The sequence below is a fragment of the Lactuca serriola genome, chromosome 2 (assembly GCF_051521515.1).
Source record: "Lactuca serriola cultivar US96UC23 chromosome 2, Lser_US96UC23_V15, whole genome shotgun sequence".
NCBI classification, from domain to species: Eukaryota; Viridiplantae; Streptophyta; class Magnoliopsida; order Asterales; family Asteraceae; genus Lactuca; species Lactuca serriola.
The window spans coordinates 38,130,215-38,202,303 of NC_136409.1; the positions used below are offsets into that span (position 1 = coordinate 38,130,215).

The 72,089-nt window shown below is 34.7% G+C and overlaps 3 protein-coding genes and 1 long non-coding RNA gene across 6 annotated transcripts; 2 read left to right on the plus strand and 2 right to left on the minus strand.

Moving 5' to 3' along the window:
• The first annotated feature begins 4,149 nt into the window (after positions 1-4,149).
• LOC145086157 (putative protein phosphatase 2C 33) lies at positions 4,150-8,803 on the plus strand. 2 transcript variants are annotated; one of them, XM_079023901.1, is made up of 7 exons: positions 4,150-4,506; positions 4,819-4,866; positions 4,947-5,311; positions 5,405-5,767; positions 6,022-6,139; positions 7,371-7,594; positions 8,169-8,803. In XM_079023901.1, exons 3-7 carry the CDS (start codon positions 5,057-5,059, stop codon positions 8,520-8,522), a joined length of 1,314 nt encoding a protein of 437 aa, XP_078880027.1. In that variant the 5' UTR covers positions 4,150-4,506; positions 4,819-4,866; positions 4,947-5,056; the 3' UTR covers positions 8,523-8,803. The 2 variants fall into 2 exon arrangements, with proteins under 2 accessions (XP_078880027.1, XP_078880026.1); XM_079023900.1 differs by lacking the exon at positions 4,819-4,866 and having other exon boundaries at positions 4,151-4,506.
• Positions 6,146-7,361, plus strand: LOC145086158 (uncharacterized). The gene is made up of 2 exons (XR_013700310.1): positions 6,146-6,789; positions 6,966-7,361. It is a non-coding gene; the product is annotated as an uncharacterized LOC145086158 (long non-coding RNA).
• A 22,168-nt stretch (positions 8,804-30,971) lies between the features above and the next one.
• Positions 30,972-36,208, minus strand: PIN1 (Auxin efflux carrier family protein). The gene is made up of 6 exons (XM_079023903.1): positions 34,863-36,208; positions 34,545-34,761; positions 34,363-34,448; positions 32,855-33,012; positions 31,486-31,562; positions 30,972-31,294 (listed from the first exon to the last, which is right to left on the minus strand). Exons 1-6 carry the CDS (start codon positions 36,049-36,051, stop codon positions 31,222-31,224), a joined length of 1,800 nt encoding a protein of 599 aa, XP_078880029.1. The 5' UTR covers positions 36,052-36,208; the 3' UTR covers positions 30,972-31,221.
• A 1,320-nt stretch (positions 36,209-37,528) lies between these two features.
• On the minus strand, positions 37,529-46,496 carry LOC145086160 (uncharacterized). Of its 2 annotated transcripts, none has more exons than XM_079023905.1 (11): positions 45,656-46,496; positions 45,323-45,580; positions 44,968-45,210; positions 44,735-44,884; positions 43,056-44,338; positions 39,481-39,554; positions 39,230-39,311; positions 39,031-39,156; positions 38,787-38,893; positions 38,156-38,307; positions 37,529-38,075 (listed from the first exon to the last, which is right to left on the minus strand). In XM_079023905.1, the coding sequence occupies exons 1-11, from the start codon at positions 46,100-46,102 to the stop codon at positions 37,851-37,853; spliced, it is 3,147 nt and encodes a 1,048-aa protein (XP_078880031.1). In that variant the 5' UTR covers positions 46,103-46,496; the 3' UTR covers positions 37,529-37,850. The 2 variants fall into 2 exon arrangements, with proteins under 2 accessions (XP_078880031.1, XP_078880030.1); XM_079023904.1 differs by having other exon boundaries at positions 38,156-38,310; positions 45,656-46,495.
• Positions 46,497-72,089: the final 25,593 nt, after the last annotated feature.

Genomic DNA, 72,089 nt, shown 5'->3' on the forward strand with positions numbered 1-72,089 from the left:
ATTACAAAAAAGGGAAAATGACTTATATGGGTAACTATGTTTCAAAATCGTTCAAAAAATATCATTCAAGTTTGGTGTGTCCAAAATAAACCATCCAAGTAAAATGATTGTACAAAAAACACCAATGAAGTACATTTTTTGTTCAAATTTAACATTGTGGTAACCGGAAATTACCGGTAAAAAATAAGTAAATGTAAAAAAAACAAGAGGAAATGACTATTATGTTTCAAAATCATTCAAAAAATACCATCCAAGTTTGATATGTTCAAAAAACATAATCCAAATAAACTTTTTGTACAAAAAACACCAACAAACTATATGTTTGTTCAAATATTACCCACCGGTAACTGGTTCTTACAGGTTAAATAATGACTTGGCTTAACTATTATGACATGGCATAATAGTTATTAACAAAACAATAAATTATATATTTCTCTTTAAAAATCGATTTTCGGTTTCTTCATGAACGAATAACTTATTCTTCTCCTATGATTGTTCTTCTTCTTCTAAAGTGATGATCTCGAACTTAAGTCCAAAACCCTAATTCTTGACTTAAAGGCAAAAATTGCTCCTTTACCCCTGCCTCAATGGGCCTCCCTCCCCCTAAGGCTCAAATCCATAAAAGCCCAAAAGGCATCCAAGCCCAACTATAAGGCCTCTAAGGTCCAATATGGCCCAAGAACCCCCAATATGGTCTTAAGCCCAAAAAATGACCTACTACAATTAGGTGGGCCCGAGGCCTAACTTAAACAAGTCCATGCATACTCCTAACATATGTTGAAGCCTATGCGATCCGAATTTCAAGCCAGTACGCCCGATGTACTCCTAGCGTACGCCCAACATACGTGGCGGTTATTGACCCTAGCCGAGTCCGTTGGGCGTACGCTATGAGTAGGTCTGGCATACATAGGCCTCGGGCCCACCTAATTGTAGTATGTCATTTTTTGGGCTTAAGACCATATTGGGGGTTCTTGGGCCATATTGGACCTTAGAGGCCTTATAGTTGGGCTTGGATGCCTTTTGGGCTTTTATGGATTTGAGCCTTAGGGGGAGGGAGGCCCATTGAGGCAGGGGTAAAGGAGCCATTTTTGCCTTTAAGTCAAGAATTAGGGTTTTGGACTTGAGTTCGAGATCATCACTTTAGAAGAAGAAGAGCAATCATAGGAGAAGAAGAAGTTATTCGTTCATGAAGAAACTGTAAATCAATTTTTAAAGGAGGAATATATCATTTATTGTTTTGTTAATAATTATTATGTCATGTCATAATAGTTAAGCCAAGTCATCATTTAACATGTAGGAGCCAGTTACCGGTGGGTAATATTTGAACAAAACATATAGTTTGTTGGTGTTTTTTATACAAAAAGTTTACTTGGATGATGTTTTTTGAACATACCAAACTTGGATGATGTTTTTTGAACAATTTTGAAACATAATTACCCATTTGAGTCATTTCCTCTTGTTTTTTTTTACCTTTTCTTATTTTTTTATCGGTAATTGTCGGTTGCCACAATGTTAAATTTGAACAAAGAATGTACTTTGTTGGTGTTTTTTGTCCAAATATTTTACTTTGATGGTGTTTTTTTGGATACACCAAACTTGAATGATATTTTTTGAACGATTTTGAAACATAGTTACCCATATAAGTCATTCTTTTTCTTTTTTCACTCATTTTGTTTTTTAGACATATTTATTTTCTTTCTAATATAATTAAAAACTCAAAATTATTAAAATTTAATTTTCTATAATATTAGTATAGTCAAGAAATATATTTTTTTTAAATAAATTTTTATTTTTTATAAAACCCCCCAAAAAAATTCTCCAAATGCCATGAAAATTTAAGGACTCTAGTTTGTTTTGTTTTGTTTTGTTTTGTTTTTTTTTTTTTTTTTGTTTTTTTTGTGAAAAATAGGTTTTATAAGGGTTCAAGTTTTAATTTGAAGAAATATTAGTTTTTATATATAATATATACTATAAATTTTTTATCTCCAAATTTAAAAAAAAAACATATTAATTGGTTATTCATCTTACTAGTTTAGTATGATCTCAAAAAATAATTCAGAATGTTATGATTTTTAATCTTTTACTATTCAAAATTGTGATGATTGAAATTTCAAACCTTAAATTTCGGATAAAAGTTGAGTCATCATAAAATATTAAACAACGAAGTGTCATATCTCTTCAACAACTTATCAAACCAACCAAATTGACACTTAAAAACACAAGCTAAGGTTGCTCGGATTGAGAGGACAAAGGTAATGTGAAATGCCTTTGTCGAGATGTGCAATGCCCTCCTCTCTCTCTCATGGTAAAATGACACCATTTAAGTAGAGTTTAGCACAAATAATACTAGTCGCACTAGCTTAATAGTGAGTAGCAAAACTTGGGAGGTAGTGAAAGCCTCCCAACCACTTACTAGATAATGATCGACCTTATAAAATTTAATAATTAAAAGGCACAGGGTGTTAAAGAATCCTATCATAAACAAAATGTCTAAAATATTTATTGGTATTCAGGATGAGTGTTGCAATGTTATTTCTAAAAATCCTCCGATCATGAGGAAAAAGATTGTGATAATTGAAGATTATGTGTAAATTGGTAATCATTATTACGAGCATCTTGTAATTTATAGATGTTATATGGTATCTTTGTTATAAAAAAACGTTAAGCTAATTTTTTTGTTAGTGATTGAAGGTAAAATAACACTTTTATTATTAGGGAATATGACTAATTAAGGTAATTAACTTTTCGGTTTATTCATATGTATGTAACTATCTTTTTTTGTACACATCTGAGTAACAAATTTTTTGGAACTGTTTATGTATGACCATTATGACCTGCTGTAGCGGGTTACATCTAGCTACAGTAGGTCATAATTGTTATATGTGAACACTTTCAACAAGTTCGTTATCTAGATATGTACAAAAAAAATAGTTACCCAAATATAAACAAAACCAAAAGTAAGAGTAAATTACACTAATGGTCCCTGTGGTTTGTAGGAATTTATATGTTTGGTCCCTAACTTATTTTTTTTAATTCGGATGGTCCCTACTATTTATTTTTGTTGCGCTTGATCCATGTCTTACCTGAAAAAACTATTGTGCCCTTATTAATTCAAATTTTTTTAATTAATTTTCTTATTTATGTATTTTTTTATATGTTCAAAAAAAAACTAATAGACCCCACATATCTGTATCTCCTCATCTTCTTATCTCTCATCATCCTCAACTTCTATTTCTTTTTCATCTTTAGTGACATCGACGTCTTCACCATTCATTCTTTTTCGGTCCTTCAACTCCAGCGAACTAACACCAAAACCCACTAAAGTGAAGAGACAATGAGTGGGTTATGGTGTTTGTTCGCCAAAGTTAAAAGACCAAAAAAGAGAAGGATGATGAAGACTTCCATGTCATTAAAGATGGAAAGAAAATAGAAGTCGAAGATGATGAGAGATGGAATGATGACCGGTGGGACCCAGATTAAATTTTTCAAATGTGGTTTCAGGTTTACGATGAGGATATACAGATATGTGAGGTGTATTAATTTTTTTAAACATATAAAAACAAATACATAAATAAGAAAATTAATTAAAAAAAATAAATTAATAAGGGCACAATAGTCTTTTTAGGTAAGACATGGACTAAGCGCGCAACAAAAATAAATACTAGGGACCATCTTAGTTAAAAAAATAAGTTAAGGACCAAACACACAAATTCCCCCAAGCCATAGGGATCATTCGTATAATTTACTCTTACTTTTGGTTTTGTTCATATTTAGGTAACTATTTTTTTTTTTTTACATATCTAGGTAACAAACTTAGTGATCACATATAATCATTATAACCTGGTGTAGCTGAATGTAACCTGCTACACTATGTCATAATGGTCATTTATGAACAGTTCCAAAAAGTTTGTTACTTAGACGTATAAAAAAAGATAGTTATCTATGTGAACAACTCGAAAAATTAATTAACAACTCGAAAAATTAATTACCTTAAAAAGTCTTATTCTTTTATTATTAAGACATTTTTAGTATATTGTAATTCATTGTAGCAAGCCCCCTTACGCGACCAATATACCGTGTCCATTTTTTTGTGTTTGACCGACCACCCTAAAAAAATCCTCTGGATTCTAGTAACTTGCTTATCCTTTCCAATTTCTATTTCAACATATAAAAAGGGGTCCATCATTGTTCCAATCACAAAACAATTCGATCTGGGGAGGTTATTAATTGATCACCAGCTCCTTTTGAACTTTGAACTCGAGTTTGATTTCTTAGTCGACATCACTGCAAAGCGAACAACGTTTCATTGAAATGTCCAGTTGAATTTCCAATCTATTAAAGCTTCAAAGTATATTGGTTTTGGTTGGTGGGTTACTAGTGAAAAAGTTGGATCCATTGATTCCAACTTTTCCCCTAACTCTTTGATCTTCGCATTTAGAGGAAGCGCGAAGTGTAATTTACGTTTTTCCAAGTTGGATCTGCTTCGTTTGTGATAGCTTTAATCAGGTACACACATTTTTCTGGTATATATCTTTAAAAGGGATTGGTAATCGTACTCCTGGGTTATTCTTCGTTTAATTACAATCGACTATTTTTCAAATTGAAAAGAAAAATCTTGGTTTAATTCATGAGAATTCTCTTTCTGGGTTTTAACTTGTTCATTTCGAGCACTTTGTCGATTAATTCAATCGGTTTAGTTCATGAGAAATGTTTTTTTTGGGGGTTTTGAGCTGTCGATTTCAACCTCTCTGTCGCTTAACTGTAATTGGTACCTTCAAAAATACTGCCGACTTATTTCAAGCGAATTGTGTATGTAAGGTTTTCAATTGTTGATTTCAAGAACTTATCGCTTAAAACTACAACTGGGTATGCTCAAATTTTACGAAAATTTCTTAATTTCCTTCAAAAGAATCGTGTTAATAGAGTTTTCGATTGTTAATTTGAAGGTGAAATTGTGTTTCCCAAACGATCTACAACGGATTCCTCAATCAATAACCGCGTGTTTGTTTCGTTTGCTGGTCTGGAGTGCATATTAGGCATCATCAGGGCCCTGAGGATGGGGTCCTGCTTTTCTGTAGAAAGCAGGAGCCCTATCCCAAATTCTCCAACTCCAACTCTTGGGATTAAAAAGAAAAAGAATTCAAAAAAAAGGCCACCTGGATTAAGGAGTTCTTCATTTGATCATAGAAGGGAAGAACAACTCCATAGAGTTGCAGGGAGAATGTGCTTAAATGGTTCTAGTCAAGTTGCTTCTCTTTTCACTCAACAAGGCAAGAAAGGAACCAATCAAGATGCCATGATTGTTTGGGAGGTTTGGTTTTCTTTTCCCCTTTGATTTCTTTAAAATGAACTTATTTGACTTTTTCTTTTATAAACCATTGATTTAATGAACTTACTTTTTCAGAATTTTGGGTCAAGAACAGATACGGTGTTTTGTGGTGTATTTGATGGACATGGGCCATTAGGTCATAAGGTTGCAAAGAGGGTGAGAGATTCACTTCCATTAAAGCTAAGTGCACATTGGGAAGTTAACCTTAAAGATAGCAATGATGTTCTTAAAGAGATCATCATGGGAAGCCTCAACTCTGAAGGGACATCCGTTAATTCACCTTCACCCTTTGAAGAAACCGATAAGAACCCTGAAATCTTTCAAACCCTAAAGGAATCATTTTTGAAGGCGTTCAAAGTGATGGATAGAGAGTTGAGTATGTATGCAAATATTGATTGCTTTTGCAGTGGGACAACCGCAGTCACGTTGATCAAACAGGTGAGATGTCATGTTTCAGGATGTGGAGGGCATTTACGTCTTTTTCCACTTACAAGATATCAAGAACAAGTATCTTTTGCATTCACACCTTTTTGGGTTTGACAAAAATTGCAACTTTTTGTCCTATTCACATCATGTCAAATACAGTACAACCTGTCATGTCATGTCTATGACAAACACAGTACAACCTGCTCTGTTTGGGCTTTAGGGTTATGAATATAATTTTAAAAAAATGGTTTCTTGTTTGGTTATAGGGTCAACATCTTATAATAGGAAACATTGGGGACTCGAGAGCTGTATTATGTACAAGGGACAAAAACGACTCTCGTGTTGCAGTTCAATTGACAGTGGATCTAAAACCAAATCTTCCAGGTTTCTCTCTCTTTTCTCTTTGTTTCTTTGTTTACTGTGGACTATTTAAGAATTGCATATTTAAAGAAATATAAAAGAAAGAAATAGCAACGTACTTTTATAGGTTCATTTATTTGTGTATTTTAGCATTCTTTTTTAATTTCTTTCTAATTTCTATTGTCACGTTGTAATTTCAATTTATTCTTATTAAATTATGTACTTTGAAAAAATCTTCCTAATTAAAAGGCAACTAGTAGTAGTTTATTTCCATTGATTTGTTTATTATATTTATAGCATCTTACTTTCATTTCTTCCTATTACATCATTATACTTTCATTTCTTCATATTAAATCATTATATTTTGAAAAATCTTCCTAATTAAATGCAACTAGTATCAGTTTACTTCCATTGATTTGTTTGTTATATTTATAGCATCCTACTTTCATTTCATCGTATTACATCATTATACTTTGAAAAATCAATCAATTTATAGAAATGTCATCCAAATACAAACCAATCTTCAATAAGAAAAAAAAAAATTCAAGTACAATGCTATAATCAGATAGATTCCCCAACATACAAATACAATGCCTTAATAAGAAACGGGCTTTTGTCTTAAAAGTCCTTAAGTTTGTCAAAATGTAACGGTTTTGTCCCTGTGACGATTTTAGGCGTGTTAATGCCTAAAGTTTACCAAGATTTTTTCATTTTTGCCTTTAAGTTTACAAATTTGCACAAAAAACCTTAAGTTTACAAATCTTTTATGTTTTTACTCTTTAAGTTGTTTTCCAAATTTGACATGAAAGTCCTTAAGTTTGTCAAAATGCAACGGTTGTGACGATTTTAGGCATGTTAATGCCTAAAGTTTACCAAGATTTCTTCATTTTTGCCCTTAAGTTTTACAAATTTGCAAACAAAAACCCTTAAGTCTACAAATCTTTTATGTTCTTACCCTAACTATGTTCTCCAAATTTGACATGAAAGTCCTTAAGTTTGTCAAATTTTGTCGGTTTCGTCCCTAGAAACCTGCTATTACATGTAACAATCGCAAAAAAATAATAATAAAAAAATAAAAATAAAAAAACTTGGCAAACTTTGGGCATTAACGAACAAAAAATCGTCACACGGACAAAACCAACAAAATTTAACAAACGTAAGGACTTCAATGTCAAAAAGAGTGTTGTAATACATAAATGAATGAAAGTAGGTTGCTATTTCTTGCATATTTAGTTATGTTTTCTTTTAAATGCAGCGGAAGCGGAGCGTATCCGTAAATGTAAGGGGCGTGTGTTCGCCTTGAAGGATGAACCCGAAGTGGCTAGGGTTTGGCTACCTAACCATGACTCACCAGGGTTAGCCATGGCTCGTGCTTTTGGTGATTTTTGTCTTAAAGATTTTGGTCTCATTTCTGTCCCTGAAGTCTCATATAGGCGCTTAACCGATAAAGACGAATTCATTGTCTTGGCAACAGATGGGGTATTATTATTACTCAACCCCTCTTTTATATCCCATTAAGTCATGTCTGAATAAATGATGTTTCTTCTAAATGGAAGAAACGGCAATGTTCGTTTCCAAAAAAAAAATGTTCTATCATCGTGCTTTCATTTCTTCTTATTACAACACTGTACGTGCAAATTATTTCTTTATGAAGGCATTGTGCTTTGAAAAATCTACACGGTGTTTTATAGTAGTAGGGTAACAGAAACCTGCTACCTTTTAAACCGCTTTACCTTGTTGCTATAAACAATCGTGTAGATTCTTCAAACTACAATGTCCTCATAAAGAAATAATTTGCACGTAAAAGGTTGTAACAAGAAGAAAAAATGAAAGTACAATGATGCAATAAAGGGTTTTTGCATATACCATCAAGCGTTTTCAAAATTCAAACTACTTAGATTTTGAAAGTACAATGGTGTTACCCTATTGCTATAAAAAACCGTGTAGATTTTATTTTTTTGGTAACTCGTTCTTTCTGTATTAAGTCAAAAAGAAACAACAACCATTCAGATAAGTTAACTAACAAATTATTTATTTTTATTTTTTTGAGTAGATTTGGGATGTGCTTACAAATGAAGAAGTGATTGAGATTGTGGCATCAACCGATGCGCCTTCTCAAGCGGCTCAAGCCGTGGTGGAGTCAGCGGTTCGAGCCTGGCGGCAAAAGTATCCGACTTCTAAAGTCGATGACTGCGCGGTTGTTTGTCTTTTTCTCGGATTGGACACATCAGCAACAAAGCGGGACCCGGGGAAGAACGCGGAGGAAGAAGAGTCATCATCCACAATGAATATGGAAACGGGAAAAGACTGGTCTGCCCTTGAAGGGGTGTCTCGTTTGAACACATTACTAACCCTGCCAAGGTTCGATGAAGAAAACCATGAACCGGGGGACAATGGGAAGATTTAAGTGTGGGTATTATCGTCATTTTGCGTTTTTGTCCATGTTTTTGTTTCAAGATTGTAAAGGTTTCAACAACAAACAAAAAACAGCCTCGTAAGGTGTGGTCTGGTTATTGAAGAACCCCGGCTGTTTTAGAGGGTTGGGGATATTGTTTATTTTTGTTCTCTTTCGGGAGGGTAGAATGGGAATTTTGTGAAACCAAATCTTGTCTTTTTTTTTTTTGTTGTTGTTTCAGGATTGTGTGAATTGTCAATTAAATGTTATGTTGATTAAATTTTATAGTTAAATCATCAATGTTATATCAAAATCTACATGAATAGTGTGTTTATAAGTGCTTAAATACGAAAAACATGAATGGAGATACTAAATGATGAGGAAGCCTATGTTTATCGCCTATCTGGCAAAAAAAATGCAATTTTTTCTCTCATCTAAAAAGGTGAAACAAGATGCTGATATAGACTGTTTTTTATTTATCATATGAGAAAAAAACATAACAACCATGACCATCAAGAATAACATAGAACACTAAACATCGGGTATGCTCTTGAGCTGAAATTCTGGAAGGTTACAATCTTAGTTGTATTTTCTTTACACCAAATGTTATCTAAACAAAGTATTGTCGAATGATGTTTAAAAAATATTTGAGAAATGATTGAGAAATTGAAAAAGATAGGATTTAATGGGAAAACAACTCAACGTGATTTCTCTGACTTTCTCTGTTAAGTTATTTTTTGTATTAAGTAAAAAAGAAGCATCCATAAATGAGGCATCACTTCAATATTTGTTTTATGAAGCTTACAATTATAAAAAGAGAACTTGCCGATATGGGACACTAACACACCCCAAGATACAAAGGCTCGATGAAATTCAACTAGAAGTTTCGAGTCCCTAAACTAGGTTGCAATATGATTTGTGAAGTCCTAAATTACTTCTAAAAGAGCCTTAAAAGAGAGTGTACTCTCTCTCTCTCTCTCTCTCTCTATATATATATATATATATATATATATATATATATATATATATATATATATATATATAGAGAGAGAGAGAGAGAGAGAGAGGTTTTTTTGAAAACCAAAAGATTTATAAGAACTTACGAACTCATAATCAACTCATCATTTTTCAAAACCAGAAACACAAATCTTCTCCAAATGGTGCGTCTAAATCATATCTAGGTTCAAAAAAATTGACAGAATTTTTTTTTTTGGGTATTTTTGGAAATGTGGATTTATGCACAATCAACAGTCCATAAGACTGTTGATTATGCTAATCAACAGTCCATATAACTTTTGATTGTGCATACATGCAAATTTCCAAAATGAATTAAAAAATTTGTCAAATCTTTTTTTAGCCTAGGAATGGCTTAGACGCATCATTTGAAGAAGATAGAAATTCATATATATATATATATATATATATATATATATATATATATATATATATATATATATATATATATATATATATATATAACAAAACTATTTGTTTTCTAAAATTACTATTGATAATTACTCGCGTTAAATGGTATCAGAGCCAAGAAAAGTTTTTGGAGTGGTTATGCATGATATATTTATTTCAAATTTATTTAATTTTGGTTTAGTATCCTATAAGAAATTTATAAGTTTGAATAAGCATGATTCAGAGACAAAACCAGTGATTGGTTGGATTAGCGTAAAGCGCGCAGATAAGGACGTAAGTCGCAGTGCCGGACCACAATCATCGTCGGGACGATTCCCCTCTGCTTACCATTATTAAAACAAGTAAGTTTTCTTATAGAATTTTAAAGCAAAATTAATTAAATATGAGTAAATTTTCAGGCATACTATCCAAAAAATATGTTCCTGGTAAAAATATCAACAATGAACAAGATAATGATGATAATCAAATAAATTCTATTGAAGAAACCGTTAATAACATAGAACAAAGTTTGAATAATTGGACAATACCTAAAACTAATATTAATACAATATATAGAATAGAAACTTTTGATTATTTTCAAGGTTATTCTATTAAAATGACAAAACAAACTTTGTCTATTGGTCAAAACCAACAAAATTTATATTTGTTATCATCACGATCTATTCTAGAGCATAGAACGAAATATAAATTTTTACATGTCGGTTTAGTCCAAATTGTTATCAAGCCTCTATTTAGAATTGGAATAGATGCCCCTGTTCTCCTTATTTTAAGAGACAAGAGACATAAAGATTTTCAAAATTCTATTTTAGCTATGGCTGAAACAAATATTGTTAATGGACCTATTTATTTCAATTGTTATCCAAATTTCTCTGTAGGACTATTTGATAAAAATATTTTAGATACTTTGGTTTTAACTATAGAAACAAAAAATTTAGAATTTAAAGATGATACAAAGCCTTTAGCAATAATTTATCGTGTTTGTTACAAAACTATGACAACTACACTTGAACCAAAAACACGTTTATCAAGTCCTAGAAATGAAACAATTATTTTTGAAGCGAATACTAATCATACCAAAGTTCACACACCAAAAAGATTAAAATGGTCTGATATAACTCAATCATGTAATTGGAACTTACAAAATGTTATTGATCCAAAACCATTAGACTCTTCAAAACAAATCTCAAATATTATTGAATATAATGATGGTTCTGTAGATATAAAATTTTCTTCCTTAAATATTTCATCATCCAGATTATCAACTTCTTTTATCCCAGAAACAGGCTCTTCAAAATCTTCGTTATTAAAGTCGAGATCTTTAAAACTAAAAACTATTGACTATACTAATTCTATTCCCAAACCATTATATCAAGATGATCAAAATAGTGAAAATAGTCTTCCTAGTCCTACTAAATCAGGTTTTATTGATGAACTTCAAAATTTTAAACAACAATTATGAGTTCTAAAATACAAATTAATTGTTCACAAAATAATACGCTTTGGGCTAATATGTTAAAAAGGCATTGGAAGATAAATTCTAATATATATGCAAAACCATTCAACATTTAGAAGAAACTAGAACTCATGAAAATTATAATTTATACAAAATACCTCCATATACTAATAAATATAATAAACAAATAGAAAAAATTTCTAGGCTAAAGATAGGAATAAAAAAAATACGAAAAATCAAGAAGTCATAATTTAGAATCGATAAAGCATATTTCTTCAGTCCTAACAAAAACAACATGTTAAAATGAATTTCTCGAATTTAGAATATCAAGTTGATTTTGATTACTTAAAAGATATTGAGTATTATAAAGATTATAACAATAAAAAAAGAGCTTGGCACGAAGAAAATTTTTCATACTACTTAAGATTTCTCCATTTAGGTCTTTGGGAAGATTATGTTTTATCAAATAAAATTCATTCTCCTTTTTTTCAATGGTTTGAATTAATTTATGCCCCTAAACATAAAATAAATTACCCATTTAAAAATGATTCTATCACTCCCATTTTAGAGAAAAAAATATAAAGATATTATTTCTAATAAAGAAATTATTGCTAATTTTCCACCAAAAGGAGAAATTATTATTAACGATATGTTTATTGCAACTCCTTTAGTTCAAGCCCCAAATCAATTAACTACTGAAAAGGGTCTTCAAAAAATTATTTACCAAAATAATTATGCAAATGAAACCTTATCTAGTATTACTGAGCATTTAGTTAAATTTGAAGAAAAAAATTTCAAAGATAAAAACGTTAATAAGCAAGATATGGCAAGCACTAGTAATTTAAGTTTTGTTCCTTGCCAAATCGATGGTAATTTTAATCTAGGAAATACAGATTTAATTAACGAATTAGAAAAAAAACTTTCAAAACTTCATATCTCAAACACTAATAATATTAATACTCTTACAAATGAAGAATCTGAAAATAGTGATATTAATAGTGAAACAAATTTGGAAACTCTTGCTCAACAATTTGATACAAATGATGATATTAATCAACTCACTAATGACTTTTCAAATCTTAATAAAATTCATCAATCAAAGCAAAGCACTGTCGGAAAAAATCCAAAACCAACCATAAGAAATTATTCGAATAGACCCTCTCTTCCAGATGTTCAACTTGAAGAACGAACTTTTCAATTTGATCGTTCTCAATATGATGGTAATTTTGTTTATGAATGGAATATTGATGGCCATTCTGAACATCAAACTATGAATATTGTACAAGAAATGACTATGGCTGCTAATGCTTATAAAGCTCATAATAACACTCAACTCCAAATTGTTAATATTATTACTTCTGGTTTTACTGACAGTCTTAAAGGCTGGTGGGATTTCTATATTTCACAAGAAGAAAAAGATTATATTTTATCTGCTAAGAAAACTATTATAAAACAAGAAAATAATCAACAAATACAAACGTTTGAAGATGATATGGTTAACACTTTAATATTTCCTATTATCAAAAACTGTGTAGGAGATCCTACTACTTTTCAAGAAAAAACTTCAGAAATTTTAATGAATTTACATTGCAGAAAACTTACTGATTTTAGATGGTATAAAGATAATTATCTTGTTAAAGTTTTTTCAAAACCTGATTGTAAAGAGTCTTATTGGAAAGAACGTTTTATTGCTGACATTCCAAAACTCTTTGCAGAAAGAGTTAGACAAAAATTAAGAGAAAATTTTAATAATACCATCCCTTATCAAAATTTAACTTATGGAGATTTAGTAAACTATATTAATAAAGAGGGATTAGCAGTTTGTGTTGATCTTAGGTTTAAAGAAAAACTAAAAAAAGATAGAATTAACAGTAAAAATGAATTGGGAAATTTTTGCCAACAATATGGTTATCAGCCCTTAAATGGTCCGTCTACTTCAAAATCTAAACTATTTAAGAAAAGATCTTCAAAATATTCCAGGAAAAAGAAATATAATCTTCCAGAAAATTATAAAAAGGGCAAAGATTACGCTTCGAAATCTAAAAAAACTTATAGACCAAATTATAAAAAATCTAAAAGAAAATCAAAAGATATTATTATTTGTCATAAATATGGGTGTAATAGTCATACAGCTAATAATTGTTATGCTAAGACAAAAATAAATGAGTTAAATGTCTCTGAAGATTTGAAAGAACAAATAAGAAAAATTATTTTAAATACTGATTCAGATTCCGATGAAAGTATTTCTGATTTTCAAACAAATGATTTAAATATTCTCGAAAAATACTACTTCAAGTTCAGAAGATTCTGATATTTGCGAGTGTATTGGTAAATGTCACTGTAATAATTTAATCAATGTAATTACTAGTAGTTCCATTAATGTTCTTTCACAAGATGATAAAGATCTTTTAAACTCTCTTGATTCTATAAAAGATAAAAATATCCAAGAATTGTTAATAAAACAGATGCTTAATAAAACTAATAGCATAACTCCTGCTAATAATGAAAAATTTAATTTAAAAAATATATATGAAAGATTTATTGAAGCAAAACCAATTTCTATGCAAGAACTTCAAGAAGAATTAAAAATAGTAAAACAAGAAATAAAAAATAAAATTTTAATTTTAGAAAAGGAAAAACCTTCTACTTTTAAAAACAAAAATATAGAAATTAATAACGAAGAAGAAAATAAAATTGAAAATGTAACTATTGGTAAACTTATAAATAATCAAGTTTCTCAAAAATGGAACACTCAAATTACTTTAGTCAAGGATAATTTTAAAATCAACCTAACTGCTTTAATTGATAGTGGTGCTGATATGAATTGTATTCAAGAAGGAATTTTTCCTACACAATTTTATGAAAAAACTGCATCTAGACTTACTGGTGCCGAAGGTACAAAATTAATTGTAAATTATAAAGTTTCCGATGTTCATATTTGTAATGACCAAGATTAATGTTATAAAACTCACCTAATTTTAGTAAAAGATCTCTCTTTTCCTTTAATTCTAGGAACGCCTTTCATTACAAAACTATATCCTTTTATGGTTCATGATGATTGTATAAGAACCAATGTTTTTGGAAAGGAAATTATATTTAAATTTTGTGAACCTCCTCTATATTCAACGATTAATGTCCTTAATTATAAAACGCAAAAAGCCAAATATCTTATTAACGAAATAAATAATGTTCGAATAACTAATCAATTAAATGATAATAATATTCAAAATAAAATAACAGGTTTAAAATTAAATTTTGAAAAAAAATGTTTGTTCTAATATTCCTAATGCCTTTTGGAATAGAAAGCAACATATTGTAAAACTACCATATATAAAAAAATTTCAATGAAAAGGATATTCCTTCAAAATCTAGAGTCATTCACATGAATAATGAATTAGAAAGTCATTGTAAAAATGAAATTCATGATTTAATAAATAAAAAACTCATAAGACCTTCTAAATCACCGTGGTCTTGTTCAGCATTTTATGTTATGAATGTCGCAGAATTAGAAAGAGGATCACCAAGATTAGTTATCAATTATAAACCTTTAAACAAAGTTTTAGAATGGATTCGTTATCCTATTCCTAATAAACGAAATTTTCCAAAAAAGCTTTATGATTCAAAAATATTTTCAAACTTTGATATGAAATCAGGATTTTGGCAAATACAACTTCATGAGGAAGATAAATACAAAACTGGTTTTAATGTTCCCTTTGGGCATTTTGAATGGAATGTAATGCCTTTTGGATTAAAAAATGCTCCTTCTGAATTCCAAAATATTATGAATGATATCATAACTCCTATAAATAGTTTTGCTATTGCTTATATTGACGATGTCCTAATTTTTTCAAAATCAATTGATCAACATTTTAAACATTTAAATCAATTTCATGATTTAATTTATCAAAATGGTTTAGCTGTCTCTGCAGCAAAAATGCATTTATTTAAAAATGAAATTCGTTTTTTAGGACATGATATTGTCAAAAACACTATTAGACCTATTACAAGAAGCTTGCAATTTTCTACTAAATTTCTAATGAAATTAAAGATAAAAAAGCAACTTCAATGATTTTTAGGATGCTTAAATTATATCCATGATTTTTTCAAAGATTTAGGGATCATATGTAAACCGCTTTATAATAGATTAAAAGACAATCCTGAACCATGGACTCAAAAACATACATATATAATTAAATATATAAAACAAAAGGTCCCTACTTTGCCATGTTTAAATTTACCTCATCCCGATGCCAAAATCATAGTTGAAACCGGTGCTAGTGATATTGGATTCGGAGGAATTTTAAAACAAAAATTTGTTAACTCAACTAAAGAGAAATTGGTTCGATATTACTCGGGTGCATGGAATGATACACAGAAAAATTATTCAACTGTCAAAAAAGAAATTTTATGTATTAAGAAAATTGTTTTATGTATTAAGAAATTTGAAGATGATTTATTTATGAAAAGTTTTTTTTATTAAGAATAGATCGTCAATCTGCATGTAACACCCAAAGTTTTGAAGGCCAAGAAAAGAAAGGAAACCCCAACTTTAAGGAGGGACTCAGCGAGTCCAGGAGGAACTCGGCGAGTCCGAGCGGGATCCGGGTCGAGGAGTAAGTGACCGACTCGGCGAGTCGACCAAGGAGACTCGGCGAGTCTGGTCTGTACGAGGAAAACCCTAAATTCGGGGCTTGGAGCCTATTTAAGCGCCTCATTCTCTTCCCTAGGGTTCCTTTACTTCCTCTTTAGCCCAGAATGTTGAACCCTAGCCGCCATATCCATTGATTGAGCCAATTGTTGCCTTGAAGAGTGCATTAAAGCTTGGAGAAGGAAGAAGGAGCTTGAAGGTGCAAGGAGGGGGCTATAGATCTGGGATTGGGAAGATATTTCTGAGCATTTGAAGGTATTAAGTCATTTCCCTTCCTTTAGATCTATTTTGGTGGTGAGTTTTGGGGCTTTTTAGCCATGATTAGTTGTCCAATCGAGTTAGAAGCCGGATCTGGAGTTGCTACTTCAGATCCAAGCATATTATGGTTTAGAGAAGCATAAAGTTTCAGCCCTTGAGTTGATTGTGGAGCCTCTTTGCCTTAAACCCTAGTTTATGGTATATTTTGCCTAGATCTTCATCTCTACACGTAAAGTTTGCAACTTTACGTGAGGAATAGGATTGGGAAGGGTATATCTACAGTTTGGAGTCCATGCATGACTCAAAAGTCCTCTGCATGTATGTAGATCTAAATGGACTCGGCGAGTAGCATGAAGATGAGGAGGAACTCGACGAGTGGGATGAACAACTCGTCGAGTCGGATGAAGTTGGTCATGAACTCGACGAGTTGGAAGAATAACTCGGCGAGTGGGTTGAAGGTTGCCTTGGACTCGGTGAGTCTATTTTTGGACTCGGCGAGTCAGGTCGCGAAACCCCCAAACCCTTCGAGTTGAGACTTGAATCAGTGAGTCGGGTGGAGACTCAGCGAGTTGGCAGGACAGGACTCAGAAATTGTTGGACTCGGCGAGTCATGGACTGACTCGGCGAGTCGAGTCGCAAATAGAAGGACCCTGAGCATATGAACTCGGCGAGTCAGTAGGTGGACTCGGCGAGTAGGGTTGACCTGGAAGGTTGACTTTGACCAGGACTTTGAATTTGGCCAGAGTTGATTTGATTGTCTTTTGGGGGTCAGTTAGAGTAAGTGTTGCATTGATATTGATAGCTCGGGGAGCTAGTGGAGCAGGAGTTCAGTGAGTTGTCGGGCAGCAGCTAGTGGGATCATCAGCGAGTTCATCCAGTGCTGGTGAGTTTCCTTCCAGTAGGAACGGGTCTAAGGCCACAATGTCAACCCGTTCAATTAGTAGTAGTTTCCGGACTTTGGTCTGATGCAGTAGTTAGTATGTTTGATGCCTTCATGGCTCAGACAGGTTTGCGTGTTATGTGTTTCGGGTTATGGCCCGCAGCAGCATGCAGTATATGTTGTTGTGTTAGTTGATATGTTTATGCTATGCTATGTTCAGTAGTTCCGGACTTCTGTCCGATGTAGTCAGTTCCGGACTTCGGTCCGATGCAGCTAGTCTCGGACTTCGGTCCGATGCAGGAGGCAAGGCCTCAGTAGTTCCGGACTTCGGTCCGATGCAGTTTCCGGACTTCGGTCTGATGCAGAGGGCAAGGCCCTGGTTAGTTCCGGACTTCGGTCCGATGCAGTTTCCGGACTTCGGTCCGATGCAGTGGGCAAGGCCCAGTATGTGCTTTATATGTTATTGTATGGTATGTGGTAGTTTGGGGGAGCTCACTAAGCTTCGTGCTTAAGGTTTTTAGTTTTGGTTTCAGGTACTCAGTTTTCAAAAGAGGAGCTCAGAGAGGTTGCAATGCACACACCATAGTCAGTTAGCCTGGGAATGTTTTACTCTGATAATGAGATTATGTTTGAATTAATACTCGAAAATTATGTTATGACTTATGATACAATTTTATAAATATGGTTTTAGTAATGTTTTAAAAGAAATTTTTAGTCGTGATTTTTGGGTCGTTACACTGCAAAAACTATTTTAGAAAAAGATGTAAAAAATATTATTTCCAAGCAAATTTTTGCTCGTTGGCAAGCCCTCTTAGGTAACTTTGATTTCGAAATAGAATTTATAAAGGGAGAAAATAATTCGCTTCCTGACTTTCTTTCTCGAGAATTTTTGCAGGGAAAATGAGTTCGTCGTCCTCTTCCAAACATGATGACAAGAAGCCAGTCTCTCAAAAGCTAGTTCCATTTCAAAATCAAAATCGTTTTTCTCCTTTAAATCCTACTTCTAAGAATTCACAACTTTATTCTAATATCCTTCAGTCAAAACTTGTTACTCCAAAAGTTACTTCAACCCACACAATAAGCCCTTTTGCAAAACCTATCACTCCTCAAACTCAAAAATCTGTTACTCCTAGCCCTTCTACAAAAACTCCTTATGTTCTTAATCCAAATTTCCTAAGAGTTCAAATTCTTGAATATTTTCAAATCCATAAGTTACATCAAGGTTTTCATATTCTCACAAATCATCTCTTTGGACAAGGGAAAACCTTTTATGTTGATTCATATAAAACCCGAGAATATTATCAAGCTATTCTGCAAGAATCTGGTTCAGTCAATTTTGTTCATCGTTCTAATTCAAAAGAGGGAAACATTGATTTTAGCAAAGCTCATATTATCAAAATCATTTCTCCAGAGAGTTGGGTTCCAAACCTTCACTCTGAAAAACCTCTTATAACTTATCCTGCTTATCCCATATTTTCTTACTATGATTATCAAGATGCCTGGACTAAGGCATTCTTTACTCAAAATTATTCACACTCATGGTTTATCTTCTTTAATTTGAACTTCAATTGTGAATATCCAAGATGGTTTATAAATTGGTACAAATATATGGGAATTCTTCCAAATTGTTTACCAAAAGAAATTTACGCTGGATATCTCAAATTTAAAGAATTGTTTATTCAACAAATTCCAGAATTTGAATACATGTTACAATTCACCATGATATTTAAAGTTCCATGGATAATGTCTTGGACTTTTCATTATCAAGAAGCAAAGGATTCCTCTCCTCCCTGGCTTAATCGCCAATTTCGCTCAAAATGGTGGGATAAAATGAAGATTTCTCAAGCCAGTGAACAAGCAGTAATTTAACATTATCAAGAAATGTATATTCAAAAACCAGAAGTTGAAGCCACTTTTATCAACAGTCTTCCCAAAAGTGATGTGGATCTAATTGCAAGAATTAAAGATGCTGCTACCTCTTCCCCTGAAGAACTTCAAAAATTACTTCAAGAAATTCGCCAAACTCCATCAGTTTCTGACGATTCTCCAAAATCTATAAAGAATGATTTATTTGAAGACGCTCAAGACCCTTTTGATGATCCTTATGAAGAATAAGAAATCATTATCCATAAATTTGATGTAATACCTTAAATGTAGGATATTTTGTTTCTTCTATTATCAAAATTTCGTTTTTCAAATACGAATGCATATATACTGTGTATGTATTCATGTATTTATGTATAAACAATTATTATCAAAATTATTATCAAATCTATGATCAATGATGATATGAAGACAAAAAAAAAACTTTAGAAGATGCTCTATAATGGCTTGCTTTATCAAAAGAAGATGGTCATTGATTACAAACGACAATTGCTTCAAAAGATGAATGACAACCACTTTCAAGGACAACCACTTACAAGTAATTATTTCTATTGATTGGCCATGGGTTCTTACGGCAAAAATATTACTAGATGATTTCAAGACTTTGAGGACTCCAAGATGATTATAAATAGAGACTGTCCTTTAGTTAAAGACACAAGAAAAAATTCATTCTCTAAAAAATGTTCATCCCATGTCTAAAAAATCTCCAGGAGTCTCTTTTTCTACTAGTAGATGTTCAAAGTCTTTAGATTTTCAAATAATTCTTTCTCCAGAAGTATGTACTGATTGTAATTCAAGAAGGCATTATCTAAAATATTTTATCGTTGTATTTATTTCTCTATGATAATTTCATTTCGAGTTATTCTAACTATTAATTCTACAAGATTTGAAATTTTTGTTAAAATAGTACTCGTTTTTAATAATCAAATTAACCAAATTCATGCTTAAATCATTTAATTATGTCTAACAAAATCTTGATGAATTGTATTCCTAATAGAAATATTCTTTTAAAAATACAGCAAATCCAAGAATCTATAAATAACTCCGAGCAAAATCTTAAAGATTCTTATAAACCTACTAATCTAGGTACAATTTTAAACAATAATCATATTCATGATGCTAGACGGCTCATAAGAGCAAGTATTAAAATTCGTTACAAACAGATACGTTATCTAAAAACAAAACTATTTGTTTTCTAAAATTACTATTGATAATTACTCGCATTAAATGGTATCAGAGCCAAGAAAAGTTTTTGGGGTGGTTATGCATGATATATTTATTTCAAATTTATTTAATTTTGGTTTAGTATCCTATAAGAAATTTATAAGTTTTAATAAGCATGATTCAGAGGCAAGACCAGTGATTGGTTGGATTAGCGTGTATATATATATATATATATATATATATATATATATATATATATATATATATATATATGACAACGTCTAGCCAATATGAGATACTAACAAACATCATATTATTTGTGACATTGTGATTTATCTTCCCATGTTATTAACATGACAAATCATAATGGATGCCAAATAGCGAACATTACAACCATATAAAATAAACAAAAATAAGTAAGTTCAAAGTTAAAGGACCAGACTATACAAATGAAACTTCAACGCTATATTTAATGTTAAGAGTGGACGGTATGGGCAACTCTCAAGTTCATTTTTGTGAGCTGGCAGTGGATAATGGCGTGACAAAGGGGGGGGGGGGGGACACCCCCCTCCCGTTATGTGGGCTTTCGTTGGCGTTGTAACGATTGATAACGCGATTTTTTTCTCCATTTCGACTGTTGAAAAACGATAACATTAAAAAAAATCTTTACCTAAAAATCCATACTATTATTTATTTAATCGCCACTTTTCTCTATTCCACATACTTTCAATACATTTCAAAAAAATGAATTTGTTCGATGATAGTAATGATGATGATATGTTTGTCTCTATGATGTACGAGTATTGCATGAACGTGCTGTACAACCAAATCCAACTCCTCTATTAACCAGACGTGCGGCGTTAAACATAGATCGCGAAGAATGGCACAGATGTCTAGTTCACGATTATTTTGCTGATGATTGTGTCTACCAGCCATGCGATTTCAAAAGAATGTTTCGTTTGTTGAAAAATGTTTTTGTTCGGATGGCCAACGCGTTGGAAAGTAGGTATTGTTTCTTTCAAATATAGTTTTTACATAATTTAAATACATTGTTTCTTTCAAATATAGCTTTTACATATTAAATATATGTTTAGGTGTCACACCCCCGAACCAGACGGCGGAAACGTCCGGGGGCTTGGTGTGACTTCATCTTTGTAGTATCATCACATAGTATATAATTGAAACATAACATCATCATCATCACATGTAATATAACAACATACATTGTTTACATTGAATATTATGTTTGAATATTACATGCCAAAATAGTTAAAGTATGATGAAACAAAATATCCATTAGTTTGTTTGGCTCAACCTGCTTCAACGGTTTCCTGAGAATACAAGTTAATTTAAAAAGGTCAACATAAAAATGTTGGTGAGTTCATAAGCATGTTTGAGAAAATGATTTGTATAATTTTGTAATCACCAGAAAATCCTATATTTTCTGAAAAAAATTTAGTATGTTTGTGAAAATGATTTGTATGACTTTGTATCGCCAGAAAAATCTTGTATTTTCTGAAAACAATTCAGTATGTTTGTGTGCGATCTTGTATTAATGCATGTGTGTTATTGTTTACTAGTATGCATAAGAGCATGAAGAAAATGTAAAGAGAATGAACAGAGAATGCCCCCAGACAACCCTATGTTGTCTGTAAAAGAGAATGTTGGTATACCAACCCCCGAGGTTGAGTACCGGTGCGAGTATGTTCCCGAGTAATCTAATTAGAAAAGAGAATGGTCTCCCATATATTTATAACGTTAATTCCTCTAAGTGATTCGTTATAACCATACTAGATAATGACAAATTCGCTTGTCTTGGCGTTGTTGAACGCCGACGGAAAATAGAATAAGTTTTTTGTCACCCTAGACTGGCCTAGTCTAACTGTAGCGAACAGCTCAGGTGTGGGGTGTGTCACAGCCCAAAACCGAGAATGGCGGAATACGTTCTGGGGTAGAGGACGTCATGTACAGTATCATAACAATGCATAATAGTAAGAACAAGCAACAACATCCATTGCATTAATATAGTAATCGTAATACAAGCGTGTTCTGTACAGTTTGATAGACACCAAAAAGTATAATCAAGATAAAGAGGAGTCCTGTATGTGCTCCGTCTTCTCAATATTTGCATCTGTACCTGCCTACTGATAACCTGAGAATACAAGTTATTTTGAAAACGAGTATCAGCATAAAGTTGGTGAGTTCATAAGTCTTTAGTGTCATTGCTTGTATAAAAGTGTTTACAATCATGTAATATAATATCATTTCTCAAGTTTTTGAAAATAGTATGATCCTTAGAAAATCCTATATTTTCCAGTAAAAGTAGTCTTCTACCAAGACTCGGTTATTTATAAGTTTAATTCTCTGAAAATGTAAAAGTTTTCCCAGTGGAACTATCAGTATGAAAATACAATTTTAAATTCCGTTCATATAAAGAAATCGGGAAAAATAGGGTTTTACCCCAGCAGTGTCACTGCCAGCTGAATATAGTAGAGATGCAAACTCCAAATAGTATTATATATATATATATATATATACACACACACACACTTCGGGGAGTCCGTTTTACCTTTAATTCTTAATGTGTTACTTAAGGTCTGAATGTGAACTCGTATGTAACCATGCTGAGTGATAATAGAATGACAGTTGACCCTCCAGGTCACACGTAGTGTAGTGATGTTTTGTCACCCCTGGGCCTAGTCGGCTCAGACTGTAGCTAGCAGTCGGGATGTGGAAGTGTCTGTCCCATATAGATCTATACACATAGTGTTTGCTCTCCGTCCAGGAGGCTCTAGTTACACGGTGATCGCATAGTGGAGTGTCGTATCGAGAAGTAGTGTATCACATTCTATTTAGTATGTTGTCTCATAATTAGAGTATAATGTACTTCTTAGTATAATGTATTGAATGTTTGTTCTCTTGTATAGTATATAGTATTCTCTTCGTATAGTGTATAGGGTTCTCTTCGTATAGTATTTAGTATGTATAATCTCATAACTGTACTAACTATAGTGAGTATCATAGTAACAATAGTAATGAGTGGTAATCCTTAACTATACCTATTATAGTTAAAATAGAGATGTTAGTTGAATGCCTTTGATACACAAAGGTGTTGAACTGAAGTGAAGACCTTTATATCCAACACGAATATATATGATATATAACTAAGAATTCAACGACAGTCGGACAGATAACAGAGTACCCTAAGTCCACAATCAAACAAGAACAGGAAATAAGGTGAGCTATCAGTTCTAAGTCCTTCAATCCTTACTTATATAAATATATTGGTGTAGATATGCTTTGGAAATAGAATAAGTTTAAAAGCATTGAAAAATAGTTTTAGAACAATTAAACATGAACATGAGTTTGATAAACGTTTAAAACAACTTTGTTGGCAAGGTAATTTGAAAGTATAGAAAATCCTTTTGGTAACAAGTTATAAATCACATGTGATTGATACTATAACTTGTTTGATTCAACTTGTATCCCCCCCATAAAAGCATTTAAAACATTTAAAAGGTTGATTAAGGGGTATGAACTCACCTGCAGTGAGTGGAGTGGATGGGATTGTCGGGTAGGATGCTAGGTGTCAAACGAGGACTTGAACACACACGTGGATCCTATGTAACATGTAGTGATACATAATTGTATCTAATTAGACATTTAATCACTAATTAAGTAAGTAAAGACCCTCTAATGCATGAAAATACCTTGTTTCAAGTGCTAGGGGTGTTAAGGGTTGCATCTAAGGAGAGTATAGTCTCACTTTGGAGTTTACTCCTCAAATGGTAGTACCTAGGAGTGTTTACGGTTTTTGAACCATATCCCCCATGAGTTTATGGTCGTAAACTCATGGGAGTGGTGTATTTGTGTGCTTTAAGGCTTCATGTTTCACAAAGAAAGGTTCTAGGGTTGATTCAAGGGCTTAGGAAGTGGTTAGGGCATGAATTGCCTACTTTTTGGAGTTTACGGTCCTTGGACCATTTTTGGGGAGTTTACTACCGTAAACCCATGAGTTTACGGCAGTAAACTCATGGTTACTCTATCCACTTCGAGTTTTGGGGTTCATAGATCATTCAAGCAAGTTGCTAGTCCATAAGTCATGCTAGAGAGGGAGTTAGGGCATCAAAACCCCCTTTTTGGGGTGTTTACGGTTTTGGGAGATTCCCAAACCGTAAACACTTGTTCTTGGGGTTTATTCCATAAATTTTCAATCATACTAGGAAGGTAACTAGGTAGGAGTATACTTACTTATATGAAGCTTGTAATAGGGTTTTAAGACCCAAAAACACTAGTGTGTTCTTGGTGATTTGAAGATGCTTGAAGATCTAAGTAGAAATCAAAATCCATGGATGAAAATGATGTATAAACACTAGATTTAGTGCTGTATAAACAAATTTAGAGAGGAAACACTTACTAAGGTGTTGGGTTGTTTTGCCCGGGTACACTTTACTAACGACGACACTTATTTAGTCGTTTCACGTAAATAAATAAAAAATAAATAAAACACCAACTGACTTAAATCCTGCCAAAAATGTAATAAAATATTTTTGACTAATATTTGGAGTGTTTGGATATAGAAATTATACAAATGAAAATTTCGGGTTGTCACAGGGTGTCATCTCCGTATAGATCTATACACAAACCCTCGCTCTCCCTCCAAGAGACTCTAGTTATAACTACAGACTACGATCGTACACTCAATAGGTGTCAACCAACACGTCTCACTAGATCCTTAATCGAATTTACGCGAAGAGAAACATATAAAACACATTCCAGGCCTAAATGAACATGTAAGTGAACGACTAAGTCACACTAAACATGTAAATCATTTCTAGGCACATAAGGAATGAGATATATAACCCTGGCCCAAAATATATATAAAAGGACAACTAAGGCCCATTTCACATGTAAGATATTTACAGGCCCAAATAGCACGCAAATAGTATCAAATGTCCGTCGAGCATGTTAATGGGTCAATGAGGCCCTATAAACATATAAAGAGTATTCAGGACCTATTCGGCGTATAAATGGGTCACTAAGGCCCAATGATATGGGAAAGGAAAAATTAGCCCATTTGTTATATTATTGCTTGTTTTAATTCAATTATTTACCACAATGGCATAAAAGGCCCACTTTTTGTAAAAATGACATTCTTGGCCCATTAAGCCAAAAATTTACAATTAAGGCCCATTTTTGGTAAAAATAGCATTTTAGGCCCCTTTTTGGACAAAAGTTGCATTTAAGGCTAGTTTTTGTAAAAATAACATTTTTAACTTACTTTTGTCAAAAATATCATTTTGGCTTGATTTTTATAAAAATATGTATTTCGGCCCATAATAGATAATTTCATCTCTTTGGCCCAAATTTTTATAATTTCACATCTTTAACCCTTTTTATCAAAAAAATTTGTATTTTTGGCACAACTTTCTTGAAAATGACATTTAAGCTCACAAAAGATCAAATTTTACAATTTTTTGGGCCTAAAATCGTGAAAAGCCCAAATAAGGCCCATTTATGAAAATGTTTACATTTTTAGTCCTTATAAGGTCTCAAATGTCAAATTAGCCATGTTTAGCAAAAAAATCTTTTGAACCCCTTACTAGCCGTGAGTTACACAAATAACCCATTCTTTTTTCATTTAGTCACTTTTAGCCCCTTTTATGAAGTTTTTCTTAGCTTTGAGTAACTTATATGTATTTTAAACCTTTTTCTTGTAAGATAAGTTGAAATAAGTGTTATGTTATACCAATATCATCATCTTTTAGTCGATCTTTGAGTTCATGAAGTTGACAACACCTAAACACATATATAACTAGAAAAACACACATAATCATGCATACACACATAGATCTACACAAAAAAACTTATATTCTCCCCCAAAAACAAAGTAAAAATCGAAAATAGGGGGTATGAACTCACATTGCTTTCAAGTTTTCAGTTTTTTGTGAGGAAATGAGAAGATCTCGACCCTTATGTGTTCTTGAGAAGTATGAAGTTCTAAGAGCATCGATCATGAAATGATGTGGGTTAAGAAGAGATTTTTGGTGTAAACTTGAAGTTAACCATAAAGTCAAACAAGAACTTACCAAAAGTGATGAGCTTTGATGAAGAGTTCTTGATCTTTCACAAGATGCACTCGAAAATTTGGAGATATGGTGGGTGAATTCTTGATGTTCTAGAGAGCTTTTTGGTGGAGTTGAAATGAAAGAAAATGAGAGTGGTGAGACACTCTTTGGCAGAGAGTTAAGAAGAAGAGAGAAGGAGAGGGAAACCTTGCATGGAAGTATGAGATTGAGTAATTACATGAAGTGTATGAAGCTTAATTGCATGAAGGATATTAATGAGGTGTCAAGATCTTAATATGTCTCCATATTTCATTTTTTTAATTGGGCCGAGAATGTGTGACAACCCGAAATCTCTACCTATAAGCCATCTCGATCAACGAAAGTCAGACTCGTTTCTGTTATCGCTTTATTGTGCTCAGAGTCAGTTTGAGAGTCTCTAAGCCTAGTACACTTAAGAGTTGGATGTTGAGAAGTGTTAGCTTGGGATTAGAGGAATGCAATCGAACCAGAAAACTCTTCAAAGGGTGTTCACGACCGCAAACTCGGTTCACAACCGTGAACCCATGATAGGGTCGTGAACCCCCCCCCCCTCATTTTCATCACCATCTTTATGATCTTGAAGAGTTCACGGCCGTGAACCCTTCATAGGGTCGTGAACTCTTCATAGATGGGTCGTAAACCCTTCAAATGTTCATGAATGGGCTATAAACCTTTCATGTGTTCATGGGCCGTGAACACATCTTGGGCCGTAAACCCTTCATGTGTTCATGGGCCGTAAACACATCTTGGGTCGTGAACCCATGGTGGTTTGGCCGTGAACTCCTTTTTATCCATCATTCTTGGTTCTAACACTTCATTGTAAGTGTTTCCTACATCCTAAGGGTGTTTCCTATACTTGTTAGTGGTTTTAGACACTAATTTTAGGCCTATACATGTTAATATGTGCTTAATAGGACCGTATTGTGCTCAGGACTTCACTTAGAATACCAAGCATCCTATCTTTGTCATTCATCCAAGTCATTCACAATCAAGTGAGTTCATACCCCCCATATTTTACAAGCTTTTTAAGGGGGGGGGGTACAAGTAAAAGCACGAGTAATCTTGTGTTTAAAAATATAATTTGGTTTATTATATTTTCCTATCATTAGCACGCATTGAACGTAGAACCTCCTAAACATGATAAACATAGCCACTACTAGATTTGCGGACAGTTTTATAAACATGTTAAGATACAAACTTTGCAAACACAGTTTTCAAAACAGGGAAACAAACTTATGAATTATTAAATAAAAGGTACTATTTTATAAGAACTCATGTTAATAACAAAAGGGGTTTCATAGTATTATCCGTGGATTCGTTGAGAGAACTACAATGTGAGACACGTCTTCTGGGAAGTCTACCCCTTGTAATTAGAGTCTCCTGGAGGGAGAGCGTGAGTTTGTGTATATATCTATACGGGTGTGACAATCCCGCACCTTGACTATTAGCTACAGTCAACCTAGGGTGACAAACGTCATTCAGTTCACGACGTTTGAAGTATGTCGTAATGTTTATCGTCCATAGTATGGTTATAAGAACTCATTGGGGAAACAACAACTCGTTCACGTAATAATGTACTTAACAATCAGTCATCAGGGTTAATAACTAGGGGATTTCTTAGTATATACATCAGGGTGATATGAAATTAACCTCTGATATGTAGTGGGATGTATGACTTCCGCCTTATTCCCTGTTCCTTGTTTGGTTGTGGGTTTAGGGCAGAATCACCCAATCGACTATTCGTTCGATCTCGATTTCTACAACTCGTATGTATTAAGTGATCAGAGGAGGGTATTCACAACAATTTCAGTATACAGAACAATACGTTTTCAACTATTTTTATTTATGTAATAAAACTACTATACATTATTGGTGGTAGCCAGAGTTTTCAAAAAGAACAATTCTTAAACAACATAAGTATGGTAGATACTTGTACTCTTCGATTTGGAACAGATACTTTAATAACTTACACTTAAGGAAAATATAGGATTTTCTAGGATAAACATCAGTACTTTACAGACAATGGGATTATTATTCAATTAACGAATATTCATTATTAATTCTATAAATCCTTAGTCTATACAGCCGAGTTACGTATGAAGAATATCGGATAGGCTGTGGAATGTGTGGTTTCCGCCTCATTCCCTGTTCCTTGTTTGGTTGTGGGTTTAGGGCAGATCCACATAATTAACTATTTGTTCGATATTGGTTTATACATAACTAGTATGAACTAAGTAATTATAGAAGGAATGGGTTTAATCAAGCTTTTCATAAGAAAATATTGGATTTTTTTAGGAACAATATCAACAGATATCAAAGGACCAATACAGTTAAATCTGTAAGTATCTAGTGCATACTTTAGGGTTATATACTTGAAGATCCCACTTGCAGTGGGATATGTGACTCCGCCTCATTTCTTGTTCCTTGTTTGGTTGTAGGCTTGAGGCAGAACCACACAATCGATTGTTTGTCCGATTTGGATTGTATATGATTTGTATACACTAAGTACTCGCAAGAGGAACTAGGAAGAATCATTTGTTTTTACTTAACATTCATTACATAAAAAAAATATAAGGTTTTCTGGAGAAACACAACGCACTTTTTGAAAGAACACAGAATAGTTTTCTAAAACAAAACGCTTATGAACTCACCACCTTAATGTTGATACTCTTTCAAAACCTACTTGTATTCTCAGGACATTAGTAGACAGGTACACGCGTCGGGTTCAAGAAGATGGAGCATAGTAGTTTCGAGTCTTTACTTGTTATTTACTTTTGGAGTCAGCTGTTTATGTTTCGAAAACAATGTAAACATTATACTATTAATACAATGGTTGTTGTTGCTTGGATTACTATTATTCAATTTTTGTGAAACTATACATGACGTCATCTGCCCCCGAACGTTTCCGCCGTTCCGGTTTGGGGGTGTGACAGAATGGGATAGTGTGAGGAGAAATATAGTGCTAGAATTGAATATACTCGAAACTACAAGGTCCAAGGTGGAATTTTTCTACCTATTGGGCCCTCTTAGGGGTTTACGGCCCAAAAGAGTGAATATAATAGGTTTTTAGGCCCATTTAGGTTCAAGAAAACATTTATGGCCCATTAAGGCCCATAAAAATGAAGTGAGTCATTTTAGGCCCAACATGGCCCAAAATACTTTAGCTTGAAGAATGTGGGTCCAATTAGAGCCCAAATAAGGTTCCTTGGCCCAACTTACCCAATTTGAAAGTTTATTGGCCCATTAGGCCCAATATGAGGATCCTAGTCTATAATAAATTTGAACTGAGATTTTTAGGGTTTTCAACCCATAGTTGAATATATGAGATGTATTGTATTAGGTTTTGAACTTCATTCAGAAGTTTTGAATCAAATGGATGATTTTAGTTTAGCATAGAGTATGATATTCGTTTAGAGTACAAGTCTTACAATAGTTGATGTTTACATGAAAACAAAATTTCCTAGCTAAAATGCTAGTTGTGACATTAGATATGAATTTTTCCAAGTGAGATATGATGTTAGAGGTAAGCGATGATTCACATTGTTGCAGAAATGTATTGTTGCAATTAAGCTTATGGCAATGAGAGAGTCGCCTGATCCGATTAACGATTATATGAGAATGTCTGAGAGAACTGCAAGAGAAAGTTTGTATAGATTGACGATAGGTGTTTTCGAAACCTTCGGTGAAGTTAATTTGCGCAAACCTTCGTTGAATGATATACAACAACTATATGTTGCGCATGAAGAAAGACACGGTTTTCCGCGTATGTTTGGAAGCATTGATTACACACACTGGAAATGGAGAATTTGTCTTGTGGTGTAGAAATGCCAGTACACAAGTGGTCATCATGGAGTGCATTCGTTGGTATTAGAGGCTATTGTTTCCCAAGATTTATGGATTTGGAACGTGCTTTTGGAGCTCTAAAGTTGAAATGGCACAACGTTGAACATACGACACGACCATATCAGCTAGACGTTCTACAATATATTATGTATTCATGTACATAATGCATAACATGGTGGTTGAAGATAAATGACTAAATATTGTAGAGTATTCGGCTTTAGAGCTCAGACACATGCAATTTCAACTCGGGACAGTGAAATATTTGCATAGGGTCGTAGATATTCAAGACGCATGAAAATACAAGCAACTTCGAGAAGATTTGACTGGTTTTATGTACGATTGAAATGAAAATGAATAAATTATGGACGAAAATGCAATTTTTTATGTTTTTAAATGTTTTTTTTTAGATTTTTAAATGTTATGTTTAATTAAAAAAGTAGGTTTTATTTAATTAACATGTTTTAATTAAATTTGTTTTTATAAATATAAAAAATTAAATCGAAAAAAATGATGACATGGAGTGTTATAATTAGTTGTCCATTTCATTTCTTTGGTATTATAACAACATATTGACATGACATGTGGGGTGACAATTTTTAGATGTGATAACTAGTTATCCAAACTCATTAATCTAATGAATAGTATAACACTATGTTTAGTGTTAATGAATAGTGTAATATTATATTTAATGTTACAGTATTCTCCAAGACTATATATAATGTTAGTATAGTATAGGGTTGGAGTATTATTGTGTAAATTAGTTCTTTAGTGTAAGGTTAGAGATGTCATAAGCTATGCATTTTGCAACAATTTGAATTATAACATAATGCAACAAATACACAAACTACATTAAACGAGACGAGTTTATCGTGTTTTTGTATAACATCGACTCGACTAAACAATGTGGAACAAACCCAATTAACACCACGTTTTTTTTTTCTATTTCTACCAACTAAAAACCTTAAAAGCTACATAAACAATTACTTTTGAGCATGAGTTTCTTGACATATTGTTAACCATTATGATGACGTCATCCTTGAGTAGCTTAGCTATTTCTCTAGTCCAAGCAAAATATAGTAGACAAGCGTTATGGGTAACGCTATCAGCATTCCAAATATTACACTGCAAACATTACATAAAAGAAATCAAGCATCTTCAAAACCAAACAGAAAAATGGGATTTTTAAAGAATTAAATAAGAATAATTTAATATTATTTGTAGGAAAGAACATTACAGTTACAGAAGGAATCAATTTTGGAAAGAAAAAAGAAAGAATAAAATAAAGTGAAAGGAAAAAAAGCTGAAAGACGTACCCAGTGCTAAGGATATCAGGGTGGACATTGTACTCCTTCGCAAAGACAAAGGGGACAATACCCTGTGGTAAAGCAGCCTGTTTGTTTTTTTCACCATTTTTATCATCAAAAAGAAAAAGTTAGAGGACTAAATTTGTAAAATAACAAAACTTACTTTATATACATACGTATATATAATCACGTAAAAAGTAAAAGAAAAAAAAAACCCTTGGATATAATGAAAACATTGAGAATCAAATTGAGAGCATTTTTGTATTTAACTACAACTTTGATTGCATCAGCACAATCCATACTATTATTTTAATGTACACTCATATTTGTTATGTTATGTGTACTTATTTAACATGTCATTCATGTTATGTAATAATAATAATAATATTATTATTATTATTATTATTATTATTATTATTATTATATACTATAGGGTTCATACATAATCTCTCAACCATATGTATATGCATAATTTTTATTTTAATAACTTTTTAAAAAATTATTTTTCTCAAATTAAAAAAAAATCGATTTATATCAGCTTAGTCTTCAACTATATCAAGAAATAATAGATACAGTTCAAAGACCAAATTCACTTATAATATTTTATTTTTAGTGTATCTTGATATGTGCATTCGGATTATTAAAACAAAAAAGTAACATTAAAGTTAATGATAAAATTAAATAATTAGTTATTATGATTCATTGGATATATATGTTTTTTTTTTTAATTTTTATTTTTTGTGGTTTATCCTTTTAAGGTTACGAAGAAGCATATAGTAATTATAAACGGAGTGGCAGACAAAATGTGGGTGTCGGATTTAGTGTTTAATTAAATAATCCGAATGCACGCTTTGTTTTGCTTTGATCAAGGCATGGACATGCTCCACGTGACTCTCACGTGACCCTCATTATCACTCTTTTGTCATAAAATAAAATAAATCAAGTTATATTATATCTTAAAAAGTTGTAAACAAGAAAATGCAAGATACAACTTTTTATCTCTTTAACATAAAATGACCAACAATGTTAAAATAACTCCATTGCGATTGCAAAATTGCTTTTCGAATTGTTTTCACCATAAAAAAAAATCTTAAAGTGCTTTTTTTTTTGCTTAATATATTATGAAAATATAAATCCATGATTTATCATCTATTTAGTTTTTTTTATGTGGGGACCATTCAAAAAGCTTTGCATATGGAAATTCATTTTATACCGAGCATATAAGTTTACTACGTATATAATTGTTTGATTTTAGATAATCATAAACCTTGATAGTTTCTCATATTAAATAAGTAAAAAAGAAAAAGAAAATAATATAGATATAAATAAATATTTAATGTAATTAAAGAAGGAAAAAAGAAAAGAAATTAATTAACACCTGGACGATGGCAATACGTAAGAGAACGCCGCGAAGTCCGACGGCTATGGAAGCAGCTGCCATGACAGCCGGTCCTGTAAGGAATCTCACAGCCATTGCAAAAGTTGCTACGGAATTTCCACATGCGATTATCTTTGGTTGCAATGCCATAAATAAACCTGTATAATTTGTTTTGAGGAATTAAATTACCTCATACATTTTATATCTATAATTATTCCTACCCATTAAAATTATGACAAATCATCATTCAATTTAATTTTATTTGATATATTTTTAATATAGTCTTAATGGGTTAGTTAAAAAAATATGAAATAATGATACTTTTCATAATTTTATTGGGTAGAAACATTTGTAGGCATAAAAAGTATAAAGCAATTTAATTTATCGTTTGTTTTTTTTCTTAATAAATATATATAATAAATTAATAACATTTCATTTTCAATTATTTATTTATTTACATATTATAATATACGTAATCATGACACCAACATTTAATGGCTGTTTGATTAGTAACATTCTGAATGGTTAACGAACTCTGAATGGTTAACGAACAATAGATTCACTTAACCATTAAGAGAATGTATAAATCCTAATGAAAACAAATAAAACCAATATACTCTTCAACATTTTTAACTGTATTAAAATTTCATTTTGGACAAGCTGCCCATGGAATCTACTACGAAAGGACAAAATATACTGTTATTTTGGGAAAACAGAAATCAGCTTTTTAGTGAATTTACGAAATTACCCTTGAGGGTCAAGAATCTTATTCTGTTGATTCCCATTGACACCCAAAATCAATCAAAGTCTTTTACTTTTCCCCCCGACAATCTAAAACACCTTTCCATCATCATCCCCACCACTACTACTTGAAGGTAATCATCATCATCATCACCATGCCTAACTAATTCCAATACCTTTTTTTATTTTTATTTTCACTGTTAATTTAAAATAAATACAATATTTGTGTTTCACTTTTAACGTGTATCTACTTTTTTTTACCACTTGATATTTGGTCCAAAAGTCTCATTTCTTTAACCGAATAGTAAAAAGAAAGTACTACTTTCTTTTGGTGAATATTAAATTAAAAAAAAAAAAATAGTATTGTACATCAAAATTCAAAATTAGGCAGACAACATACTCCTAATCAGATTCCTATTTAATTCAAAAAGTGATATATTACAAAACGAATATAACGATTTGATTTGATGTTGATTTAATAATAATAATTAAAAAAAAACAATCCATATTCAAATTTATCAAGAACTATGTCCGATGACAAGATAACATTAAATTGAGTTCGTAAAAATATTACCTTGTCCCAAGGAACAAAAATGTTTCTTTTTTTCATAAATATTTCGTGTCAAATTTACTTATTTGTCTATTGATATAAAATATTATGTCATAAGGTTAAAATATACATTTTATTAAACTATAATATATCAAATCAGATATGACTAAATAACAATAAACATGAAATAGGGATAGAGAGAATGTTTGGTACTAACCAAGACTGAACATAGCCATGCCAAGGCCTGCATCAGACAGTATTGATATCGACTTTGCTATGATCGCTGGCATTTCAACATTCCACCTATAAATTAAATATAGTTTTATATTATTTAAAAAATCTCTTCATTTATATATAAAAATATAAAAAATTAACATAACGTATTCATCATATTTTTACCTAAAACACACTAAAGACCAAATGAGCCCGATTAAACTCGAATACGTATTCGGGTTTCGGATCAACTTCCGCCACACCATTATCAGTATAAGCCTCGTCATTACACTGGTTGGCGGCATTGCAGTGCCACCAACACCTTTCCCCTTTCCGCCTTCGATATTTATATTGTTATTTCCAAAAGAAAATTCTGCTCTCTCCAAGTATTCTTCTCCGTTCCCTAATAAATAAAACATTTTTTTAATTAATTACCTAAAAATGAATATAATTAAAAAAAAAAAAAAAAAAAAAAACAAAACAACAACAACAACAATGACTTACCTTTTAGGGGCGATATCGGCGTTTTTACATCTTTTGTTGTTGGATGATCAAGTGCTCCGTATTCGCGTGCAGCGAATACGTCCGAAACTGGAGAAGCACTCGAGCTCCAAACAAACATGTGAAGATCATTCGAACCTTCATCTGTTTTCTGTCCATTGGCTTTTTTAGTCAATGGAACAGTCGGTTTTCCCGTTGAAGGGGAAAACATCCCTGGATTGGGTGCCGGGTAGTTACTACTCGGCACTCCATGATGAAAACGAGACTTATTGGGAACGCTCCCACTGCCTTCCTCTTCATAATTGGAAGGTCTGGGAGTGGGCCCTCTGGACACAGACAACCCGTAAACATCATTAGCCCCAAAGTTCGAGTTCCTCGCACCACCGCCACCACCACCGCCCGCCATTGAATAAAAATCAGTATGGTTGAAACTCGACCCTCTTGGGGTCGGGTTTCGTGACGATTGCAGAGAGTAAATCTCTGCATTCGTCAGATTCGATGGACGAGGGGTCGTAGAGGAAAAACCCTGCGACCTTCTCGAAAACACATCCGATCTTGAAGCATTTGATTTCCTAACTGTAACATGAAGCTTTCCATCTTCTTTAATCTCAGCTTCAGTCTCAAGAACTTGTCGTCCATCTAATGACATGATATCAGAATCGACATGAATTGAAGCAATGGCACCAGCAGTTCCCGGAAACTGTTCTGAAATCAACAATCTTGCACCACGAAACTCGAACAAAAACAACATCAAAGTATACCAGATTATACATTGAAGAACAACGATTTGAACCATTAAGCTACCAGATTCACCACCATACATTCCTTTAAGCAAAGGAATCCCCATAACGAGTGTATTAGGTAAAGTCGATAAAGAGAAGAGTGTAATCGACCATTCTAAGCAACCCCTTTTGCTGACGTTGCTCCAGACGGCGAGGGCGGCAAGAACCACCAGTTTCTGGAGGGTGTCAGCGGCGATGAAGCGGAGGTTCATTTTGTAAGGGTTGTTGGTGGAGATGAAGTGGAAGGAGAGGAGAGGAACGGCGAAGAGGGCAACAAAACGGTTGATGCCGGAGCATTGATCGGGAGTGAAGATCTTCCACCACTTGACGGAGCCGTAAGCTAAGATCATGGCGACGTAGAGGGGGACGACGGCGGTCATTACATGGTAGAAGTCTGAAAGAGTGATCATGGTGAATGGTGAAGATGAAGAAGAAGATCAAGAATGGAGGTTTGAAGGTTTATGGGGTTATGAAGAAACTGAGATGGTTGCAGTTTCCAAAGCTAAAGGGAAGGGAGGAATGGTTTTGTAATATTTGATTACTTTCCCACTTCTTTTTTTAATTTATTTGTTGTGGTGTTTGTGGGTATTTATATGTTAATTTAGGTAGGTGGAAGCTCGAATTGAGGGTGGAAAAGGGATAAAAATGCTTTTGTATTTTATATTATTTTATTTGATAATAAGAATAATATATGACTTATGATAATAGTTGAATTGTAAATGTTTATATATTTGCAATTGATATTTACATATATACATTTTTATTAAATAAGACTATGTAACAAGTATGCATATACCTCTTGTTGAACAATATGTTAGTTATTTGTTTGTGACGTATACTTTATTATTTATCTTAGAACTCAGAAGTAGAAATAACCAAAAATAAATAATATTTCAACTGCAATGTAAGATAAATTATAAATACAATGTTGGAAAAATACGTACGAACCCAACCTCGTTTTTTGAGAATATGCAAAGAGAGGTAGACCTCGACTCGTCTTACAATTTGGGGACATGAAGCATATATTAGGAAGTTGTTCCCGGAATACATTTCGTACGTTAATATCTTTGTGCGAATTTAATATAACCTACAAAAATAATTAAAAATATAAAAAAATGGAATACTTCAATATTTTAATAAGGAGTGGCGGATCCAGAACAAAATGTTAGGCCTAGCACACATGAATTTAGAAATAACATGCCGGAAAAATTACATTATACCGGAAAATTTATTAAAAAAATTTGAAGTATAGAATAGGCTATTCTGAACACCTATATAAATCTGCGTCTGCTAATAAGTTATAAGTCACAAAACTTTCATCGTTTTGAACCAATTACTACGTAAAATTATCATTACTCGCGATTTAATAACTTTATTCTTATTTCAGTATTATTTTATATAGTATTTATTATTTTTCTTATTATATATATATATTTTTTAAAAAGTTATCTTTTTGTACATGCTTTTAAAGAAATTTACATAGAATTATTAATTAGAAAATGCATTTTCTAGCATTTAACCACGTAGCATTAAAAGATTTTTTTTACAAATTGGTTTTTTTTTTTACGTATTCATTTAAATTATGCTTTGCCTATAGTAATATGTACATACACAATTTTTCAGGAAAATAGCATCACAGCCTCTATCTTAGTTTACAAAAAAAGAAAAAATACTACTTTAAATTGTCACGGGCTATATTCAAAATTGGTTAAAAACATGAAACACTACAAATAGAAAAAACAAGGAACAAAAATAAAGCTGATCCGACTCCGAACCGTCGAAGTCAAACCCAAAAGCAGCCCGAATAAAGCCCATTATTAAATTATCGGACCACCTTTTTTTTAGAACGTTACTAATAAGTCTGAATTTATTATCAAAAGAAGCTCATGAAAATGAAACCATTTTAATAATAAAAAAACATCCAATCCATTTCTAACACTAAACTGTACACATTTATTCTGTACAAAACAACATAACCTAAACACCAACTAACATCCTTCCAACTTTCAAAAAAAAAAAAAAAAACTATTTAAAATCAACAAACAAAACTATAACAAAAACCACTAAATGTAACCCAACGAATAAAATGAATCGTCAAAAATACATTCAAATAAAAAAAAAAAGTTTCTGTAGAAGAGTTATTCTTCCACCAACCCCTTATCTGGCCCACACTGTAACTGCTGAGACTGGAACCATTTGATCAAGTTTTTTAAGATGTGTATCTTATGATTATACTCGATGTGGGCCCCACTCCGGCATGGAGCGCCTTCACGAGTGCAACAAATTTTAACAAACCGTCTTCACTTATCCACCTCAGCTTCCATGTCACGGGGACCGTGTTGACCGATTTTTGGGTTACATCCCGAGGGGAAAACACGGATGTTACGGATTTTAGAGATAATGTCACGCAACACCTCTCATTCGTCTCAATCACCTGAAAATAGCAATGTACTTTCCATTGGTTATTTTGTTATATACATAAAAAGAAAAAAGAAAAAAGAAGAGATGATTTACCATTTCTAATGCATTGATAAGAGAAGAGCAAGTATCAAGTGAGAAATATGGAGCAAAGGTATCTTGTGAATCAAATCCGAATTGTGAGATGTCTTCGATGCACACAAGCATATGTTCTCCAAGAACAAATAATGATCTTGAAAACCATTCATCTTCTAATAAATAAAAACAAAAAAATTGTTTCTATTAAATTTTAAAATAACTACCCATAGCCATTAAGATATATATATATACCCAAAAAGGCAATTTTCATTGTGATAATTGGGTAGATTTGTCAAAGTATAATGGCAATGACTTAATAAGAAAAAAACAAACTTAGATTGTGTTTGGTGCGCCACAGCTAGCTTATTTTTCGAGTTTTTTTAAATATTCATGTTTGGCAAGCCAAAAAATAGCTACTTAGACTAGCTTTTCAGGAGCTTTTTTAAAATTTGCCGAATATACCATTAAATAATTATAAAAAAACATATTCTTCTAACTATTTTTTATGTCATTTTATATCTTCTTCCAGCTAGTTTTTACCAAATGTCAATTTTTGCCAGTGGGCTAAACATAGCCTTAAAGTACAATGTTGTAATAAAAAGGAACAAAAAGTAGAATGTTATTCTTCATTAAAAAAACAAATAAATACCTTTGAAAGTGTTGTTCCAGAATAGCACCATGGAATATTGAAGGATGTTTGTTTTTGACCCCCCACAGACATCTCTCTCAAACAAGGCAACCTGGATCTTATCCAAACTGAACATAACACATATATAAAATCATGTCAAAAGAATAAACTGGAAAAATGTTGTTTGTAATAATAGGAAGAAATGAAAGTAGGATTGAATTTAACCCTTTTTTAAATGGTAAAAACAAAGTAGAATTCCATTGACCTTATGAGAGGAAAGCCTTTCTTTTTAACATTTGAATGAAAGACTTCTAATATAGATACAAGCAGCCTTGATTTCTCTATACTCCTTGTTATGAATGTATACCTTGCCCCTCGTTTCGCATACACCCTATCACACCAATAATAACAAAACATCAATTTTTCATTAAGACCTCAGGGAAAAAGACGAAAAAACCCTTTACCTCACGGCTTGAAGCCCTAAACCTACTAAAACCTCTTTGATATCTTCAGTCCCAAGGCAACCGACTAGACTTGCACTAGATCCTGCAAAATGGAAATGGAAGAAGCTTCTTAGATTAGATGATTAGAAAATAAATAAAGTTACATCATAAGTAGTAGTATTTAACTATTTATTGAAAGGATTATAATATAAGATTATAAGTTATAACGGATTTTTCAATTTGCATAATGGTCATACCGCAACGAACCTAACCTGACCCATGGTGTCGCCCATTGAGAAGCAGGATGTACAGCTTCAATTCACAGCTCAGTAATAATGCCACACCACTGTTTTTTATCAATAAAACAGGAAGAAAAATAAATATGGTGAGAGTTGTTTAACCATTGATGCATGTAAGATGTTGATATATATTCAGCCACATATTTTTTTTTTGCAATAGAGGCATTTATAATTCATAAAGACAAGAAAAACATGAAACATGTGTGCAACTGTACAAGCACCTAACAAGGGAAAGGAAAAGTGTGTGAGAGAGAGAGAGAGAGATTGACAATTAGGTGTTGTTTCTTTTTTTCCCATGTTCATGGTTTGGGAAATTGATGATTAATATATATATATATATATATATATATATATATATATATATATATATATATATATATTTGTAAAATCATAGCAAATTTAAGGCAATGGAAGGAAAAAAAAACTATATGTATGTGTGTATGTGTATGTGTATTTGTACATGTACATGATATATGTATGTATGTATTTATGTGTATATATGTATATGCATGCATATGTATGCGTATATGTATATGTATGTATGCAATATGTATATGTACCTATATGTATGCAATATGTATATGTATATGCATGCATATGTGTATATGCCGTATTATATATGTATATCAGCATATGTATATGTATATACCCATATGTATGTATGCAATATGTATATATACCTATATGTATGCAATATGTATATGTACCTATATGTATATATTATGTACATGTACATACATATTATGTATATGTATATGTTGAATCCAAAGTGTGAAAGTGCAAGAAGTTAAAAATAAAATCCATACAGGTTTCTGTCATCATGCTAGTAAATAGATGCTCGTTTGGAATAAAAACAGGTTGAATTGTGGTTAGAGAGTAAAATCCATATTGAGATATCTTAAGAGCACATGAAATCCCCATAAGGGGTAACAAAACGGTGTACAAATACAATCATGGTCCATATACAGCAAATATATACTGAATACATAACGAGATATGGTTATTTAACCAATGGTGGTTGATGGTTAACTTTTTGATGCATTATGTAATTGTTAAATGGAATCATTAAAGGGGTCTATGATCATAAAGAACAATGGATTTCACGACAATCTGATAAATCTTTCATGAATCAAAGTGTTGAGTTATGGTGTTATTGGTCAAACTTTGGATTAAATGAATTTTCAGGATATTATTAAATGTTATGATGGAATTGTGTATAGTAAAATACTCAATGGTAAAGTAATGGAAGAATGTGAAGTACAACTTTTGAAAGTAGGTTGCGTAAATTGGTGTATGACAAGAAACTATTCTTGCTAAGGTTAAAGGGAATGCAAGGGATAATGATAACCTTTATCATATATTAATATCTTCATGGAATCGGGTTGTTTAGAATTCATATGAGATATGTATGATAAGTGTCAAAACTATGTGTATTTGACACGGAATTAGAAATAGAATGTGATGCAAAATGATTTTATGTGCTAATTGTGTTAAATATAAGTGTTATACAAGGCAATTAATTTAGGACATTATTGTCTAAAAGCCGTTTTCCCTTGTATAGCTACAAAGGTACATCACGGGAAGAAATAGTTGGAAAGTCAAGCACGATAAGGAGGTGAGTAACATGCAACTTATTACTTATTTATGTTTATGGCATATGATTAGCATTTTCATTTGCGGATACCAAGGAAGTATATATAGTAATGTAGGTATTTACCTCCCAAGTTTATGGAAAAACATTGAAGCAGTTATTAGTAGGTATCTACTCGAATAGGTAGCATACTGACATAGTATCTACCCGTTTGGATGGCATACCAAAGCAGTTAGTCATAGTTATCCACTAGGTTTGGTTGGGTAGCAGATCGAGGCAGTTATTCATAGGTATCTAGCCGGTTAGGTAGCATATGGAAGCAGTTATACATAGGTATCTAATCGGTGTAGGTAGCATACTAAGGCATTCTAGTACCTAGACAAATTAACCTATGAAGCTCTAATTAAGTGGCCACCCAATTTTAGTGGCCACTAAAAAACAACCAAGTAATTAAGAGTGATGCTACACCTTCCTTCTTTCCTAACTTATTTTTTTAACTCGGAAGGTCCCTATTGTTTGTTTTTGTTATGCGCTTGGTCCTTACTGTTTGTTTTTGTTACGCGTTTGGTCTCTGTCTTACCTAAAAAGACTATTATTTAAATAGGAAAAAATGGTGGGTAGGTAAGGTAAGGTGAGGGGGTGGGTTTGGAGGTATGTTTATTTAATAAAAATTAAAAAATTAAGGCCAAAATAGTCTTTTTAGGTAAGATGGGGACCAAGCGTGTAACAAAAAACAAACAATAGGGACCTTCCGAGTTAAAAAAAAGAAGTTAGGGACCAAATACGCAAATTACACTAAACCATAAGGACCATTCGTGTAATTTACTCTTAGTTAATTGAATAAACCATGGCACAATCACATATGGACTGAGACATATGAACATATAAACAACTAAAACTACTAAAACCTAGAAAAGGGGATTTTAGACTTTCTAGACTTTCAATTGATCCGTTCTCATTTATGTCTAACTATGATTAATTACATATAGAAAGTGAAACAACAATCACAAGTCTTGATTATCAATAGCTTGTAGTGACAACAAGTTCTCTCTAAACTATCTCCATATTATGTGTAATTGTCTTCAAAACACTATCAAGAATTCCCAAAAGACTGTAATTTTTATTTTATCATTTTCCTTATATCCTTATATATTGAATTCCCTAATCCACATATGCTAGACCTAGAGGTGACTTGTAAGGAGGTGAGAATCCATAAGTAAGGTCTCAGGTTCAAGGACATTATGATTTACCTTTACCATGTGTATCCTCTTTTTTTATCTATTGATTTCTCCCATGCATTGGGTATAGAATGTGGAACAATGACACAATGGTACTTATTTTTTATCGTTATCTATCGATTTCACCTTATCTATTAAATTTGCAAATATAATCGCAAAGCCCTAAGTGAGAAACTCCTAAAGTATCTAACTTAAACATCTAGAAATCGGAAGCTCAAACAAACAAGGACGATAGAAGTCATGGGCATGTACTTTCATTTCATATTAAAAACCTAATTAGAGAATCATCAATACGACTATATAAGGAACTCAAAGTTGTAAAAAGTTCAATACAACATCATCATTCATCTTTTAGAGACCAAACATGCATCTAGTCAATTGCATCATCAAGAAAAGCAAGTGGCAAATCACTTAAAATTTTAGATGGTGTTTTGTGTATCATCCATCCACCTTATTCTCAATTATACCCTCATATGGTTAAGTTAGAAGCTTAGTCACATGCAACAAAGAGTACAATCCACATTGGAATTGAAACTCCCACACCCCACCACGCACCACCATAGTGACACATGGCGGATGGTAGGTGGTCAATGGTCATTCAGATAGATCCTCAAGCAAACAATTGCAATACACCACATACTATCTACATATTTCTATAACACATAAAAATATAAAATGTACATGTTCTAAATATATGGCAATATGAGCATGGCATCTACCTTTTGCTGCTTCCAGATGGATCCTCAAGCAAACAATTGCAAGACACATGTTGGCTACATGTTTCTTCAATTCCAAATTCTGAAAGATCCACTTCAAAGTTCTTCAAGATAAATTCTTCTGTCTCAAGCCCTGATAGATTTTTTTCAGTAACCATTTGGAAATCACTCATGTCAGCCTCTTGGCTATACTTCAATTCATTATCATCTGTTTGTGTTTGTGTTGGTGTTGTTTTCTCTGTTAGTGAAACAATTCTTGGCTTTGGTTTTCTTTTTGACATTTTCTTCTCCAACCAATCGGCTTCTTGCTTCACTAAACCAACTATTTCACCATCATTAACACTACTTCCTTCATAATTGTTGTTTAAAGAACACGACCCGTTTTCTGTAAACTGAAACACATGATCTTCAGAAGTAGGGATGAATGATAAACTATCCATACTTTTTGAAAAATCATTATCAGTTGTTGAATCAATTTCAACAGAATCATCTCCACTATCACTTGAATAGCTATCTGAAGACACCACTGAAAAAGACTCAACAGATAGCTGCAGAAACTCTTCTTCCAAATTATGGCGTCGATGCAGAATGTCTTCTTGATAATGAGGAGGAGAACGAGGAGCATCGATGACATCATCAACAGATTCCAAAGGAATGAAGCTACTATTTGAACTTGTCATTTCAGGTCCTTCAACTTTGAAACCATTGTCTGAATGTGCCATTGCCCCCTTGTCTTTTAAAGATTTGATGTTTCTAGGAACCTCATTAACCTTTTTATCATATTTCATATGATTTGAAATAGAAGCATCTTCATCAGCAAGATAATTTGATTCTGTTTCAGGGTATTGTTCAGAAACAGTATCGATAGACAAATCATCATATGGATAATAAGACACTGGAAGTTCCATTCGGTGTTCTTCAAAAACATCAGCAGAAGCAGATATGTATCTTGTTTTTTTACCAAATTGTTTTACCCTTCTTTTCTTTCTTGAATCTTTATCCTTTTCAGGAATCAAAGGAAGCCCACTTGGCACATGATTAGCCTTTATATGATCACTAGAAACAGGATTCATCCACTTTTGAAACTCCTCCAGCCATGAAGCAGAACGTTGTTTTTTCATGAACTCGATTTTGTTCATGAAATCATCAATTTCAGCTCCTTTATTTAAATTAGTGTTCTCCTGTTTGCCTTCTTCCTCATCCTCATAAATTATCGATTCGTGATCAGAAGATGATTCTGTGCTTGCCATTTCACTTTCAATACTGGCAACACGTGATAGTTTCTTCTGAAAAATAAGTCATGAAAAAGTTAACCATGGTCAAAGAAATTCAAGAAACCACTTGTAAGAAGTATGTAAATTAGGACTAATGCAAGAAACAGAATTCATTTCTTTCTATTACAACGTAATACTTTCAATCTTTTTCTGAAAAATGTGCATCATATTGCGTTTTTCTTATTAGGACATTATAATTTGAAAAATCGACCCAAGTATAACAGTGAAAATTGCTCTGTATTTGAATGACATTCTTATAACTTGGTAGATTTTTGAGAGTAAGATGCTACAATAAACAAATAAATGGAAGAAAATTGCTATTTCTTGCATTTAACCCTATTATAACAAGCTTTGGTTCATAAAACCATCAATAACAAATATTAAAAAGTTGATTTACTAATTACTAACCATTTTGTTGTGAACACTTGCTTCTGTTTCAGCTTCATCTTTGGCTGGGGAATAAAATCCAAAGCTAGCTGGTTGCTTTTGCCTACTGGCAATGATGATCTGGCGCTTCCAGACTTCTCTAGTTGAGATCTTTTTGTCATCCAATATCAACTGCAATGTTATACATATAAGAAAACACTAAATGCAATCTCAAAAAGTAAATCAAATTGTATATTTTTTTTTTGTATTCTCACCTTTTCTGGATCAGTGAAGAAGCTATAAACTTGTGGTCTATACCAGCTGGCAGAACATACTGGATTTCCTTCTAACCACAAAGTCTTCAGTGATGGAAGAGCTGCTAGGAATTCCAGCTCTGAAAAGCTAGAAATGATATTGTAGGAAAGATCAAGCCCCTCAAGTGATTTTAGATTCTCAACCCCACGCATAGTAGTAAGAGCATTATTCCTCAATACTAGTTTCACAATCTGACATGTGACCTGTATCCAAGAATATGTTTCCAAAATCATTGATTTGAAATGTATTTGGACTTTTGGGGATCAACTCATACAAATATACAATGGGAAGAAGCAGAATTTCAATTAAGCTTACCTTACTAAATGATGAAATTGTTCTCAGTTGATTGAAACCGAGGTCTAGGTGCTTCAGCTTGCTACATCTCAAAAGATTATCCACTTTGGTAAACTTGTTCCGGCTTAGATCAAGTGTTTCAACAACAGGAAGGAGTCGCAGGGAATCATCCATTAAAACCAACCCATTATAAGCACAAGAAACGAATGACAGTCGCTTCCACTGAGGAGAATGCTCTATCTCAGCAATTCTACTAGCAAAAACATGTCGAAGAGCATCCTAGAAGTAGAATTGATCCAATTAGTATTAGAATCTGAACATTCAGTTCCATGAAGAAATGTAAATCAATCTTACAGTTGAGTTATGACAAATAATCTTCTCCAGAGTATGCCTAAGTTCAAGAAGACCTCGAGCAGCAGAGGTAGAGAGATCGCATCCACGAAGTTCGAGAACCTTCAGGCGACTAAAAGGCAGCAAACAGAGAGGCGTCGGGTCTCTACAGGAAGGCGGTGGTAATACAGAAATAACTTTGAGTGAGGTAAGTATCCGTAGGATCCGTCGGAGCTGTTCAAGCGCCCGGTGATCACCAAGGTCAGAGACATAGGCACGGAGGTAATCAACAGGAGCTCCAGCGAGGAGCCTCTCAAGCTCCGCCAACGATTCGAGCCGGGATTGAACATAGTGAAGCCCAACCGGATTCAACTTCAATACAAGGGTTCCTTCGATCAACGGACCAGCCTGCTTCTCGACGAACTTCACTAGCGATTCGAGATACCGATCTCCGGTGACAATTGCCCCCATGTTGACTTACAAACTGGAATTGAAAAGAGGGTTTCGAGGAGTTAAGGTGAGAGAAACGGCCATGGTTGTAGAAGAGAGAGAATGGGAATAAAGCTGTCCATATGTGAGGTAAAACCGCAACGCAGAACACTGTTCCCTGGTAGTTCCCATTCCTATTTCACCATTACCATTTCCAATTCATCTGTTGGATTTTTGTGCCAATTTCGCAAGGATCAAAAAACTCCAACCATCGAATCGAAGCTTTCCTTGATTTTACCTCCTGATTCGGTTTTGATATGTCAAATTTTCAAACCCTCCATGATTGTTTTCTTCGGTCGAATCAAACCTATATATAGTAATTAGTATATGTACATATTAATTTTCATATATCTATACACACGAAGTAATCCAATATATCGGTTTAACATACACGATACAAGTAACAAAACGAGCAGGTTAAGTAACACGTTTAATGGACAAGGACAATTATTATATAAAGTTTTTTGTTCGTCTTTTAAAAACAAAAATAAATAAAAATTACATAATCGGTCTTTGTGCTTGCTAAATGTACCAAATGTGGTCATTACGTGGAATTTATTGCAAATATGGTCCTTTAGTTTGAAAACCCTTGCAAGCATGGTCCTTATTAACGACAACGTTACTTTTGTACCGTTAATGACTAAGGTGTGCTCCTCACGTGAAGGTATTTCCTTAATTTCACTGCATCATCTCCTCCAACGTTAATGTATCTCCTTTTATATTACCCTCGCAGAGTGTAAAACTTCATGAAAGACAACGACGACTTCATTCTGCAAAGATGGAGACGAAGATGAAATCAAAGACGAAGATGAATTCAAGATGGTGTGATGTGTTTGTGGTAGATAAGTTGTCAACATTACCTCATGGTCTAAGCTCAATCCAAGTAAAAGATTTTGGTCTTATGGGCGTTACAGAAGCAATTGAAGGTGGATAGACCCGCCCATATGTGCTAGACCTTTGGAAGTCATACCATTTTTACTACGATCCACGAATAATCTACAAGACTCCTTGCAACAAATTTACATGGAATCAAGGAGGTTGAAGTTATTATTTTTTTTAGTTGGACATTTTTTTCTTTTGTATATCTACAAATCATGATCAGGAGAATAGTTTGTAATTGATCAAGTATTTTGGGTATAATGTTCACTGTGATCTAGCCTTATTAATTGGTCATATTTTGTGTAACATTTTGGTATTAATGTATGATTTGTAATGGTTAACCTTTGTTGTTGTAACATCCCAAAATCCATGACAAAAAATTCCATTTTATTAAAAACATTTTCATAAAACCAAACGATGATCAACCATTGTTTTCAAATCAAATCCATAGAATCGAAGTGTCAAATGATCCCTCATGTATAATTCAGCAGGAGGATGTGTACGATCACATATTCGTCTTATCCGATCAACTGAAGTACTTGAAAACATTGAAATCAACAATTGTAAGTCAAAGGTTAGTAAGTTCCCCCAAAATACTCCACACAACAATATATATACAATGCATGCACATTGGACCCACAACATAAGACTGGATTGCCCCTGAGCCCACAGCATGAGACTGGATGCCCCTTCCCAGCTCATAGCTTATGATTGGCTTGCTCCCGAGCCTACAACATAAAACTGGATTTCCCTCTCGGCCCACAACTCATGACTAGCTTGCTCCTGAGCCCACATCATAAGACTAGATTGCCCCCCCCCCCTCCCACTCGACCCTCAACTTATGATTGGATTGCTCTTGGGTTTGTTGGCTTACAACATAAAGCAGTATCACCTCAACCCAACCATACTATGTCGCCATATACAACAAATAAACAATAACCAGTAATACATGTAATCATACATATCTACCGATCTAGCAAGCCACTAGATCATAACAACATCCTATACACAAGGATACATAACACAATAATGAGCCGGCATTGGTGCCTTCAACCCACGAGTATAATGAGAAACTCACCTCAATTTGAAGACAAGATGGACCACACACCCAAGCTGACAATATCCAGTCTCCTCATGCTAATGCTAAACACATAATAAAACCCTAATTAATAATTAAGGTAATAACTAACTCATGAAAGATCTAGGCTCACAATTAAACCTCCTTTGGGCAAAATACCATTTTTCCCTTCCAATACTAAGTCCCAATATGGTTGATCAAAAGTCAAACCGGTCAAAAAGTCAACGGTCAACCCTCGGTTGACTTATGCTCAACGTAGCATAACCTACGCCCAACATAGATTCATCCCCAATTTCACAGCTAAAAAAGACCGATTTGTTTATGTTTATTTAAAATCAAAGTGTCCATTTTGAAGAATAATATTGCAGATTTTGTTCCCAAAAAACATGATAATGATATTATCAAAGCATTTCCGAATAAATGTATTTTATTTATATTAAAAATGTTGGGATGTCATCGTCAATACAACACATAAGCATAAATGGAAATAATACAGGCCTTACAAACATCTATCATTCTACTAGCCTAAAATCTATAAATCCCTCATTTGATCATCATACTTGTGCTCTCGTACCACTACCTATAATGTAAGAAACTGAGTGGGCCAGTCATGGGAGCGTGGTGAGCACATAGGGTTTTCAACCCATAATAATATAATTAATATTTTTAATCATCAAACAATTAACCTAATTTCCCATCTCTATTATCTTCTTTATTCATAAGTATCTACCCTAAGGATCATCTATGCTGACAATAAGTTTTATTCTATATTTATTCCTAAGGATTTCTCCTAAGGAATAGGCATGAAGTCCATCGCTGCTAGGTTTTATCTAATAGGCACTAAGTCCATAGTTGTCAGTGTTTATCTATTAGGCATTAAGTCCATAGTTGCTAGTGTTTATCTATTATGCACTAAGTCCATGGGATCATCTTCTTTATTGGCAATATTATTTTAGGGAGTCCACCCATAATACATGTCAATGGGTTTTTAGAGTACATCTGATGAACCAATGGTTCACAAACACCTACAGGTTGCGAGCCTGCTAGCGTTCCACTGAACTGTTTAGAATAGTATGTGGTTGCCATCTATACTCTGTTAGATGATGTCATCTTTAAAGTCAATGCATCTCATCATCTATTTCATTTTTCATATCTCATCATCTATATCATCTTACATCTCTCATCACCTATATCATCTTTTATCTACCTATATTTACCCAATATATTTCAAACGCTACACAAATAATCCTACATTGTTGTTGTTGCTGCGAACCGACTCCCGAACTGAGCCAAACAGCCCAACACCATAATCAATAACTAAACAAGGCTAAACCCCAGCACTAGGCCCAAAGGCGGCCCAACTAACCATACTCACTAATAGCCCAAACCCATTGGGACCACTAAGGCCCAAATCTGTTGGGCCTATAAAGGCCCAACAAGGAATACGCATAATCAAGACCAAAGAGGAGTCCAATTCCGAAAGCAAATCCTCAGACCAAGAAGTCCAATTCTCCAAAGCCCAAGACCCAAAAACTAAAGCCCAAAAATGTCACATGAGCCCAAAATGGCACTGGACCATTTACGTTAGGCGTACCCACAGGTACACTAGGTGTACTCGCAAAATCCTCAGTACGTGGGGCATACAATCAACTATGATGGGCGTAGACGTGCATTCTCCTGTAGGGTTTTGAGCATTCTAACACTCATAAGTGTACATGCAACCCTAAATACCTTGGATCTATGTTTTCTCTATTATACATGCAATCATGAACATCCAAGGTATTATCCTAATCTATCATACAAAATAATGAATATAACAAGATAGAATACATACCTCTTTGATGTAAAATGTCTTCATGAAGCTTGAGTGCCTAGTGCCTCAAGTGTGACACCTCAAATGGTTCACACAACACCAAATACACTTGGAATAACTTGAGAGAAAACTTTAACACACCTAAATCGGCTAGCCCTTTTTCTACACACACTAGTGCCGATTTTGGTGAATAATATGATGCTTATATAGTATGATACACCATGTAAACCCTAATTGTCATGACCTTTCATTTCCATGACCCATGGGTTATGTAACCTCCATGGAGCATCCTATGGGTTTAACCCAACTTGATTATCCATGGAGCTTTGGCCCACTATGTAAGTTATGGATGATTTGCACAATCAACCCATATATTTAATTAGTCTTCTTTTGATCACATAATTAATTCTAAATTAATTCTTGATCAATACTAATTAAATATTATTATTCTTATTATTAATATACTAGAACTTATAATATATTAATAACCATAAGTGTCTTATTTCTCTCATTTAGTCTATCCAAGTGCATGATGTCATGCAACCCAAATGGACCATGCCGGGTCGGGTCAAGTCTTACCAATTATAGTTATGGACTTAGACATTAATCCAACAATCTCCCACTTGGATAAGTCTAAAACTATTATTGTGTAGGACTTCAGGAACCGACTGGCAATCGTAGCTCTCAAAAGCTTCTGTCGAACTCTGACCTTGTAGATGAACTCTGACCTTTGTCAGTGACTTGTCCATTAGATAAGGGATCATATATTCCTCCATTCTAGATATCATATGGACTGAGACATGGATTATAATCATTCTCTCTATCCATTTGTTGTTTCCTGATTTCCGATTTATGACGACTGACTAATTGAACAAATCAAATCAGTCCTGGCCCGGCCGAGCACTTCCATTTTTCATCATCAAATCATCGAGGGGCCCACAAATATCGCTTTTATCCCGAAGGTAAATGGATGGATAAACTTCGACTCATATGGCTTGTTCTACTACTTGTTGAATCATACACAAAGACACGTTTTATAACACCGAGTTACCGAATGCGTTTTCGTGCAATCAATGTACAACCAACTCATAGTAACAACTCATATCTCTAGGTTTGAAGAATATAAGATATTATCGTCTCATGATCACTCGTGATAAAATCCATGAAGTGATTCCAATGAGCGCGGGTTGAATCAAATACTCAGAACTTATGAGCACTCATGAATGTTGTAGCCCTTTTGTCCAACATCTTAGACCTCTACAAGCCAACCCATGACAGTCTTAATTCATATTTACTTCCAACATATGACTGACTGTGGATGGTTTGAATAACTTAGTCATCCAGAACAATGACCTAGTTTATTCTGGAAGTCAAAACATGCAAAATGAAACACAATAATAATGGAATCTAATATGGTCTCAGAACTTATGAACATAAATAAAACATCTTTTATTTATCACCATATGCTTACACATTATTCATTGTATAATATTTCAGCTATCAACTTTATTCTTGAATTAAAACAATTGTTTTCCCATGCTCCAAGCATGTACACTATGCTTTTCTAAACACTAGTCATGCCATACACCAAGTATGCATACTATGTTTGTCTATGATCTTTACTTTGTGAAATAGATCAATTGAACATAACTCCAATGATCCTCTTTTCACAGTCCCAATTCCTTACTACAAATGCAAGAATTCCAAATTCATGCCATTTACTGAAATCTGTTAGATTCTAAACTTATATGCATTGATCCTCTTGTAATGATTATGCACAAAGTCAGAAAGACTTGACAACAACAATTACAGAGCATTCCAAAGGAGATCAGCTCCTTGGAAACATCCTTCTTGCATTAAGTTTCCTAATCTTACACATATTGAATAATTTCTAACTTTGAAACATTTCCATATTCCATTTTAACTATCACTTCTGAACAAGAGTTGCCTCCTTACAGATTATGTCAATATGGTCCTTCCAGAATTATCACTATACTTTCAACTGTCCTTGAGCAACCAATCTTTGGTAAACCTTAGATTGTCCTCAACAATTGTTTAATCATTTTAGTCATATCCAATTCTATACCTTTTCCATTCTTAATGCCCCAAGCATTAGGAAAATTTTAGAAAGGATAAATATAGCACATGTAATTGATCCTATATCCGAAGCATATGGGACACGATTCATGATGTCTCACATAAAGACTAAACCAGTCTTTTGCTATAACATTTCCATTTCTATTTGCCAAGTTCTCATAATTCAGATTATGAAAAGAGATGCCGTAATCATAATCGAATTTTAGAACGCAAATAATGGACTCATATACAAAATTTCCTTATGTTGAGCCATTCCAACATGAAATTCATATATATATATATATATATATATATATATATATATATATATATATATATATATATATCCTTGACTAAATGATTAAAACCTCACGATCTAAGCTTATAGATTTGAGATGAAGTATAATTTCCTCTCCCTTAATTATAGCAAAACAACTCTTTCCCAATTGAAACTTTTGTTTTCTATAATTAACATTGCTAACTTGCAATACTTATTATAATTATCATGCTCCCACTAACATGATGATTATTAGCATAACACTTATGCTCCCACTAGCTTTGACATGTACTCAGAAATTAGCTGACTTTCTTACCAAAGTTCAAATTTCTGATACTAGATTGTTTTGATAAAACTTTATCAAAATCATACACCTCTTTTAGATAGCTCACAGGTGTGTCTAAACAAGTTTAGAACTATGAAAAGGGATGTCGTAATCATAGTCTCAATTGTTTAGACTTTTTTGCCACTTCTCACAAGTCCATGTTAGTGTGCCGGTTAACCACATAGCTCCACTAACGACTTTGAGAATGCAAATATCACAATTGCTATCTACTTCAAATCTACTTGGTGGAAGTGTTTCCTCACCATCATTTTCATGAATCGGAGAGAAACCTTATGACCCTTAGATTTAATGGTGTATGTGTTCTTATCCATGTGAATTGTCAAAACCATAGTCACAAGACAAGGATAATGACAAATCCAAACTCATATGGACTGAACTCAATCTTAATTTCTTGCCACTTGGCAGCTCAAGGGCCTCCCATTGCTTCCAAGTTGTTGTACAACCAATTAAGAACTCTAAGAACTCATATGCAAAGCCAACTTTAACTGGAATGGGCACAGAATATGTCAACACGATAGGTTATGGACCTCAAGTCGTGTGCTAGTGAAGAACTTCAGGTTTTATTCTTGATTAGTTCTTGAGACTTTCAAGACCTTCAAGACTCCCACTCACCTCTTGACATATAAGACTTTCTTGTCATATATTCAAGAGATAGTGTGGATTCTAATCAAGACAAACACTTCACACAATTGGCCTTATTTGGTTTTTGTTTTATCCAAAACATCACAACTTACCAATTTCAAATGTACAAGAGTAGAAAACTTTTACTCTTACATTTGACATGTGTTTTAAACCTTCTCTAAGACATGTCACTCAAGTTACAATCTTGGAGTATGACTCTAAGACTTATATTGGAACGAAGTATGACTCATCTTCTTGATTTAACCATTTCAACAATTCAAGATTCCTCTTCTTACTCATAAGAATGCACTAAGATTCCCTTAGAGAACTAATTGTGCTATGGTTTCTTAATCATTAAGATGATCACAAAACTGATACTAAAGTACTCTCCCATCTTTTCAGATTTGAGAAACTTTTATCTTTCTGCCTAAGTTGATTCTTCTTATTCGATCTGCCTTACATTGGAACCTTTTCCAATGTCTCAGAATTACACTTAAGCTTGTAAGTATAACCATATTTACTGAGCTTTAGTAAATTATGACGAATAGTCTTATCTATCTTTGTGGTGGACTTAGCCAGTGCACAAGAATGTGTACTAGATCCCTTAGTCCTTCACTTGACTCACACATCCATGTGAACAAGTAGTTAGTCTTAATTTTTCCAATGCTTGAAAGTTCTCATTCAACATGCTATACAACTTGCATGATTCCAAGTTCCGGTCCAATTGAAACTTGGGTGATGAGAATCTTTCCTTATTTGGTAAATTTAGACATTACCACAAATGAAAGAATCAATTTCATATTTCCACTCTTGCTATTAATGGAATCATATAAACAACCATTTTTCCTCAAATGCCATTGTAAGGATATTTTAAAATAAATAAAATCATCATTTTTCCTTTTATTTTAAAAACTTTGCAGAAAAACTATCCTTACAATGCAAAAGATCATGAAAACTTTGTTGTTATCTATTCCTAAGCAATATTTCATAACTCCTAAGAAGTAGCTCAAGAGTCCGATCTTCAAACTATGCGATAGAAATCCATCTACGCGATCAGATTCAGCATATTCTTTCTTTAAGTTTCTTCATTTTTCTCTGATTCTTAAAACATCAACATGTGACCCAGTCACATCATGTATCAAGAATCTCAAAATAGAAACTTAGCAGAGTTAGATAGTGGACTTTACCTGAAGTAGAGTCAAACTTATTGACTTTAACACCCTTAGGTAAATTGGCAGCTTCGCAACCAATGCCCCTTCCTTTGGCAATATTAACATATGGAAGCTTTGGTAATGGAACATGGGACTATCACAGACTTAGCCTTTCTCTTTACCATTTGGTCAACCAAGTTGACTATGGCCGATCCCTTTCCACTGGGAAGAGAGAGCTTTACTAGATATCCAATGTCATCATTGTCAATGTCCATAAAGTTTTAGGAAGTTGATCTTAGCAAATAGATAAGATCATTATGGGTCTTGTCATAGTCTGTTTCATAGGAGTCCCAAAGGAGCTCACTATGTGACTTAGAAAGTGATTGAACCACCAACTTTCTCAAGACTTTGACACCCAACTCTCCTGGCTTGTCAATATGTGACTACATCTCCAAGATGTGATCACACCTAGACCTTGCCTTGCCAATAGGGCTTGAGTGACCTTAAACTTTTCAAGAACTTGTGGGTTAAGGAGAATAATTGGAGGAGGTGAAAGAGGTATGATTTCCATGGGACATCATCTTCATTTAGGAAAGCTTGTTTCAAGAGATTTGGGAAGATCATATATGTCTAAACCAGACATCTTTTGGGAGATATTCAAGATAGTTGATCTAAAGTCCTTAATATGACACCCAATATGAAATATTAAGGCTAGGACCCAACAAACTATTTTATAACTTATAAGAGGGATGCCGTAATCCAAGCTATAAAATATTTGAAGGTAGGTGAATGATGATTCACCAATTTCCACCAAGATAAACAAAATGTATTATTAGGTTTTAATTTGATTTGAAACTCCTAGATCTTTTGAGATTCATTGAACTGTTCAATGGCATGTTTCAATATCGAGTGTGTCCTTTAGGTTTTGTGACTGGGATGTCGAGGATCACAAAACAAGGTGTGAAGTAACCATGCAAATTACTTGGTACCCTTAAATGTTTACCCCTCAAACGATGTGCCGGTTAACCACACACGCTCCATCGATACTATGATAAACATTAAGTTACCCTTTGCCTACCTTGTTAAATATGAGTTAGTGTGCCGGTTAACTACACACGCTCCACTAACCGACTTAAACAAAGTGCAAAGTGTAATTTCATGGATTAGCACCTTATTCACATTTTCCTAAGTAACTAAGATTGGGTATTAATAAATGGTTTAGTTACTTAGTATTTATCATTAATACTTTTAATGAAGGGAGAATTCTAGTCCTTGTCCTACCCGTTCGGCTAACGACCCTCCACCAGTCAAGGAAGCGGTGGGTGAGAGTGGACACCTATTAAACTGCCATTTTATAGGCAGTAACCTTATACCCCCCTTATAGATTGGCTTCGTGAATGAGGCCTACTAACGGTAAGACTGACTTTACTCTTATACATACACATATATATATATATATATATATATATATATATATATATTATTAACTTATAATATTATAAAGTATAAGGGTTGAATTTTAACTTTTAAAATTCTAAGGGCTAACTTGGAATTAAAGTATTCATAAGTGTAAACTTTTTCAAATTCCAAAACTTGAGGGCAAGTTTTGAAACTATTCAAAACTAATTAATTCCATAACCTATGTGTTTAAAGTAGTTTTAATCCAAAAACTCTTCAAGTTCCATAACTTGAGGACAAGTTATGGAAGACTTTAAACTAATAAAAGAATTAACTTTTCTTTATTTAATAACTTATGGAATTAATTAAGGTTACACATTTTTATTACTTAATGAAGTGACTCTTGAACTTCCATAACTTGAGGACAAGTTATGGAGTCATAAAACCATTCAAGCCTAGGCTCGGCAAGTCCATTCATGGACTCGGCGAGTCTGCAGGGCAGACATCATCAAAACTCGATTTTTCAGCTACTTTTGCAAGTATAACAAGAAAACAAGCCTAGGCTCTGATACCACTGTTGGGTTTTGAGCATTCTAACACTCCTAAGTGTACATGCAACCCTAAATACCTTGGATCTATGTTTTCTCTATTATACATGCAATCATGAACATCCAAGGTATTATCCTAATCTATCGTACAAAATAATGAATATAACAAGATAGAATACATACCTCTTTGATGTAAAATGTCTTCACGATGCTTGAGTGCCTAGTGCCTTAAGTGTGACACCTCAAATGGTTCACACAACACCAAATACACTTGGAATAACTTGAGAGAAAACTTGAACACTCCTAAATCGGCTAGCCCTTTTTCTACACACACTAGTGCCGATTTTGGTGAATAATATGATGCTTATATAGTATGTTACAATTAGGGTTACACCACGTAAACCCTAATTGTCATGACCTTTCATTTCCATGACCCATGGGTTATGTAACCTCCATGGAGCATCCTATGGGTTTAACCCAATTTGATTATCCATGGAGCTTTGGCCCACTATATAAGTTATGGATGATTTGCACAATCAACCCATATATTTAAGTAGTCTTCTTTTGATCACATAATTAATTTTAAATTAATTCTTGATCAATACTAATTAAATATTATTATTCTTATTATTAATATACTAGAACTTATAATATATTAATAACCATAAGTGTCTTATTTCTCTCATTTAGTCTATCGAAGTGCATGATGCCATGCAACCCAAATGGACCATGTCGGGTCGGGTCAAGTCTTACCAATTATAGTTATGGACTTAGACATTAATCCAACATCTCCAACATTGACTTATGACTTAATCCCTTAAGCACTTAGCTCCAAAACCTCATGAAACCTACATAAGAAGCTCTTAACGGATAAAGTTGGCAACTTTACCAATTTTCATGACTCAAACGGTCCCAACAACTAAATTAATCCTTTCAGACCCATAACGGCCACCCTAACACATGCATTGGTCCATCCTTAAACATCAAGCAAGCATCCTTATGAACTAATAACCTCAAAATACTAAGAGTAGCAACTCAAAGCTCCTGGAGTGGTGTCAACCACTAAATTTCACCCATGAGACAAAAAATGGGACCAAAACTCATATAATGATAGATCTAAGCTTCAAATAAGCAAGGTTAGAGCTTTATACCTCTAATGAGCTGGAGATGAAGAAGATAGTCCATATCCATAAGCCTTCCCTTGATTCGCCACCTTGCATCAAGCTTCCACTTCTTGAATAATCACCAAAACCCACCAAAGATGAACACAATGAGCTCACAACACTATTGGATGAGGCTAGGGTTCAAAATTAGGGTTTAAGGACAAAGGAGGCTGATAAATGAGGTTATAATGATGTTTATATAGTGCCCAAACCCTAAAAATGTAGGTTTGGCACTCTGCCCATTATGCGGGGCGTACGTGGTCCTCACACACGTTCCTTAGTGGACACGTTCCTTAGCGATGCCCAAGGGACTAATCAGCCAACATATTCCACCAAAGGCCAAACTTGCCAAAACTTCAAACTGTCATAACTTCTTCATTATAAGTCTGTTTCCAACAAATTTTATATCCACAGAAATTAAGTAACGAGAAACCCTACACTTCTATCAAATTTATTTTCCTGAAACCCAGTCGAACTCAGATCCAAAATTCATGAAAGGCCCGAATCAACGCCTTTACCAATACCCTTGGGCTCTAAAACACAAACCAAACTATTTAATCACACCACCTAGCTTACCCACATCCAAAAGGGTCTAAACCTTTCTTCTTTAAAACCTCAAAACCTTCTCATACATAAATTACGACCCACGAGCCTTAAATCATAGAATGATCCGAAACATAATGTTACGATTCTCCCCCATTTAAACTGATCTGTAGTCACCATCATCTCCGGCCCCCATATCGGCCTATGATCTATCCAAAAACCAAGAACGTTGTGGCTCTCCCACGACCCAACATGAAACGACCCAAAAAATTTTGTTTTAATATTACTAAAAATCACATCATCCAGTGTCATATATAACAAGAACCATGGAATGAGTACTCAAAAGTCATAATAACCGTGTCAAAACAAAACTGTATCAATCATAACAAAATGTCTGAATAAAACTCCCAGGATAAAATTGAAGCTGTGGTGGGTGCGATGTCATCAACCCGAGCTCTTCCCTTTGCTAGTGGAAGTACCTGAAACCAAAACTGAAACTGTAAGCACGAAGCTTAGTGAGCTCCCCCATACTACCACATACCATACAACAACATATAAACACATATCGGGCCTTGCCCACTGCATCGGACCGAAGTCCGGAAACTGCATCGAACCGGAGTCCAGAACTAACTAGGGCCTTGCCCTCTGCATCAGACCAAAGTCCGGAAACTGCATCGGACCGAAGTCTGGAACTAACCAGGGCCTTGCCCTCTGCATCGGACCGAAGTCCGGAAACTGCATTGGACCGAAGTCCGGAACTAACCAGGGCCTTGCCCTCTGCATCAGACCGAAGTCCGGAAACTGACTGAACATAGCATAACACAATCATAACTACTAGCATAAACACATATACTGCATACTGCATCGGACCCAAGTCCGGAACACATAACAAAAAGACATGCTTGAATCACAATGACATCAAGCACACTGAACTACTGCATCGGACTGAAGTCCGGAACTACTACTAACTAGACGGGCCGACATTGTGGCCATAGACCCGTTCCTACTGGAAGGAAACTCACCTCATAACGCTGGCTGCTGAGATGCTAAATCTGAAACTGCCTGACTGTTGCTCCGGAACTTCCATGCTACAAATCCCTTGAACACTAAATCAAATACTGATAACTAATCTCAGGGTAAAATGACTATTTACCCCTGGTCAAGTCAACTTCCTGGTCAAAGTCAATTTCTAGTTGACCGGACTCGCCGAGTTGGGCTGCCAACTCGCCGAGTCGCTATCATCCAGTCTAATCCTCTACCCGCTTCTATTCATCGAGTTTGGCAAAGACTCGACGAGTTCTTCTTTGACACAACATCGAGTCTAACTTCATCCGACTCGCCGAGTTGTATGAACAACTCGTCGAGTTCTCCTTCAACATATGAACACGTCCAGACTGTGACTCGCCGAGTCGTATGAAAAACTCGTCGAGTCTGAAGAACAACTCGCCGAGTCTAAAGAACAACTCGTCGAGTCCCAAGCATGCTATTACTATACAGTCGATTCTAGTCGATTTCAGTGCTTCCATATCATAGATCTGAGCTTCTAGGACTGGTTTTACACGTAAAGTTTCCAACTTTACGTGCATGCACAAGAGTATAAGGCTAAAAATACCCAAAATGATCAAATACTAAGCACTTAGGGTTTGGAACAGGGCCATGATTGCATAAAGGTGGCTATAATGAGCTCCTGGAGTTCAATAACGTCCAGATCTAAGGTTTCCATCCAAAGGAGAGTCCATATCTCAAGTTTTGAATCATATTAGGCTCCAAAAGAGACATAACAAGCATAAAAGAGGGTTTAATGGAGGAATACACAAGGTAATAACTTTATTGCCTGAATGAGAAACAGATGGAAGCTAACTCTTGGATCTCCTTTCTCTTCTATGGACCTTCTTTCCTTCCTTCTCTTCCAAAGCTTCCAAACTAGCACAAACACAATCAAGCTCAACAATGGGGGCTAGGGTTTACAGGGAAAATGCTCTAAAGGTGCTGGAGGCTGGGGTGGGAGGCTATAATGACGTTTAAATAGGGTACAAACCCTTGAAATTAGGGCTTCATCCAGACAGGCAGACTCACCGAGTCCCAACATATGGACTCTCCGAGTAGCCAACTTAAATCGCGAGCTCATCCTGCTTCTACTCGACGAGTCGGGCCACAGACCCGTCGAGTACCCCTTAAGAAATGGAGATACTTTAATTAAATTTACATACCATAAATGGGGCGTTACACAACACCCACTTCTACAATGGCACAAATCCTCCTAGAGAATGCTATGAGCCAAGTCATAGACTTCACACACTCCCTCAACCGCTTACCAACTTAGTGGATGCTACAGCTACCCTGCAGTCATACAACACTCCTACACTGACTAGTGAATGCTCCGGAACCCACAGTCTTACAACACTCCCACACTGACTAGTGAATGCTACAACACACCGCAGTCTTACAACACTCCCACGCTGACTAGTGAATGTTACGGCACCCTGCAGTCTTACCACACTCCCACGCTGACTAGTGATTGCTACGACACCCCGCAGTCTAACAAGACTCCCACGCTGACTAGTAGTGAATGCTACGACACCCCGCAGTCTTACAACACTTTCACACTTGCCATGAGCTCATCCCACGGTCTTTCCACGACAGACATGAAGATGCATGTAGTCAGGGTTCAGATAGGCGGTTGAACAGATGATCCACCTGAGAGCGAACAATCATACAAGAACATCACAAACAGGCATTAGACCAAGAGTTTTCAGGCTATCCAACTCAGAATACGAGAGATCCTGAACCGTAATTCCCATGGACCTGATCAACCGGTTAAGGCCCCGTTGGCCTAGCTAAAACTTGCTCCACACTCACAACGACACTTATCTTGGATTCTTTCTGATCGCAAGGAACTTTGGCGGTCCCTCCAAATACAGATTCAAATTCCGACATGGGTTCGAACCCTAAAATGGCTCACACTTTGAGCTATCCCCCGACAGTCCCAAGTGATTACCCTCCCTTGGATTCATTCATCCTTGTACAACGTCATCACTGCTAGATTACCGAACCAATCCACAATCTCATTATCAAACCACCATCATACTGAGTTACCGAACTAACACCTCATGACCAAACATTAATAGGTGCCCACACTCAACCCATATTAAGCACTCTACTACTCTCAACGAAGATTGTCACATCCAAAACACCTTCCCACTATACAATTCCGCACCCTTGAACAACCCCATTTGACAACAAAGAAATTCTAGTCCCACAATTGGGATAGGTAGATAGTCGATCCGTTTCTCCACTTACTACCAAAACAAACACAAGTCTTACAATAATTCTACAATACAACAATTTAGGCAACATACTCGGAAGCCAAGATACACCATCATAGAATCCGATGATAGCTTGTCACGACCACTGATCTGCAACTTATACAACCCGAAACCTTCGAAGTATTCCAACTTATTAATGAAGAACGGAAGATAGTCGGCGATTGAGAATGATTTGAATACAACCCGAAATCCCAATATTTACCGAACAAAACCCACACAAAACTACACATACCAACTCTGGAGTTGATTGACAGATCAATCACTGCTCTTCCGAAAGTATAGATAGCAATTTATACGTTGAACTGACAAATTCTTCAACAACCAGAACTTGACCATAACGAGCTCCCTGACCAACGGCTACCTTTCATGAAGACACTCATTCATTCCTGAGCACATACAACATGCATCATCTCCTTTTGCACCTCACCCTGACCACATCTAGAGTCAAGTCTTATATACCTGGACTGCAGAGCCCTATAACCCAAACTTCTGAAGCCGCAAATCGAACAGATCGATGATCCTTCAAACAGAATACCCAGTCCCCCTACACACTTAGAGTTCGAACTACTGCCAATTAGCATTCCGAATTGACCGAACTTCAAACTGGCTCACTAGATATACCATATCGACTCTTGGATTGTACTACGCAACACACAATGACCTTCTAGATAATGACCAATCAACTCCATGCATTCTGAATCTCAGAGGGAGGCCTCAGAAGCTCCTCAATCGTGACTGTCCCCAATCACCAAGAATCTTATACAGTTGTACAAATAGATGTTTTGATAGTCTTAAAATAGCACCGACTCTTTATCTGGGAATAAATGGACTATCACACACTTCATCTCTGAATCCTCGACTAACACCCCATCGCAAGAATCATCCTAAAAATAGGAGGCCTCACTCTCACAGCCGATACACAACATAGACAATGAGGGTTGTTGTTTCCGATTCACTCCTCCTGATCACCTGAAACAATTGCTAGAATACGCCTTACTATACTCACATAAGGCATATTCTTGTCCTTATCTTTCACAGTCCCCACTGTAATGACTCTCTTACGACAATAAATACCTCAAGGCAGTCGTACCACAAGAACCTTTTGGCGTAAATACCGCAATTATCTAGTACCCCACGTGGTCTACCTCTCAATTCTGAAATCCGAAGCTCGCTCTCTCTTCGTTCCAATACGGAAAAATGGAATAATATAATCCTCGTCATAGAAAATGACATCATAAACCATCGGCCAATCACTTGACTCAGACTGCAAATCCTTAAACAGCTCATCACATCCACTTGCTTTTTGAATCCTGTGACTCAAACTGGAACCTCACCGATCAAATCCTTCGGGACCTAAATTCAACTTTCTCGTAAGGCCTACTCCATTCAAACCCGACTGAATTGGCCCTCTGGTCAAACAATCACCAAGCCCATTCTTAGTTTGAACAACGGTAGCCGGATAATCGATAAGGACGGAAACACATTCTGCAATGAATCATGGCACCCAAACCATGTTATCCACCCTTAACCTGCTACTTAGAACCCCTGGAATTATCCTCGATTCGAGTATGGATCCTCTGATTTTAGTAGTATGGGCCCAATACTACCTTCCACATCTATCCATACTTTCCTCGAGAATCGTCCCAGATTTTCTAAGTAGCTACTCAACTCCACTACCGACTAATCCCATTCCGCATACTCACTCTCCAGCGAATACTCACCGCTAAACAACGTACTTATCGGACTGAAAATAATTCTTGGCTCTCCTAGGATTCCCTTCACTCCTCTCTCCGCCATCAACTGTAAAAGGAACTCCCTTTAATACCTACTAATTACTTTTCGGATACAATTACATGCTACATGCACTAGGTAATTCTTCGACTGCAAGATCCCACCTTACAACGGTTAGACTCGAACAAGAGTTGCGCAATAGGGCTAAATCTAACCATATAAAATTATCTAATCCCTGTAACATGCAACCTAACGTATTCGATTAATAGTTAGTCGATATTAAAGGCAGTCTCTAAAAGCACAAAACAAGCAACATTATGGCATCAAGCAAACTCTACCAACACATAACCTAACAGGCTATCCAAACCAACACATTAACCCACACTAGCATGCAACCCCAACTGTTCTAACCACATAACTCACAATTCCTGGAGATCACTAATCATAAGCATGCAACACTACAAGTTCGCATAACATGCATAAATGCATCTCTCCTAAGAAAGCACACTAACATGTAATACTGAGCAGATCCCTAGCCCTAAACTAGCATGCAAATTCTATCAACTCATAATAAAAACTCATCACAACACATAATCAAGTAAGGGTATTTTGGGAAATCACTGTTCGGGCTCTGGCTGATTGTACACACAGTGTCAGACCTGCTTTCAAAACTCTTTAATTTTCTTGAAAAATCGTGTGATGAAAAATCATTTCTTTTGAAAAGTTATCACTCCTCAGTTTAAGTCCAGACATACCCGAGAGTATGCCCAAATCCCTCAAACCAAGGCTCTGATACCAAATTGTAACACCTCGAATTTCAAAACAAAATTTTCATTTTTAATTCACCAAACATTATTCATAAATTCAAGTCGTCACAGAATTATACATCATAATTAAAACAATATCAGAGTATCCCAAAATCCACAAGACATCATAAGTCAGCGAATGTGTACAATCATGCCTCTGCCTTCCCCGAATCTACAAGAGTACCTGAAATACATTTAAACCAACAGTGTAAGCCTGAAGCTTAGTGAGTTCCCCAAAATACCACATACACAAATAATTAGCCTTTCATGGCTAAATCTCGATAAGGACCCTCCAATCATGTGTTTCAGTGAAGACCCTCCGGTCTCACGACTTGGTATTGACCCTCCGGTCATAACTCAATATATGCACAGGATAATATAATAACATAAGTCACAAAGACAGGATGCATAACAACATATATCTTAGTATAAGCAAATAAGACCCTCCGATCAATAATACGAATAAGACCCTTCGGTCAATAATATGAATAAGACCCTTCGGTCAATAACACGACTAAGACCATATGAGAAGACTCACCTCAAACGCTACTCGAATAATCCTACACTGTCGTTGCAGCTGCAAACCAACTCCTAAACTGAGCCAAACAACCCAACACCATAATCAATAACTAAGAAAGGCTAAACCCTAGAACTAGGGCTAAAGAAGGCCCAACAGACCAGGCCCACTAATGGCCCAAACCCATTGGGCCCACTAAGGCCCAAATCTGTTGGGCCTACAAAGGCCCAACAAGGAATACCCATAATCACGAACAAAGGGGAGTCCAATTCCAAAAGAAAATCCTCAGACCAAGAAGTCCAATTCTCCAAAGCCCAAGACCCAAAAGCCAAAGCCCAAAGCCCAAAAATGTCACACGATCCCAAAATGGCACTGGGCCATTTACGTTGGGCGTACTCCCAAAATCCTTAGTACGCGGGGCGTACAATCAAACTACGTTGGGTGTAGACGCGCTTTCTCCAACATTGACTTATGACTTAATCCCTTAATCACTTAGCTCCAAAACCTCATGAAACCTTCATAATAAGCTCTTAACTAATAAAGTTGGCAACTTTATCAGATTTCATGACTCAATGGTCCCAACAACTAAATTAATCCTCTAAGACCCATAATGGCCACCCTAACACATGCATTGGTCCATCCTTAAACATCAAGAAAGAATCTTTATGAACTAATAACCTCATAATACTAAGAGTAACAACTCAAGCTCCTGGAGTGGTGTCAAACCACTAGATCTCACCCATGAGACAAAAAATGGGACCAAAACTTATATAATGATAGATCTAAGCTTCAAAAAGGTTAGAGCTTTGTACCTCTAATGAGCTGGAGATGAAGAAGAGAGTCCAGATCCATAAGCCTTCCCTTGATTTACCACCTTGCATCAAGCTTCCACTTCTTGAATAATCACCACAGATGCACACAATGAGCTCACAACACTATTGGAGGAGGCTAGGGTTCGAAATTAGGGTTTAAGGACAAAGGAGGATGATAAATGGGAGATTCATGAGGTTATAATGATTTTTATATAGTGCCAAAACCCTAAAAATGTAGGTTTGGCACTCTGCCCATTACACGGGGTGTACCTGGTCCTCCCACACGTTCCTTAGTGCTACCCAAGGGACCAATCAGTCAACTTATTCCACCAAGGGCCAAACTTGCCAAAACTTCAAACTGTCATAACTTCTTCGTTATAAGTCCGTTTCCAACGAACTTTATATCCACAAAAAGTAACGAGAAGCCCTACACTTCTATCAACTTTATTTTTCTTGAAACCCACTCGAAATCAGATCCAAAATTCATGAAAGGCCCGAATCAACGCCTTTACCGATACCTTTGGGCTATTCCCCAATTATTATCTGAAGTTGGGATTTTCCCCAGTATATCTTAAGTTGGGATTTTGCTAGTATTTCTTAAGTTGGGATATTCCCTAGTATATCTTATGTTGGGATCTTCCCCAAGATTTCTTAAGTTGGGATCTTCCACAATATTTCTCAAGTTGGGATTTTCCCTAGTATTTCTTGAGCTGGATATTCCCCAAGATTTCTTAAGTTGGGATCTTCCCCAGTATTTCTCAAGTTGGGATTTTCCCCAGTATTTCTTGAGCTGGATCCTTTCCAAGATTTCTCAAGGTGGGATCTTCCCCAAGATTTCTTAAGTTGGGATCTTCCCCAGTAAAACTCCAAGCTAGAATCATCCCCGGTGAATTACCTAAGTTGGGATCTTTCCTAATATTACCTAAGTTGGGATTTTCCCCAGCAAGAGTTAAGTATGGATTCTCCCCAGTAATTTGCTAAAGTTTATAACACTGACACGTTATCTCATGTTGAGATTTTCCGCATAAAATACCTAATGTTTATAACATTTTCATGTTATCATACAGCTTGGGATTTTCCCAGTAATATACTAAGATTGGGTCACTCCCCCAAATATATGCAAGACTTGTAGCATTACCATGTTACAAACAAGATTTTTCTTAGTTATTTACCAAACTGGATTTATCTCCAAATGATTTCTAAGACGGAATCCTCCCTAGTTCACTAAGTAAAAGCTAAACAAGGATCTTCCATGATGAAATCCTAAAGCAAGAATCCTCCTGATACAAGCTTCAAGATCATGTGGAGCTAAAATACTTACAATGCAAAACATCTCCTAAGTCAAAAGTCTTCGAAAGGTCAAAATTAAACCTAAGGGTCATCAAGTTCTATCTATCCTTTTTTCCTAAAAATTATCCTTATGAGAAGATTCTCCTACGTTATAATCAAAAGCTTATCTTTTCTAATTAAGGATCCTAATGGTTTCAAAGCCCTAGGAAGATGATTATCTATCCTAGATTATTAGGATCCTAATTGTCTAGGGATCCTCAAGAAAACCTATTTTGATTATGTAACCGAATCAATCACGTAAGAAAAGAGATAAACCAGAGCATCAGTATTAAAAAGGGTTACCCTCCAACCCAACAAAAAAAATATTGTTTTACAGAACAAAAATTTTAAATTGTTTTTAAATTTTACCAAAACTTAATTTAAGGTTTGATCACCCTCAACTAGAATATACTTTGTCTCTTTCTTCTCTTCTCTACAGGATCCTAACCAACATTTACAATCTTTCCAGTCAACTTAGCCAGGGTTTCATGCCATTCTTCCACGTTCTAGGATCCTGCATTCTCCACATCCTTTGCCAGCTTGATCTTTACCTCTCAGATGACCTCAACAAGACAGCTCTTAACATCATAAATCAACTCCTCGGTCTCCAACGCATGCTCCGCCCAGTTAAGCTTAACCTTCATATCTTCGGTCGATCGAGAAAAATGATTAAGAAACATGTAAAAGATCACGGTAAGTAAATTAAAATCAAACAAAAAAAAGCATAAATTTCCTTACAGATTTCCAGAAAGAGAGCAGCTTCCTCAACGCCTTGTCCACTCCAAGGCTCTCCAAATCTAAGGTCTCAGCCGACTTCCTATTTTGGGATCCTGGAGTATTGACGGTCAGATTTATCGAGGTTCTCTTCGAAGGAAGAGAAGATGAGGTCTTCTATTTCTTCACCACAAGTTGGCCATCGGACACGGTAGATTCGATATCAACAAGGGAGAACCTGTTGGATAAGGTGTCTAAGTCTATAACTATATTTGGTATGTACTTGACCCGAATCGACATGGTCCATTTGGGTTGCACTTTACCGAAACAATTTATATGGATAATCTTCTAAGAATAGTATAGTTATGATTTATTAATATATTATAAGTTATAATATATTAATATGAAATCATATTATTTAATTAACATTGATCAAGAATTAATTTAGTGATAAAAAAGAAGTAATTAAATATAGACTCTTATATATATAGAATGGGCCAAGTTCATTTAGGATGGGTTAAACTTGCATGGATAGTCCATGGAGTTTTTAACCCATGGATCCTATTGAAATGAAAGGTCATGGGTATTAGGGTTTACATGATTGTAACCCTAATTCTCCATAAAATATAAAGAGGTCTTTGGCATATGAAATGGCACTAGTGTGTGAGTACAAAGGGTGGGCTGATTTCTACTTAGTGCATACTATTTTATCAAGTCTTCCAAGGTGTTATGGTGATTTGTGATTCCACTTGAAGCATCCACATTATTGGTGCTAAGCTCTCAAGACTCCAAGCAATCAACCGCAAGAATATGTATGTTATTCTACTAAAGTTTTTATTTCACAAGTACCCCATAACATGCTAGTTTGGTTGAGAACCTTGGAAATCAAATTTGCATGTATAATAGAGAAAACATAGATCCAAGGTTTCTAGGGTTGCATATACACCATAGGAATGTTAGAATGCTCAAAACCCTTTAGTGGTATCAGAGACTAGGCTTGTTTTCTTGATACTTGATGCAAATTGCTTGAAAAAATCAAAAATTATGTTCACTGTTCAGTGGACTCGCCGAGTCCATGGTGGGACTCGACGAGTCCAAGAGAAAATTCGTCCTACTCGTCGAGTAAGTTCTTGCACTCGACGAGTATGAGGCCCTATGTGCAGATTTTTGAGTTTTACTGTTGGAAATGGACTAGAATCATTACACTAAACTGTTTTGGACTTATAAAACTTGTTTTTGCTGTGGTAATGATTATGCTAATCCATTTTCAAAGGTTATTATCAAATTTTCAAGTTTTATATATGTTTATATGATTCATGAAATTGTTGATATGAATATTCATGCTTATGAGTTTTGGTAGATCATAGGAATTATTTGCAAATTGTTTGATGATGTAATTCTTGATCTAAATGTTATTGATGGAGTCCATAATTTGTCCTCAAGTTATGAATTACCAAAAGTCACTTCTTTAAAGAGTCATTAAAGAACCATATGTTACATAAAATGAAGACTCTTCATTTTAATAGACCATTAAACTCATAAGTTATGAAGTTGAAAAGTCTTGAATAGTTTCAAAACTTGCCCTCAAGTCTTGGAATTTGTAAAGTCTCACACACACTTTAATTCCAATCCATAGAGTTTAAAAAGTTAAAATTCAACCCTTATACTTTATAGTATTATAAGTTAGTAATATATATATATATATATATATATATATATGTATAAGATCAAGTCATTCTTGATGGGTTTTGAGCATTCTAACACTTCCTAAGTGTACATGCAACCCTAATAACCTTGGATCTATGTTTGTCTAATTATCATGCAAAGTTGAATTCCAAGGTTATATTCCTATCTAGCATACATGGGGAACAATTTCCAACTTGAATGAAAGATAGAATAACTTACCTTGTTGTTGCTATGTTCCTAGAAACCTTGTGAGCCTAGCACCCCAAGTGTGATGCCTCAAATGCTTCACACAACACCAAATGCTCTTGGAAAGACTTTTGAGAGAATACACACTACTTGAAATCGGCCTAGCCCTCTAGTTTCTTATGTGTAGCCGATTTTGTGGAGAATGGGACTCTTATATAGTGTTGTCACATCTAGGGTTACACCATGTAAACCCTAATGTGTCATGGCTCTTCATTTCCATGACCCATGGGTTTGTAACTCCCATGGAGCATCCATGGAGCATCCTATGGGTGGAACCCAACTTGATAATCCATGGAGCCTCTTAGCCCACTATACAAGATATGGATGATTTACATAATCAACCCATTTATTTAATTAGTTATCTTTTGATCACTTAATTAATTCTAAATTAATTCTTGATCAAACTAATCAAATAATATTATTAATATATTAGAACTTATAATATATTAATAATCTCCAAGTGTAATTTCTCTCATTTAGCCTATCCAATTGCATGGTGCCATGCAACCCAAATGGACCATGCCGAGTCGGGTCAAGTACTGACCAGAAATAGTTATGGACTTAGACACCTTATCCAACAGTCTCCCACTTGGATAAGTCTAATAACTATAACTCCAGTACTTCAGGAACCGACCGACAATTGTAGCTCTTTCAAGTTCTCTCGGAACTGAGAAGATGTTGATACGCCATTTAAGATAAGTGATCATATAATCCTCTGTTCTAGATATCAGCAGGACAAATACATGGAACAATGTCTTACTTATTGTCCAGCAGTTTGTTTCCCGATTTCTGATTTGTTTGACAAAGAACTTAATTAAACACATCAAGTTAGTTCTGACCGGGCCCGGTACATAGGTCAAAACAAAATCATCGAGGGGCCCAGATATCAGCTTCTAATCCAAGAAGGAACAAATAAACTTCGACTCATATGTTTTTTCTACCACTCATTGAATTATACACCAAAGCACGTTTTATAACATCGAGTTACCAATGCGTTTTCGTACAATCAATGCATAATCAACTTGTAAGTAACAAATCATATCTCTAGGTTTGAAGACTTATATGATATTACCGTCTCACGATCACTCGAGATAGAATTCCATGAAGTGATTCCAGTGAGCGTAGGTTGTGTCCAATGCTCAGAACTTATGAGCACTCATGATTGTTGTAGCCTTGTCCAACACCTTAGACCTCTACAACCAATCATGACAATCTTGATTCATACCTACTTCCGACATATGACCGACTGTGGAGGTTTGAATAATGTGTTATACCAAACAAAATTATTCTGGAAGTCAAAACATGCAAAAGAAATATAGTAAACGATCGACAAGAGATAGCAACACTTTACTCATAAATAAAACACATTTTATTCATCATCTAATGTCAATTTCACTTTACAAATTTCTAGGTTATCTAACTACTAAATCTAATATCATCCTTTAGCCCTATGCTCCGAGCATGCTGGAGATGCTTAACCCGAGTCAATCCCTTTGTGAGGGGATCTGCTGGGTTCTCATCCGATGATACCCTCTTTGCCACGAAGAGTCCTTCTTCTATCCGATGTCTGATAAAATGGTATTTTCTGTCGATGTGTCTGGATCTCCCGTGATCCCTTGGTCCCTTGGCTAAGGCAACAACACTTTCACTATCACAGAAAATTTCCATTGGCTCTTTAATAGCTGGTACAACTCCAAGGTCTCCAATGAAGTTCTTCAGCCATATCGCCTCCTTTGCCGCCTCGCTAGCTGCAATATACTCTGATTCACAAGTTGAATCAGCCACTGTCTCTTGCTTGGAACTCTTCTAAGAAATTGCTCCTCCATTTAGGGTAAAGACCCAGCCCGACTGAGAGCGGAAATTATCCCTATCAGTCTGAAAGCTAGCATCACTATACCCTACAACTCTCAAGTTATCACTCCCACCGAGGGTAAGGACCCAGTCCTTAGTCCTCTGTAGGTACTTGATGATATTCTTTACTGCAGTCCAGTGTGCCTTTCCAGGGTTCGCCTGATACCTGCTAACCATGCTGAGGGCAAAGGCTACATCAGGTCGAGTACACATCATAGCATACATGATCGATCCTACTGCCGAAGCATAAGGTATTCGACTTATTTATGCTATCTCAGCCTCAGTGCTAGGGCTTTGTGTCTTACTCAATCTGGTGTTACTCTGGATGGGTAACTCTCCTTTCTTGGAGTCCTGCATGCTGAATCTCTTCAGCACCTTATCCAAGTAGGTACTCTGACTAAGTCCAATTAGTCTTTTACTCCGATCTCTCAAGATCCTTATCCCTAGAATATAGGCAGCTTCTCCTAGGTCCTTCATAGAGAAACACTTCTCAAGCCAGGACTTAACTTCCTGTAGCCTTGGGATGTCATTTCCTATGAGTAGTATGTCATCCACATACAATACCAAAAAGCTAACTATACTCCCACTAGCCTTGACATACACGCAAGACTCATCTTCACTCCTAGAAAAGCCAAATTCCTTGACCTTTTCGTCAAAGCAAAGATTCCATCTGCGAGGTGCTTGCTTCAATCCATAAATGGATTTCTCAAGCTTACACACTCTATTAGGGTACTCGTTGCTGACAAAACCCTCTGGCTGACTCATGTAAACATCTTCAGCCAACTTTCCATTAAGGAAAGCGGTTTTGACATCCATTTGCTATATTTCATAATCATGAAATGCAACTATGGCCAACAGAACCCGAATAGACTTAATCTTGGCTACTGGAGAAAAGGTCTCATCATAGTCCACTCTAGGAATTTGAGAGAAGCCCTTTGCAACCAGTCTAGCCTTATAAGTGTGTACTTTACCATCCATGTCGGTCTTCTTCTTGAAGACCCATTTGCACCCTACTGTCTTACGACCTGGTACATTCTCAACCAAGTTCCAAACTTGAT

Coding starts and splice junctions, on each gene's coding strand:
- LOC145086157 (XM_079023901.1), top strand. CDS start 5,057: ATGGGGTCCTGCTTTTCTGTAGAAAGCAGGAGCCCTATCCCAAATTCT. Junction 5,312..5,404: donor ATGCCATGATTGTTTGGGAG/GTTTGGTTTTCT, acceptor TTACTTTTTCAG/AATTTTGGGTCAAGAACAGA. Junction 7,595..8,168: donor TTGTCTTGGCAACAGATGGG/GTATTATTATTA, acceptor TTTTTTGAGTAG/ATTTGGGATGTGCTTACAAA.
- LOC145086160 (XM_079023904.1), bottom strand. CDS start 46,102: ATGGGGGCAATTGTCACCGGAGATCGGTATCTCGAATCGCTAGTGAAG. Junction 45,581..45,655: donor TTATTTGTCATAACTCAACT/GTAAGATTGATT, acceptor TTCTACTTCTAG/GATGCTCTTCGACATGTTTT. Junction 38,076..38,155: donor TTATCAATGCATTAGAAATG/GTAAATCATCTC, acceptor TGCTATTTTCAG/GTGATTGAGACGAATGAGAG.
- PIN1 (XM_079023903.1), bottom strand. CDS start 36,051: ATGATCACTCTTTCAGACTTCTACCATGTAATGACCGCCGTCGTCCCC. Junction 34,449..34,544: donor TGGTCTTTAGTGTGTTTTAG/GTAAAAATATGA, acceptor TTTAATTTATAG/GTGGAATGTTGAAATGCCAG. Junction 31,563..32,854: donor TACGTATTGCCATCGTCCAG/GTGTTAATTAAT, acceptor AAAAACAAACAG/GCTGCTTTACCACAGGGTAT.